Raw genomic sequence first — 72,089 nt, forward strand, 5'->3', positions numbered from 1 at the left:
AGATTAGGATGTTTAGGCTAGGGAAAAAAGGGTTTATAACTAGATATGTGCAGGCTCTGACCTATTAATTGAGGCTCATGCTTCCCTTCGTCTACCTTCCACGTTTAACACAACTGTGCTTTAAAGTAGTCAATGGAAAACAGATCTTCTGTCCCAACACGGTTTTCTGCTTCAAATCTGCCAGTCCCACCCTTTGCGGAGAACCTTTCACTGCTCAGGCTTTTCCCCAAAGCTGTCCCTCTTTATGATACCATGTGGATAGAACAGGGCAGCATGTCAATATGGTCTGTGTTGAATGTATTTACGAAATTAAGAGCTAGATCCCACCTGGAGAAAACAGCCATATGTGATCAGTGCCTATGTATGTGTCGTGCTGCTTCTTGGACAGAAAAGTGGTTGCAGATGGAGAATGTGGAGTGGATTTTGATGGCACCATCTGAGGAGGTCCAAGACCCTTCCTTCTATGCCCAGACATCTACGGAGACAGGAGATGCTGTCAAATGCAAGAAAATGTTGCAGACCCCCGTGGAGGGATGTATGGGGAAAAGAGTGGTGAAGTCGGAGGCTGGACAAGCACGGAGAGAATGGAGAGAGTAAACAGCTTTGATCTCTTCTCTTGCAGGTGTGTCAACTCCTGGAGAGTTCTTGTCAATCAATGTAGCTGATGAGGACTCCAAGTTCGCCGTGTGGTGTTGTCCCAAGGAACAGAAGACAAGGTAACTGCGCTCTTAGCGTAAGCTTATATGATGTGTTTTGCTGCTGTGGTCTATAGGTTTCCAGAAAATCACTGTTTTCACATCTACAGCACTCTGCCCAAAATTTCAGTTCCCACGGGCAACCTTTAGTACCTTCAGTGTGCATCACTGGTGATTGACGTTGGAGGTGGAATAAATATTCCCTGTTTCTCATAGTTTAACTGTGCATCACCACAGTCCTTACCAGACCTGAGTAGTTAGAAACCAATTGAGGAGTATGTGACCCATCAGTCTGACCCTGGGGAAAATATTAGATTATGCAAATGTTTATGCATATCTTTTGTGTGACAGTAGAGCTATTGTGTAACTTCTTTTTTCCTATGAGTGGACTCACAGGTTGGGAAACTGGTAGTGTTATCTCCTGAGCCCAGGGCTCCAGAAGGAAATAAATAGGGAACCAACAGTGGTATTAAAAGCTTCCTCTGAAGAGGATTTTTTTTTTTTTCCTGAGTTTCTAAACAGAACTAAAACTAAGCAAGCTAAACAGACTGGAATAAACACAGAACTGTGGCAGGTATTGTCATTGCCGCTCACAGCAAGTGAATGTTATTTTGGTTAATGGCAAACCAAAGCCAGGGGGGATCCTTAAAGCTGTCTAAACTTGAGCAGTGGAAATGCAAAACGTTTTTCTACGTGGTAGAGCACAGATGAACGATGTAGGTCCTGATGCTACGACACGGGGTGCTGATGGCACTAGTTGAGGCTTGATGGCCGTCCCTGTGGTGCGCGCACAGGCACAGTATCGGGCGTGGGAGGTGGGGACAGACCTCTCCTTCCTGCCAGGGCCACGCCAGCCGCTTCCAGATGAGAGGCTCTTGGCTTCTGTCATCCTGAGGATGCCAAAAAGTGGGTGGTAGGTGAGGAAAAGCTGATGAGGCAGGTATTGATAAGGCTACTGAATAGTCAGCCAAATACTTGGAATATTTTTCCAAAGTTTTGGCAGACAATACAGGATTGCAGTCCAGAAGAAAAAGGTACCTGTCTGTCTGTCTTGTTCAGTACATGTCTCCAGCTGCTGGAAATGGTATTGGCAATAGGAGCTAGTTAATAGATGGAAAGTTATTGCTTTTTAATGCATGCAAAGATTGTGCAACTTCCACAGACGTTCATACCCTGATTTGTATGCCTCATCTTTTCTCGCCTAAATAAACTGCAGTTTGTTCAAGAATCTCTCCCTTTCCCCATGCTGTATTATTATTTACTGAATAATTTTTTCTTCTTTTTTTTTTTCACCCCCCTAAGGGGAATGAAGTATTGCCCGTGGACTTTTTCCAAAATCAAAGCTCTTTAGTATGGTTAGCCTTTCTGATCTGTCTTATTACTGATATTTATACAGATGTACTGGCAAGCCGAAATTTATTGCTATATTTATTGGCTTGAATTTGAGGTTATTTATAATGTGTCTAGATGGCTATTTATTAGGCATGTCACAGTAGCTATTTAACAGTTCTATAGCTGTCTAGCTGGGATTATGACATTAAATAGTATTTATTGAGTATAATACAGAAAATGTTACAGGAGAAAGATGCAACCATCAGAGTAATGGAGAGACAAAGAACAAAAATGTAGTTTCAAACAGCAATTTTCAGCCCGGCTGAGGGAGGGGAATATTTAGAATGTGAGGAAGTCCAGGTGCAGATTTTAAGTTCTCTAAAGTGCACCGGCACTCTGCCTAACAGCTGACCTTTCCCTCATGAAATGGACATTTTTCATTTAGAAAAGGAAATGAGAATCTTCTTCTTTGATTTTTCGCACTGATTACGGAGAGTTAAAAAGTTCTGTGGGACCATTTTCTGTAGGAAACAATTTCATAAAAATCAAGCATTTCACTGGCAGGTGTTACTTTGACATTTTTAATGTTTTGTGCTAAGGTGGTATTGACTATTTTGTTTCTTTGAGATGAATTTAAATGACAATGTTTTTTCCGTATCAGGGTTTTTATAATTTTGTACTTAGCTCTGCGTTTTGCTGTTGTGTCATCGTGATGCTTTTCTGCACCGTCAGGACAAAAAGCTTTAGTCTCTCTTAACATCTGTGAGGTTTAGTTCTTTTTTTTTTTTAAAATTTAAATGAGAAAATAAATGCATATGTTGAATTTCCTATGAATAAATCTGGATAAGGCTTGCCAGCAGAGAGGAAGAAATTGTAAGGGCAAAAATTTCCCAAATGAATTATGAATTTCTTTTAAAAAATAGTTTTCTGTAAGCTTCAGAAAACGTAGATTCTTTAGGAAAACAAATCCCCTGTTTTCATATACAGACACAAGCCATCTTAAAATATTTCACCAAAAAAAAGCCAGTCTCGTTACTTCTGTTTAACAGATAGACCCATTTCTGTGGGAGGATGCGGAGGAGAGAGGAAATGAGGCCACAGGAAGGTTTTGCAGGTGTGAGATGAAGCTGGGCGCCGTCGGTTTACATTTCTCATGAAGGTGCAGCGGGGGAAGAACGGAACGCGGGGTGAAAGGAATCGTCCTCCTTTTTCTCATGCCTCCTTTTTGCATTTTCTTGTGGCAAGAGTGTGTTTGCAGGCAGCGTCACTGCTGTGTGGAAGTGGCAAATCCCATCCCAGCTTTTCCCTTTCCAGCCTAATTTAAGCTGTCCAATGCAAGTCCTATGGGACTACTTTGCTGGCACACGTGTAGTTAGCTCATCACGGGACATGGGTTTTCAGTACAGACAGCAGCCTTTGTGGACAACTAAATAGATATTTATCCTTTGCTTTTTGCAGATGGAAGAGCTGAAATACTCCAGTCTTTACATACTAGAGGCTTGAATGGCATAGGATGAGATGTTGAGTAATATGGAGGCAGGAGCGCATGGGGGAAAACTCTTTGTCCAGATCACAGTGGTACCAGGAATAGCTTTAATGATGATTTTTAAAAGAGTGTAGCTGCCAACTAAGTTCAACCTAACGATGATGAGAAATTACAGTAGGTAATTCCAGGAGACTATACATTTTCTTAAATACGTTAGCTGCCCATAGAGGGTTAAAGGGTACATAACTAAAAATAATTACACAGGAATTATGGAGTTCAAAAAGAACGTGTTACTCTGCTTGCACAAAATTTCAATGGAGACAAACTAGAGAGGATTATTAGCATATTCCACTTTTTCAACAAATCGTACAAGGAAGGAAAAACATAATAATATAAAGGAGATGAAGATTCATGTTTCCATAATAGCTGTATCTGTACTATCCTACCTGCGAAATTTATTCTCTGTGGGTGGTGATGCTGTTGAATATTTTTGATTTCTTAGCTATTCCATTTCTCCCCTGTAAGCATAATGGTTATTAACCTGCAATCCTCTCTTAGCTAAAACTTTCTTTGGCCGCATTACACTTGGGCAAGGACTCTTACAGGGAGCAAAGAGCAGCCTGCAAAAAGTGATCAGAAAGACACTCACAAAAATGCATTTTTATCTGAGCTCGTTCATTCTAATTGTTCTCTTGAGGCTTGATCCGGAGCGCAGAGAAATCCAAAGGGGACTCACTGGGCTGTGGGTCAGGTTTTCAGGTCACCTGTACATAGCAAGTGGTGAATAATGAGCATCGCGCTGCATAGTGCCGGCTCCTCGGGCCTCACCCTGATGATGGAGGTAAGAATCCGGCCACTGATTTCACTAAGTGGAGTCTCAGGGCTGGAGGAGAGCATCGCCACTCACTCCTTGTGCAGCAAAAGGCAATCACAGACCTTAATGATCAGCAGGCTGGTGTGTCCCCGTAATGCAGTTGACCATGCCCTGATTAACTGGTGTAAACTGTGCCCCAGAACATTTTCCCTGTAGAGTTAGCTCTTTTATGGATGGCGGTGGTCCAAGAAGTCGTTAGAGTCACTGCTGGGATTTGAAATGATTACAAATATATTTCCGTATGTAATTATGAGTGCTGTGATGGCTGTCTCACTGATATAAACAGGCTGTGATTAATACACGTATTTTGCAAGCATAACTTACATATCTTGAAAACTGTTTAGGATGGACTTTATTTCCTTTCCTTTTTTTTTTTCCTTAACAGGATCCTTTAAACTGGTTCAATAAGTTTGCTCTTGCAGTCAGAAATGTCCTTCCCTTTAGTCTAGATTAGGCATTCAGGTGGGAAATGGGATTTGGAGATGCTGGCCCACCTTTTTGTACAACCATGTGCGAACCACTTCGTGCCATGGCCCTTTGTTGTCCTACCAAGCTTTGCCCGGCTTTGCTTGATTTATAGCTTGTGGGAGGTGGTTGTCTTCTTTTGTCTTTTTCACAGACACCGGCGTGGTAGAACCAGACTAGGGGTTCTGTACATCACCCCACTAATCACGATAAGGGTTTGGGAGCCTCTTGGTCAATCCCAAAACTCCCACCTGTTTCCACAGTGGCAGAAACAGGTCCTTGGTGAACTGCCAGCTTTTAGTACTTAGCATCTCCATCGATACCCCTTCCTGGTGTCCCATTGCTTTCCATACATTGAGTTCTACTGGTGTCACAAGGATCTGGAAACAGATGTGCAATTACTAAGCATAAGTCAGGCTACTCCGCGGCAGAAAAAGAAACGTTCAAGCCTGGAAACAGAAGAGTTAATATAAAACTAATTTCTCTTACCTACTTTCCAAAGACACCAACCTTCCTATATAAATTCTGCTGTCATTAATCTAATAAAGCTCTACTTTGTTCATAATTTACTACACCCTTCAATAAGCATTGTAATATTTGTGCAGGGCAAGTATATAAATCATTGTTGCCTTTCTCTACTTTTTTACTTATCTGGTTCTTTCAAGGTCACTAACCTACCTCATAGCTTTCATCTGGTTTAAATATTCTGCTATTAGCTTTTACACCTCGCTTCCTAGTTCATGCACATTTAGATATCTGCAGCTGCGTCTTCTCAAATAGCTATTGATCCATGTCTCCTTGCTAAAGGTTACTAACTTCATCAGCAGTAATGATACAAATAACATCTGTTAGGGTTCACTTGCACCTTTTTGCTGGTTAGAAAGGGGGGACCGTTTTCTGATTTTATTATGGACCATCTTTTCTGCCTAGGATATCTAAAACAGAGAGAGAAACGTTATCTTCAGTAAAATATTCTCATTTTGACACGCGTAGGCTTTCAGCACCCAGGTCATTCAGAGAGGCTAATCAATCCCTACTGACCTCCAAGAGCTTGAAATGTAGCTGGATAAGGCCCCAACCCAGCAAAGCACTTAAGGATATCCTTATGTAAACGTACGCTCAGTCCCATTTTCAGTGCGATTTGGCGACAAGTGCATTTCAGGGTAGAGCATCTCAGGGGATGCTGCTTCTTGCAAGGGCTCTGCAAGACCAGGCTGTTCTGGTTGCAAATGCAAGCTCAGTCCATGGTGTCGGGTATTCTTTACCGGGCAAAGCACGTCTCCTCAGTTGCACTGCTTTTGGGGACATCCCTGTGCTTTGCAGGAGGCTGTTGAGGTGCCCCATCTTTAGAGTCATTGCGTGCATTTGTTAGTGCGAGCCCTTGCCCTCTGAAGAAGTGGTGGGCTCTTAGGATGCTTGAATTTCTTTTGCTGACTGTTTGAGAGACAGGGAAATGATTTAAGAGTGGGCAGAGTAATCACCTGGGTCCTGCAGGACCTGACAGCTGTGTTCACTGTGTGGTGATTAGAGAGATCATCCTATCTTCTGGCTTCATTGGTTCCTTAAGCCAAGTGTGTTACTGCCGCGGGATTGCCATCCTATATGGAAAAAACCACAGGTGACGCAGAGCTCTGCCGTAGCTGGCTGCCACGGAGTGAGGCTGGGACGATTATCACCATGGTTATAGAAGAAAATAAGGCTAGAAGGGACCTGAGGAGGTCATCTCATCCACCCCCGTGTAAACTGCTCCTGACTCGTGTTTGTCTAATGTGTTTCTTTAACCTCGCCAGCAGCGGAGATCCCCCAGCCTCCCCAGGCCACCTCCTCCAGTGCCCAATGACCCCTGCAGTGGGGAAGTTTTTCTATTGCTGAACTTAGCCCTCCCTTGCCGCATTTCAAGCCATTGCTTTTTGTGCTCTCCCCCCATGGATGTGGATAACAATTTATTGCCTTCCTCTTTGCATACGCCTTTTACATAATTGAAGACTGTTATCATGTCTCCTCTCCGTCTTCCCTGCTCTAGACTAAATAGCCCAGATAGGATGAAAGCTGGAATGGGGTGTCAGGGAGAAGGAGTTAGAGGAGGAAATCACACAGGGATTAATCCTGCTTCCTGTCCCTACCAAAATGGACTTTTTCTTCTGAAGGATGAGGGCTGTGGGAGGGCAAGACATGCCTCTCGGTGCTGGCGACTCACTGATGCAGTTCCGTGGACTGTGTACCTGATTGATGAGTTGCTGCCTCACAGCCTAAGGAAGAGGGGTTTGGGCTGACCCTCTGCTGAGCTGCGACACTCCCGTTCAGCCTGTGTGCTTAGGAAATAAGGCTTTAGTTTCTTATATTGGTGGGGACCATATCCAACTCACGGGTCTGCTCCTGCGGGATGTATCTGGTTGAGCTTCTGTGCATCGTGAAAGCTGTTTCTAGGTGCCATGTGTGTCGTACAGTCGGACAAAATGACAGTATGAGACCGTCACCCTGCAGCAGCATCCAGGCAGCTCTCCAGGGAGAAGGAGCCCTCTCCTCTGATGGCAAAATGAGGTTTCTGCCGGGAGCGGTGCCTTCACCACAGCTCTGTGCTTCCCGCCCGTGCGCGGGGTGGAAAGCCACTCGCCACACACGCTGCCTACATGTGTTTCACAACTTGATTGCTGCTCATAAAACCAACACGTGGAACAGGCAAACGCTGTCTGATCCAAAATGCCCCGGGGCGTATTATGTCAATGTCACATACATTAAGAAAGTACAGCAAACACTCGGAGTGACTTCTTGTGTTTGTAGCCCTTTTCCATTATTCACGTCTGCTGTCAGAGCTGTAGCACGTACGCAGCCATTGCATTGTGGCTGCCATAACCTGGAGGAAACAAAAATAGCTCCCAGCCTGGAGACTTCCAAAAGCACAAGGTGGGGGATAACTTAGGGGAAAAAATGGTTCTTTACCACTTGAGGGTCTCAAACAGCTTTCAGTGACACTTTTTGCCTTGGTCTAAGCGCTCCAAGAACAGCACGTCAGGTGGAGCTGTTTTCCCTAGACTCCTGGTGACGTGGAATCCCAGGTTTATTTACATCAGACAAAGGGCTGGCCTTGAAGAAAACAAAATACTAGAGGCTATTTGGGACAAGCACGTTGCAGACTAGCTCAAGCACACCCAGCCCCTCTCCTGGTCCCCACCGCTCGGATGTTAAGACTTTCCAGTTGATTTTCACAGTAAAAAAAGCTTGATAAATTGCAATCCAATTGATTACTTTTTTTTTAACTCTCCTTTCCCCCCGTTCTTCCCCAGAGTGACTTTGAAGATGACATTTGTATTTCTGAATTAAAACCACATTTACCCGATGCTGGGGAAGGGAGGAGGCAGGGGCAGAAATGAGAGAAACCCTTTTGTTCTCCTCCTTGTGGTCCCCCCTCACCTGCCAGGGCCAAGTTCCAAAATAATTCCTAACAGCTGAGGTTAGCCGGGGACATCTAATCCCGGAAAGCTGGCTCTGAATTCCAGCACCAGCGCATGGCGTTTGAGTTTCATCAACAGCCATTTACATGTAATGCCCCCAAACCTCTGAAGAAGTGTGAGTATATGCACAGGTATGTGCTTATTTAATTAAAAAGAAAAAAAAAAATTTTGTTTTCATAAATCACAGCCCAAATGGCATCGACAGCTGTGGCAACATTCATGCTTTTTAAAGCTAAGCAAGCTCAGGAACTGTTTTGAGGGTGTACTGGCGTCTTTTGAGTCTACCCTAAACAGCCATGGCTATAGGATGCCCAAAAAGTGTGATTCTCAACTTCAGCCTCTTCAAGGCTGAGTCCTCTTTCCCTGGTTTCCTGTGATGGAAAAAGATTGCTCTGTGCAAATGGAGCTTAAAGTATCTTACTGAGTTTGCCGAGACCTGTCCTGTTTGTTTACAGAAGGGGTGTAAGGAGCATCCTGGCAACACAACGGAGAGAAACCTCTCAGGGTTCAGTTAGACGGACGTGGGAGGATGTGGCAGCAATGGGCTCGCCCCGAGGGAAACGCACCTTTCCAGGTATGGACAAGGAGCAAAGGGGGCGTGTTGGGTAAAATTGCAGGTTTTTTTTCTTCTTTGGAGTCAGTCAGCAGGGATAACATGCTATTTTTCTCAGGGGGCTTACACATTTTTCAAAGAGAGTTCCTCGGTTGTTCCTAAGTATTCGTGACCCAAAGATAAAACTCCCCATCGGTCCCGTTGCGCCCCTTCCCAGCAAGAAAATTCCAACGTCTTTAGTTTTGGTGGTGTTTTCTTTAAGACCATACACTTCTTATTAGGAAAAAGCTTTGGTTTTGCTGTTTAGCCAATTGAAATGAGTAATGAAAATGTTATTCGTAGGGGACAAAGGAAACATTTCCTTTTAAATTATCTCATCTTACTAATTGATTACAACGGGACTGCTTGGATGCGTGCAGTGTACAGCATCCGGTCCCTCTGCTCGGAGCAGGGCTTCAGCCAAGCTGGTATAAACCATCCCAGGGGAGAAGGCAAGGGTAAAAGCTGTATTTAGGGCTGTCTCTCCCATGGAGCCAGCTTAGCCTCCATGAGGAAGTAATTCGGGTGTCTGAAAAGAATATGACCTAAAAATATTAGAAGTTTCTGCGGAAGACAAAATACTAGAGAATATTGATAATTAAAGCGTAGTCTAGAAATAGAAAATTAAAAAAATTATCTAGAGAAAACTCCTTCAAGGAATAGGTTTCTGTTGTTCAGTGCAGACATCACTGATAGCCTGCTGGCGTGGAAAGTACTTATTATCCATGAAAAGTAATAATATAAATCCACTGTATGTCTGAATTTAAATCAGAAAGGGAAACAATTAATATAAAGGATTACAGTATTACAGTGCAATTTCCCTGAGATGCAAAAACATTTCATATTTGAAAGTGGCTTGAATATAACAGTCTTCAAATATTCATGGCTGAAAATGTTTCTTAAGTGCTGTTTCCAAAATAGGTGTCATGAGACAGCAACTATGTCCTGAGCTGATTTCAAAACCATGGCAAATAATGTTGTTTCACATAAACACAGGAGAAAATGTCACACCAACAGAACTGAAAGAAGGGAAAAAATCGTCCAGGTCTTTGCGTCAAGGATGGAGAAAAAGAGAGAAAAAGCTTAAACAGGAAAGCTGGAAAAGCCAACTTGGAGAAGCAATGTCATTCCCAGCTCATGAACCCATCCGTGCGGTTGGTGTGGTTGTGATCTGCTCTCACTGCTGCTTACTGCCAAGAAGTAGGTCAGAAACCTATTTTTGTCTCTATTCTTCTGTGGCCGCATCGCGGTCCCTACCCCCGTGCGGGGACGGAAAAGCCTCTGAACGGAGGCTGTGGGACCAGCCCCATCCTGCACAGCGCTGGGCTGAGCATGGTGACCTGTCCCCACCTCCCTCTGTGGCGGTGGCAAGAGAGAAAAAGGACGTCTCCAGCAGCAGGGATAGCCCCTGGGGTTGCCCATCTCCCTCTGCTTGCTGGAGAGGGATTTTAAGGAAATTAGGGACTTAGTCTGCGGTTAAATACCTAAACTTAACCGGATGAATCTGAGCCAAAGCATGTGCAATGTGCCAGCCCCATCCAGCAACCCTGCATCCAAGCAGCGCAGCTGGGTTTGGTGTGCTCAAGTCTCGGTGGCCCGGGTTGGAGAGTGGCCTTACAAACACTCGTGCTGCTGTGGCTGAGGCGGGGATGGATGGGGACACGAGGCAGAAGCAGGGATCTGGGGATGAAGCAGAAGGAATTGTGCTGTGACTTGCACGTTCAGTGCTCCGGGGCCAAGAGCTGCCTGTTTCTCCTGCTGTCCCCCAGGGCTAGTGATTTTGTCACCTCTGCTTGCCAACATCCTTCTTTCCTCTCCAGCTACCAGCTACCCCATTTTAATTTCCCCCTTACTCAAATTGTCCAATTGATTCACATCATTCAGTTAAATTCAGCAATTACGTTCAACTTGTTCTTTCCTTTGAAGTTAGCCGGAAGACATGCCGGGAAGCTGCTCTAATTTTCCTGCTGTATTATCTGGAAATTAAAAAAAAAAATAAAAAATACAATAAATTAACCTGAAGATACTGTCTCTCCTTATGGAGTTGCCTTATTTGTATCTCTTTCTCATGAGTCCCATTTTCGCTGCCTCACTCCTCTCCCGTGAATGCAAAGGAGAGGCTGGCGGGGACGGTGGTTTTGCCATCCCGGAGCCCTGTGACCTTTGGAGGACAAGTGATCCATCTCCCTGCGGGAGGCTGCTTTTTGCCACTGGTCATGAAAATACTGTCCCCAAGTGAATAGTTTTCCAAGTGGCGAACCCGGCCAATGCTCCTGCCTCAGGGCATGGCACTGTCCTGAAACTCAGCTTTGCCATTTGTCACCATCGAGGTGAGTTGCAGGAGATGCCAAGCAGGAACATTAACCGTAATGTGGACCTCTAATTACGTTTCCCTAAAATATCTGCAGGGTTCACTCAAACGCTGTGCTGCTTTGGCTGGGGGCATTGCCATCTCTGTGACACGACAAGAAACGGCAAAGCGGTTGCCTCATCGTTCTGCTTCTAGTAGGTCTCGAGTCCAGCTTTTCAGAGCAATTTTTCCCTTTTCACAGTGCATCTGTCAAGATTCCCCCTCTGGAAAAGAAGATCAGAGCAAACGGGGGTTGAGGAGAACAAAAGCTGACCCAAACCTTTGACCTAAACTTAACATAAAGCCGAATGAAACCTTAGAGGTTTGTAAATGTTCATGAAACATTTCCACCTCCTGCTCCCCTCTCCTTTATCTTCAGTTTCTTTATACTTCTACACTTACTGTTTCTAATTGAGAGTCTAATGTAAAGCCCCACTAAATTAATGGAAAGACTCCCTCTGATTTTAGCGGCTTTTGATTCAGGCTCCCAAAGAAAGGAAATAATTTCTTTAATGAAAGTGTCTTTAAACCTAAGAGAAAACAAACCCTGGAAAGAGATAAGGAAAATCAGAGGTCAAATGCAATTTTCCAGCTCGTTCTTGATCTGAACCACGCCCATAAAATCGGTATGGATATTGTTAACCCAGAAAGAAATAATCACTGCACAGAAACAGAGAATTGCTGAGGTAACAGTGAACTGATTTAATAAACTGTAATAATCTCTGTTTGCAACAACTAGAAACTTTGCCATTCTTCACTGTCAGCTCGTGCTGTGGAGGAATACCCCCGGTAATTAGCTGGCATTTATGACCTGAAGTTCCATTAGTATGTGTGAGATCGAGTCTTTCTCTTTGTACCAAAGTTGCAACAAAAATGTCCATCACATGAAAACTTTATTGGGAAAATAACTCTCTGCTACTGATACAGTTTTTAAATTTCTAGGTGACTTTTCTCAGAAGAGGTTAGAAATGTGATAGTTTATGGGGCTTGCTTAATAACTCCTGAGCTTCCCTGAATGATGCATTAGATGGTCAGAATAAGAGTGTTCTTGTCTGAGTTATATTCTGGGTTCATGGATGAGGGATTTGAGGAAGATTAGTGAAACCAGCTCAAGCAGAAATTAAGATGTGGCTTGTCTTGGATGGCTGTTGTTACGCTGTCGCTTGGCGCTGACGGTTCCGATGGATTGGTGTTGCCGCTTAAGAGCTTGGTCTCCTCTAAGATACTGACCTGCCTTGAGCTCCTCTTTTACACGTACAAATGGAGTGGTTTATGTGCGCAGACTGGTATGGCTGCATATTTTACTTGTGAATACATGCACAGTTTATCTAGAGAATTATTTCCCGATATTTGTGCAACAGACAGTTTTGATTTTCACAGTCACTGGGTAGACGCACACAGAACAGCGTGTGCTCCAGAGGCTGTTATTCAGTCTTAATGGAAAACACAGACGCGGGAAACGGTCCTAGGAAGATGCTGCTAATAAGCAGCTACTGCTTGTTCATAATGTTGCTGTAAATGAGCATTATTTTATTATTGTCAATTATATGCAAATTTAACACAGCATAGTTTTTTTTGTAATGCTCTTTTTTTTTCATTTTCTTTCTGTCTTCCCTCTGTCTTTTTTCCCCGCTCTCCTACTGTATTTTCTGCTTCTGAGCTCCTCCGAAGACCTCTCTGGTGTCAAGTCTGGACCGTCTGGTCTCTGCGTCTCTCTCCGAGTGCCTGACAGCAGCGATGGCACTGCCTCGCGGGGAGACCATGTGAGGAGCATCCTGAAAGGCTTGCTGCATCTGCTGGGTGACTTTGTCTCTGGAGGCTTGGCTATTTCTATCCAGACACGCTCAACATTGCTCACCTAAAAGGAAAGCCAGACCTTGAGCCAAAGGTGGTGGCTGAGGTCTGTGGAGCAGCCAGCGCAGGGCAGCAGTGGTGGAGGGAATCTTCTGGACAGAGAGATCAGGGACAGAAGAAAGGATCCTATTTGATTTTTTTCAGCCCAAGTTAGAAAAGGAAAATTCTATGTGTTGGCCCAGCAACAATTTATTTTGAGTGTCAAAACTTAAAAATCTTGTCTTTTTCTCACTATTCATCTTGGATCCATTTTTCATTGGCTGCAATGGCTCCCCTGGTGTGGTTTTTGTAAATGTTTGATCTATCTGTTTCTAGAAATCATACAGGGCAGGAATTACTGGAAATGAAGCAAAATGTACCAGACACAAACTCAGCGCATTCTCTGTAGCTCATATTCTCTGAAGACTCATTTGTCCCTTTCCTCCTTTTAAATATTTCCTCTCTTCTTTCTGGCCTGATCTTTTTATTTGTTTCATCAACCATTTGTTATCCAACTCTTGGCAAAATATCAGGGAAATCTTCCTGAGAGTCAACTGGGAAGAGCTTTCTTAAGGGAACAACGACAGCTTTTTTACTTGGGAGAGCTGAAGACGAGACAAGCATGAATATTGTGCTCCGTTGGACTCAGTTGTGTAGCTGATGAAGCTTGTGCGGTTGGGCTTTGCTTTGGCTTTTATCATTTTTCCCTGTAAAACTTTCTTCGCTGCTGTGACGGTGGTCAAGTAGGCAGTGAAAGAGGGATGGACTGAGCTGCTGTCTGGTGGGAGCTGAGCTCCACGTGTGTGGCTCCATGGAGGTGGTGGGTCTTCTCATCCAGGGGTGGAGATGCCTTTCTGGCCACGGGCAGCCCAGGTGGTCATTAAAACAAGCAAACTCTGTGCTTTCGTCTCTCCTGAGCCCACAGGTTCCTCAGCCCAGATGAGGTGGGCTTAAACGCACTCTGGGCCTCAATAAACTTTTCACTTTTGCAGTTTCACCGAAGGTTTGACTTTGCTCTGGGATTATCCTGACATTCAGCTGCTTCGGGGCTGTTGGGTTCCTCTCTGTCTCCTCTCCAGCTGAAAGTTTATAGCTGAGCTGCGCAAGCTGCGTGTCCTAAGTGCGGAGCAAGCTCCAGCTGCAGCTCGCAGCCTGCCAGAGAGACTCCCCTGGCAGGTCTCCGACAAGCCTGTTACTACAAGTTCGCCCCAACCGGCAATTCTGGCAAACCTGAAAATTTGCATGAAGTTCATATTAGTTCAACATTAGCTCATGTTGCCAGCAATTCAGTAGCTCCTTCTAACTGCTTGAATCTCAGTTGAAAGATTTAAGCACGCTTGCCATGCGACCTCTCTGAGAAAGCCTTGACGGTGGGCAAGCGTTTAGTTTTCACAAATACCATTCTGCAAGTGAGTTTTAGAACGTCTTCCGAAAGGATTGAAGATTTTAAGCCATAATACATAGTTGTCATCCCTGCAAGATGTAATAGCACCTAGATTGTCTTCCGAAACAGCGTAGGACATAGAAAAAGTAGGTTTATGTAATAATTTTCATTTCCACTCACTGATTCAGTGAGATCTTGCACCAATTGCATAAACCCAAGCATATATAAAGCCTTTCTTTTAAAATAATTTCTACTGCTTTGACTCTATATTAAAACACAGCCTCTTCAAAAGCACTTTCTCCCCCTAAAGCACTCTGTGCATTATAACCTCTGTAATACCTTCAGCTGCTACAGAGATCTTGCAGAGCTGAGGATGTTCACGCTAAATAGATTTTGTATTTTGTTCCTTCAGTTTGTCATAAGAGTCTTTTTTCTCAGACAAAAAAAAAAATAAAATCAATGTTGGTCAAATTTTGGAGAAGAGTTTGCTGAAAAATCTCTGATTTGATTTCTTTTTTGTGGTCTGGAAATTAAGTCAAATTTCAGTGGGTATTTAATGAATGGTATTATGCAAATATTAGCAACATAGCTGACATTTCCTCTCCTCTCCTGACTTATTATAGGAAGCAAGGATTAATTATTGTCTCGCTCCTTGTGTTGGATGAATCCTGCGTGCTCTGGGCTAAGGCTAATGAGCCAGCCTCAGTGCTGGACTAGATCTGGAGCAAGGCAATGGCTTCCACAGCTCCCCACAAATTTCTGCAGTGGAAAATGTAGCACCATATCCAATGACCTAGCCTGGTACCTCTTCACCCACTGCCTCGAGAGGTACCCCCGGCTGTTGGAGCCAGAACCACTTCTATCCTGCTGGAAAGGGCTTTGCAAAAAGGCAGCAAAACTCCTCCCTGGTGCCGCTCAGAGCAGACAGAGGCTTTGCAGGGACATCCATAGGAAGGGACATCCGTGGGAAGGGGTAGCTCCTGCCCAGCCCTGGGAATGGGAGGCATGTCCGTAGTGGGAGGCAGCACTCACGGGGTTCCCGGCTCTCACCATTGAGCATTGTTCAGAACAAACGTAGATGCTGTATATGAATGTAAAGCTTAATTTGTGGTTTTTACACCCACCACATTTCTTGGAGTTGACATTTTCTGGAACTTTAGGGCTTTTTATCTCCGGGCTGTTGTTTGGGCAGGTTTTTTTCTTGTTCATTTTATAGAAAGCTAACAGCCCGTGTTTTTTTCATCTACGTAACGAAATAGCATGCAATGGAATTGACCTACACTTTAGTCAAAGCGGCTGTGTAATGGTGTCCTCTGCTCAAAGGTGTACAAACCTGGAGGGCGGTGGGGACACAGGTTCGGTTGGTTTAACACGGTACAGCTGCACCATGATGTTGCTTGGGTGGATGCTGAGAAATCTGGAGGAATTCCCTGGGAAAATGTGGAGCTGGGGGCAGGGAGGATGGAAGCCTCCTTCACCTGCTGTTCCACTTTGTGCCCAACAGTGAGAACAAAGTGATTTATTTTTCAGAAATGCCTTGGACCAGCTGTGACTGAACAGCACACGGACTGTAGCTTGTTCCTGGTAGTGCCCAAAATGTTCAGGGCATTTTCCAGGTGGAAGAAAGTTACAGCTAAAGAGACACAGAAGAGAAAGGGAGGAGATTCAAGGCAGCAGGTATTTAGCGTAAGCGCAATCTTATTCATTCTAAAACTTCAGCCCTTTGTGATGACTTTATAGTTTAAAAGAAAAAAATATTTTTCTGCTCTCTCTTGCTCCTCCCGCTCTGCATTAGGATTTGTACAAGGCTTTGATATGACGCATGTAGTGGTAACCTCAGAAAACCAGATTAGTATTTTCTCTGAGGATGGAAAGAAGATGGGACAGACACCTTTTTTCTGTGAATTTCCATCCAAACAGAATAGCTATGTATTTTAATTCATTGTCAAGTGGGCTGCAATGCAGATCCTTGGGTCCCCTTGTCAGGCATGGGATGATGGATGTGGAGACGTGGCAGGATTGTTGTGACCTCCTGTTCTACGATCAGTAGGTGTGTGGCTTTGTCAGACATCATGAGACAAAACACTGAAGGGTCTCTTCAAGCCCCACTGCACCCACCTACCACGATCCTTTTCTCAAAGCTGTCTCTTCATCCTTTACCAGCCAGAACCGTGGATTTTGGCACACGAAGCAACAAAATCAGACAGAGCCAATTGGAAAAAAACTGGTAGTAGCCCCAGACAAGCGTTGAAGGATATTCCCCATTGGTTGAAAGTTTCTAGTCTAGTTTCAAGGACACTATAATTTTCAAATCCTTTTTCTGTTGGACACGTACATATGAAGTCAGGTAGCAGAGATAAAGGCTGGCACAAGAATATATACCTAGCTGCCTGATTTCTATTGTATACCATAATTATAGTAGCATACAATTTGGAGTGACAGCATTTTTTAGCAACAGACTACTTTAGAAATATTAATCTCTCAACAGCTATTTGTGTTGAATATTGCCTTATTCAGCAGGTGAGGCGAGCCAATATTATCCTACTTTTCTAGACAGCAGAACAGGGAGAGAAAGAGAGATTAAGTCACTCACCTAAGGTCAAGCAATATGTCCAAGAGAAAACCTGGTTAAGCTTGGAAATCACTGCCTCCCAGTGACCAAGAAGTGTGTGCAATATTTCTGAGAAACTAATGTATGTGCACCTATGATAAATTATAAATTATACTAGTTTAGGAGATTACCGATTCACTAGCGCGAGGGCCATTCTCATTGCATGGTGTTGCAAACCCCAGCAGGACACGGTGCTTACAGCCAGCAGTGGCCAGACCCTGCAAAATGTCACCACGTTCCTACTTGTGCAAGTCCCGTGGACTTCAATTTCTTAAAGGAGAGCTGGATCTTCATCAGGTGATTGATACAAGTCCTGAGTTGGGATGAGCTTGTGATTTGGCAAAAATGGCTGAAGTTTTAACTTTTCTGACCTCTTCTCCTCACTATTGGCCATTTTCCATTCCATTAGCTGAAAGGGATTAATATCGATGGGACTATTTCCCAAATATGGGGATAGGCTAAATGATGAGAGGAACAGACATTGTATGTCCGTGCGACTTGTTCAACGAGTCTTGAGATAACAGCGTCTCTGCAACTGAACATTGATGGTATAGTAAGTTTAGGAAACTAATTATCCCTTAGACAGTTGAGTAAATTGCAGAACAAAAAATGTTTACATTGAAAAATTGGCTAATAATAGGGCTAATGTATTTATACAAGGGGGAAAGGAGAAGCCAGGCCTTTTATTCCTGGACTTTCTTCTCTTACATTGCATTATGAATGCCATTGAAGAAAGCAACCTCTGTAGAATAGGTCTAATTGCTAATTAATTATGTTTTGACAAAAATGAGCAGGGTCCCAGATTTTACTTGGCTTGGATATTTAAAGGCAAATAATGTTACGTAATAAAACAACAGAATCATTAAACATTGATTTACATGTTTATTTTGCTATAAGAAATGAAATTTTTATTGGAACGGAATTAAACAGAGGTTTATGTTCTTGTATTCCCTATAGCCCTTTACTCTCTAGTAATATAACAATATTCATAAATCATACCAGAGTTTTCAAATTTCCTCAGGAGTGACCTAGGCAAGAAACCCTTAACAACTTGCTGAGAGACTTTGAAATTAAATTCAGCTGTAATATCATCATGACTAATTTATGGCTGGTTTGGTTGCTACAAAGATACATTTAAAGAAACTGGAGTACATGGTGTGGATAAGATAAAACAAGGGTTTAGTATCATGTAGCTATTCCACTAGAAAGATTTATTCTATGTTTGTCACTTTATAGAACATGGCAAACCAGTCTGTTCCTTGGGAGAGAGGAAACCTTAATTATAAAATGAAACATGTAAATACTAGGCCTTCAACCAAGCAAAACAGGGAAAACACTAGGTATGAAATTAAATCTTTATATAGCTGTTGAAGGACTCTGGTCCCTTTGCTATCAGATACCATGTGCGTGTGTATGAAGCGGCATGCACACACAGGTGCTCTCTCTATATACGTGTGTATGTATAAATACAGACATGCTCACGCACACGTATGGTCTCAACTTTAGAACAGGCTTAATAGTAAAATAGCGTAAGGCTGAGACAGATGTTATCTGGCACCATTTGAACTCTGTTTCTGCAATGCCCAGCATCCCTGAAGCCCGTTTTCGTCCCACTGCAGCTTTTGAACTTCCTGCGAGGCTCGTTATGCCAAATTGAGATTGATGACAACGTGCAACATTTTGAAATTATTAAAGGTGTTTGTTTTTCCTTTAGTTTCTTTTACCACAGAATGAAAAGGATGAAAAATGATTCTTTTTTTCACAGTAATTATATGTCTGACTTCTCAAATTTTATGCGGGCAGAAAACTCCCTCTGAACTCTGTGTGTGTTGGGACCCAGCTCATAAATGTTTTGCTTTATTCCACTCCAGCATCATCACCACCCCTTGTTTGAGATGCGGATTTTCATTCTGTCCTTGCTGGTTCAGACCAGTGAATCATTTCAGGCCGGAGTTAAGCTAAAACATTTATCGACGTATGCCTTTTTGTGCCACCTGTCTCCAGGGAAGTGGCTTCCTATTGCTCTTGAACCTTCTAGGATATCAAGTTTCTGTAGGTGACCTTCTCCAGGACTTCTCACCCTTACTGACCTCTTTTCCATCTACACCCAAGGGGCTGACCCGCAACCAAAGCACCGAGGGGCCAAGCCTCCCAAGACCATCTTCTTCCCAGCCACTCTGCGTGTTGACATCTTGGCATCGTACACTGAGAAGAAGTTTACAAGAGCCCCTGTGACTGACCAGAGATCTCCGCCATGTCCCAGTCATCCTGCTGTCACATCGCTGCCCAGGACCCAGCCAACTGATGATGGCTGGCCCAGCGCCACACTGCCAATTCAGTGAATGCCCTCCCAGTCCTGCCTGTAGAGCGACCACGGGGAACATGCGATGCCCGCGGAAAGTATTCAGCCAGCGGCAGCGCGAACCGATGCGCTCTCTATTTAATATGCAAAGGAAATGAGTCGCAGCTAAATTCATTGCGCACATCCATTACGTGAGAGAAGCGTCAATATTTCTGTAAATCCACCAGGGAATTTATTCATCTCGGCCTCCAGCAATGGTGAATTACCCTGGTGACTGGTGCAATTCGGAAGCTTATACAGCCATAATGAGAAAGTACCGTGGTTTCCCTTAAAGTAATATAGTGGTTATTGCTGATAGTTACTGCCTTTGTGAAGTATTAATGTGTGGTTATAGTGCAGTCATGTAGCAAAATTATAGGGGCCTATGGAATGTTACTTAGCAACACTTGCTAATGTTGAGGTGGTAATGAAGAAATGGAGTAAAAGAAATACAGGGTATATTGGAGTCATAAAATAAACTGTGGTGTGGCTTCAGAAAGCTGTTCTGAAGATAAAGATGTTGTCTGTTTCTCTTTTTGCCATGCGAATATGGTAGAAGAACGTAAGAGCTGATCTGAAGCAACACATTTGAAATATCCAAGTAACAGAAACAAGCGTTATGTTTTTGTTTGTTTGCTTGCTTGTTTTTTATTATTGTTGCCGCCTGGGAAAAGCATCAGAATTTCTGGGCTTTTGAAAATCCTCTCCTTGTCATTTCAAACCCATCCTGAGGCACTAGCCGGCCAATTAAAATAATCTCTCCTTTGTCAGAGTTAAGAACGAAGGCTTCTTTCTACTACATCTATTTTCTCCATTCATTCATTTACATAACTCCCTCCACCATTAATCAAGCGCTTGCAGGCATATCTCAAGAAAAGGGTGAGGCCATAAAAATAAAGGCAGATATTTCTAGTTATAGATGAACCTTCCACATGTTGCAGATCTGTCTCAGATACTTATCTCGGTTTATCTCCACCTGTTTAAATTGGAAAACTCACAAAAATCCATCTCCCATAAGATTTCCAAGGTTTCTTGATTTCGTTTGGGTCAGAACTGCCACAAGAGATGCATTTCTCAGCGCACTTCTGAGCTGCTGCCAGGAACAGGGAGTGCTGGACTGTGCCACTTAAAAAAAAAACAACAACAACAACAAAAAAAAAACAAAACCAAAAGTTTTCTTTGAAAAGTCACCAAATTTTATAAGCTTTAAAAAAAATAAATGGCCTAGTTCAGTCTCGGCTATGATGATGAAAAGAGCTGCCCTGATTTATTGGTGTCAAACAAAGTATGTTTGGGTAGAACATTATTTTGTAATGGAAAAAGTGTCAGTGGAAGGACTGCTTGGACTGGATGAGGACTGGGCCTTAAATTATATGAATCTTTAATAATGGAGAAAAGATAGACTGCTAAAAATGTTTTAACCAGAAGGCCATCTCTTAGTCTCCAGATAAAGTCAGATGTGAAGTCAACCTCAACAACATTTGGGGTTCTGTTGATTAAGTAACAGATTATAGTTGCCTGCTTTGTGCCTCACCCTGGCCCTGTGAAGCAAACAGGAAGGAGTTTCTCACTCCTACCCCACCAGGAATGCTCAGCCATGAATATGGAGTGATGGTTTGGGAGATGTTTCACAGGAGAAACTTTCTGTATACATGAATCTAATAGAAAAAAATAATATTCTCCAGTTGGTGACATAGTTGCTTCCTGCTGTCCTTTAATTTTGCTCTTTTTCTTTTTTCCTGGTAAATGGCGAAGTAATTGTATTTTGACTAACTTCATGTTCTTGCACGTTGCCTTACCCAAAGCAGTGCTCCACCAGAGCATTGCCACCAGGACGCCTCTACCAGGGACTACCCAGAGACAAATGGAAAATCCAATGCGAGTGAGTGGTGATGCGGGGGAGCCAAGCCTGCTGTTAATAAACCACCTGTCTCCGTACATACTCGTCAACCAAAACAAAAAAGTCATCATCCTTCTCTAGCATTTTTAATTGGAGGACCCCTGTGCAAAGGGAGACCTTACTAAGACAGCTGCTCATGCCCTTACTGAAACCACCATGTTCATTTTTCCCTAAAAAGTGCAACCAAGGTGACTTTTGGCTTTAAATCGTTTTATGACCCTTTGAGATGCCATTGAGACTACAGCTGAGGCCCTTAACAGGACAAAATTAGTAGCAAATATAAATTTAATTTGGTGAACTTAGCATAAAAATAATATGGAAAAATCAACACGGACAGGAAAGCTCTAACATGAAAAATACACTGGAATTAGCAGAGACCTCTGCATCTATACACATTTCTTCTAGCAGATGTCCTGCCTGTCCCACTTTCGGGCGACTACTCTTGGTCAAAATGCTGCATATGTTAAGGAAAGGTGGTCCTCGTTTTGTAACTTTTAGCAGTGTTTATTTTGGGTGAACAAAATTGTCTTCTGTCTTAAGATGTTTAATGATTATTTGAAAGCAACTTGATGAATAGAAGAGCGTGTACTCCCACTTGGGGCAAATGTATTTTTGGAGTGATTCATAATAATTAATCTTTGTCTAAGTGGAATGCATTAATTTCTCCTACTGGTGGTGACTGTACTCCTGTTTCTTTTCCTAAGTTAGATGGTTCTGCTCCAGAGGCATATTTGCTGATTAAATTGGACGCAACCGGGTACTCAGGTTATGTCACTATTATCCAAATGATCTTTTAAAGAACACAGAGTACTTGTTTTTGCAGATATCGTGTGCTCCACATTTAATCACAGACCTTTGTAGCTTGTTATTTCTAGAATTCACATTACTGCATTTTAAAAGCCTCTCTGTCCTTGCCAGTGCTCAGTGACATAAAATAAACCCGCGTATTAAGAAAAAGAAAGAAAAAAAAACCACAAAAACTTGTCAAGTTGCACTGAGGGAACGAAAAGAAAAAGCAAGCATACTTTACGGCGATCGGGAAACACCGTCTGCAGCACGGCTATAAAGGGAAATGTTATAATTTGCTAATATTTTCCATGCAGCCAGAAGTTTATTTTTGAGAGTGCCGTTACCCACGGCGGTACCCCGGTGGCGGGGGGTCCCGGGGCGCGGGTGGGTTGCAGACACACAACGAGGGACGGTTCATCCCCCGGAGAACGCGCGGTGTCAATAAGGCAGCGAGAGGAGGAAGGGGAACAAAGCTGAGGAAGCGATTTCCCGCAGTCGCCTGCTGCTCCTCGGTGGGACCAGCCACCAAACCCCGAGTTTAGCCTCAAGATCGCTTCTCCCGACCCCGCTGTGGGCTGCCCGACATCCCCAGGGTCGCTTGCGGCCGAGCCGCTGTTGCGGAGTGGGGAGCCTGTTGCCATTTTCCTCCTCCTCCTCCTCCTCCTCCTCCTCCCGGGCGCCGGGGACTGCGGCGGGGATGCAGACGGAGCCGGCACAGTCTCTGCGGCCCTCGACGGACTGAAGTGCTCCAAGTTCCTTTTTTAGTAAAATCGCTTTGTCTCGAAAGTGCTGCGGAGCAAAGCCTGCTCGCCCCCGCTGCCCCCCTCCTTGCGCTCGGCGCGGTGGAGATGCCAGGCTGACGTGCCAGAAATATTCCTTATCCCCAGAGACAGAGCATCCCGGGGCCCCACAGTCCATACCCCGGCCCTAACCCCATCCCAGCGCCAGGTCCACCCAGAAAGGGCAGCCTGTCCTCCCTCATTAGGTCTCTCTCTGGTGAGGGCTGGTGGCAGCATTGCTCCTTTCTTCATTTTAAACGTGGCATCTAAGGAACGGACAGAAACCATCAACTCGCTTTTTTTTTTTGGCCTGGGGTAACAAATAACTTGGATGCAGTTGTAAAACACTACACTCAGGGCAGGATTTCACTGGCTGCAGGATGAAAAACTCTGCACAGTGTCATTAATTTCTTCCATACCCAGTTTTGCCTTTTCCATGCTGGTCCTGGGCAGCCTACGCTGCTGCTGCTGAGGCATGGCCGGGGGAAGGAAAATGACACCAAGTGTCGGGCGGGGGACAAGTAGCACTGTCTGTTGCTGAAGTTGGTTGTGCACCATTCCCAGTTCTGATCTCTTCCAATTTCCAAAAAGGCTTTGTCTCTAAGTCTTTACCAGTATTCTACCACAAAAACAAATCCTTTACTTGCCCAGATACCTGCTCCAGGACAGATGACAGCTTGAGGTTGGGGGGACTGGCATCAAGTCGCCCTCAATGGAGGTGCAAAACAAGACAGTGGGCAGAGGGAGAATGAGGAGTAGGTGGGCAGGAGCAGTACAGGAGTCAAGGAGATGCTGGGAGCTAACGAGCTGCTAATGAGGCTGATAAGGAAGGTGTGGAGATGAATGAAGAGAGGAGTAACTAGGAGAGATGACTGGAGGCAAGGTGGCTCACAAGGAACAGTGAGTATGAGGCAGGGAATGGAATTAGGGTGTAGAAGACAAGGTTGGATAAGAGGTGAGTGCAGGTCACTTTGGGCCTGTGGGTAAGAAGGGGCAGATTTCCATTTCCACAGGTTTAATGAACTGATTTGTCGCCTACTGGAGTGTTGTTTTCTCTAGTGCCTGGTGGGACCTCCATGCTCCTGGTTCAGCTCTGAGCTCTGGCAAAGGGTCCCTGTCTCTCCCTCACCTTTCCAGAGACCATTTGCATCTCTGCCAGCATACGGCGCAGGTGCCTGTGCACGCACTGTCTGTGTGGCTGCAGGTATGCTTCTAAGTGTGAGAGAGTGCCTCTGGTTTGGGAGAGTTGTGTGCTGCACAATGATACGCTCCTTGATGACATGACAGAGTACTGCTGGGTATTGAGGCAGACTTTGTCTTTTTTTGTTTTGTTTATTTATTTGGATAGGTCTCCTGCCACTCTGGGTGGCTCTGCTCTAGTGCCAAATCCTGGAAAAGGATTTATCTGTCAAATTCCTCTTCCTACATGATGGGAGGTGAGTCTGGGACGTCAGGGCAAGGCAGGATGATCCCATGATTAAGGTCTCATATATTTGAATGCTGTCCTGATGAACTGGATTCAGTTTCCTCGGTTACCCGAACTAAACTCTTTCAAGATGACTACTTCTGTAGTTTTGGCCAAGGATTGGTTCTTGCAGATGTTGCATAGTCCTGGTTGCAATAGCTATTAATGAGAGTTGAGTTTTGCATGCAGAGTGTAAAGGCCTCTGAGAACCAAGTTTTCCGGATAGTTTGGACACCCCAAAATTAGGAAAAACTTTTTTACTGTATTCTGATTATTTCTCACCCCTCCCCATTCTCACAACACATGATTTAGCTGCAGGAATACTTACGTTGCTTTTGGATGACCCAATAATGAGAACTACAGAAAACCCATGAGGCTATGAACAATTTTGTCTTATGTGCTCAAGTAGCAGACAGCAAGTAAGGCATGGTGCAAAGCAGTAAACAGCAAGTAGAAAACCAAACGTAAAATCATTAAAAAGTACCTTCCGCTCTGTGCAAATGAAGGGCAGAAAATTCTTACGAAAATCTTTGGGAATTTAACTGCTGTTGCTGAACTCCGGTTAGCGTAAAGGTGGTGTTCATATAAGTCCTTGTACTTTCACACAGATGAGATCCCGTTTCAGCCGCTCTACTGACGCTGGATCATATTTATTCTGACACTAGGTGTTGTGTTACACTGAATAAAGCAGTCACTAACTGACAGAGTAACTTCTATTTGCCTTGAGGGATGGTGACATTACCGGGCCCTGTATTAGGGGCTGAAGATGGCTGATCTGTTACTGCATCTCCGGACCCTGCTGGGAACCTGAACTGTTAACCTGAATGCTCATTTTTTATGTGTTTTCCATTGAAATGGTTTAAAAGCATCTCTGTTACTGTGAATTCTTGCTTATTTGTCATAAAGGGGGAAAAACACCAAACGAGAATTAACGAGAGGATTTTCTTTGTGACTTCAGTCCCTCATTAGTAGGTTTATGATCAGGCTTTGGGAAAGCTTTCCTTGAATTATTTTAAGGTTCTAATGATAAAAAACCTCGGGGAGGTCATGCACATGGGGGATTTAATACCCATTCAGAACCATCTGGCTTTAGATTACACACAGGGAAAGAGCAAAATCTGGCAGTAATATTTGTCTCCGTTAACCCAGAATACAGGCTGATATGATTATAGCAGAGAAAATACTCTCACTCTTTCACCAGGAACAGCTCTTAGTAGACCTGAGCTAAATTGGTTTATAAAACCAAAGACTTCTTGAAGTGTCAATCTGCCCTCTCGTTGAGTGCATTTGCTTTGGCTTTTAATATATATTTCATATCTTTTTAATCTTGACAACCAATATGTTAAGGTATAACATATTGCTAGGGTGAAAGACTGTGTTTGCAGCTCCTAACCTACCCTGTGCTTGCAGTCTTAGTAGCGTAAGCATAATGCCAGAGTAGAGCCCGTTCGTGCTTTGCTTCTACCTCTTCTCAAGAGCATCACTGAGATCAAGGAGCCGGTGACATCCTCAGCAAAACTCCCACTGATGTCAGTGGTGACTACGTAACCTCCCCTTAAACCGTTCCTCCAAGACCCCAAATCAGATATGTGCTGCCTGAAGCACACCGACTAGGGAGGGGGTTTGGTGCAAACCCAGTTAAGAGAGTGAAGAACGCTGGGGAGATGGTCACTTCTCAGCCAGATTGGCCGTCTTTCACCTTGACTGCTGGGCAGGCTGTCTTCAGCCTTCTGTGCTGCTCATTACTGCGCGCCTCATTTTCATCTTGTCATTCCCCGTCAACACAATGACTTCTCCAGAGATGGTCTCTCTGCCCTCCAAATTTTCCTCTCCTGCCCCAGCTCAGCGCAGTCAGACAGCTCCTCTCCTTCAGCCGATGTTATGATTCACTTACTATAGGGAAAGCAAAACCATATGGAAGACAAGAAAAGGCCATTTATCTCAAAGTCTATTAAGATGTGAACATCTCAGATTAAGGCTTCAGTTCAGTCAGGCTTTCTTGCACGTGTTGCTGTCATCTCTTTCCACCAGAACAGGGACGGACTCCTGCATCAGCCAAAAGGATCCTCTTAGCTTGTCATCTGGTTTGTACTGAACATGGCTCTGCATACAGAACATTCAAAGGAAAACAGCGTAAAATAATCTTCTTATGGCTTTTCCTTTGTTATGAGAAGCCACCTGTGCCAGTTTTCCCTTTGGAGATTATCTGGTGAAGGAAATTGTTATCATCCCAAGATAGGGCTGTAGCTCAGTAAGTGCATAAAGCCTGGCAAAGGGAAGTTTGTTCTGTGTTCACTAATTAGATGCTTCTCCCTCAGTGGCGATGAGGGGATGATATTACTCAATTAATAATTACTTGAAAGATGGGAGACCAGAGGACGGAGTCCTGGTAATGGCAGCCGTGTGGCCGGTTGAGGGGCAGCAAACACAGCATGTGGCCTGGGACACTGCTCCAAGGTGCCCCGGTGCTTTCTCGGCTGAGGAAGACCTCAAGCGTGTAACCAGGCACTTAACACTCTTTGTCTGATATCATCTCCCTGTATCCTTTCTGCAGTCCCCAGCAACAAAACAAAATGACAGCTCATTTAATTCTTGGTGAAGGCCTCCATCTTTCACACTTCTGGAGAACTAAGAGATAGGGGGTCCTCTGAGACGGATCTCTGCTGGGTGTCCTGCAGTGTCTGCTGGTACGTTTCTGCTTTCTTCTCTGGGGTTGTAACATATTCGCTGACGGATTTATGCTGCAGTTGGAAACCAGAACCCAGGACAGCCTGTTCTCTGGCTTCATGCTATAAACATAAATACACTCTCATAGTCGTTTGTATCTGGTTCTTTCTATCTGCACAAGGATTTTATTATCTCTCTCAAACGGTCCTGAAGGGGAGCAAGAGACCGGCAACAAAAGGAAGTGCTCAAACAGGAACGATAACAAAAAGGAGCAAAGAGCAGGAGGCTGCTTACGAGACCACGCAAGCCAGAGCAGGCAATTACAATTAACGGCAGGTATCAAAGCGGCTGTTGGAAACTGCATGTTTTCCTACGAGGGCTCATCTTCTGTAGGAGCTGCCATCGGATCGCATCAGAGTCACTCTGGTCTGAAGTGCATTTTTAACACGGAGAAAACTTTTTCCTATCTCCGGTTTTCAACTTTGCAGAATGAGTTGCAAAGTTAATGACAGGCCTTTAAATTGACTCGTGTTGTGGAGCAGCGAAGCAAGTAATTTTGGAAAAAAAATGCAAGCAATTATGGTTTAAATAAACCTCTCCCACCGTGTTATAAGAAACTACCTGAGATGAGATTTCAGCAGTGTTAAATTCATCCTCCAAACAAGTTATCCCAGCTCTCCCCTGTGAGAAACCAGGAACCAGAGGGTTTGCGACGGGTGGGAAATGCTGAGTAATTCCAGGCAGGCAGTTCTGAGCTCTCAGCTGCTTTCTCCAAGTCCTCACAAAGTCCTCATATTCAGGTCCTGGTTTAGTTGTTATTTTACCCCTAACACGCTGAGGGTCTTTTGACTACGCAAGACCCGACATGCTCAACTAGATAGAGCTAATACGCGGATGGGCAAGAAGGGCAACAAAAAACCGATTGGAAGGTGCTTACCTGATCATGTGAAGTTTGTGACGACTAGGAAAAGCCCACACTAACCCTCTGCTATCTACCGATGAGAGTAAATGTCTTTCATATCTCGTTGGCCACAGCCATCCTGAAGGATCCAGGGTGCTTTGCCGGCTTTGCTTGCGCAGGCAAAACTATTGCCATCCTTCAATCACTGCGCTTGGAGAACTGCTCCCACTACCACATTTCGAATGATTCCAGCTGTTCGCCACTCCCTCAGAGATACCATCAGAAAGCAGTCGCTTACACTGAGATTACTTTAGTGATATCAAAGGGTGTGGAAGAAGACTGCTAATTAGTAAACCCTCAGGGTACAAATATATAAATAGCCCTGGAGCAGTGAGAGCAGATCCAAATCTGCAATCTAACATTTTCTTGGGATGAAAGTATTACGTGTAGACTGATTCCACTTAGAGAGGAGTGATTGAACTTTCCTGTTGAGCTGAACAGCAGGGCTTGTTTTGATTGATAAAGCTCCTTGTCAGATTGTGCAGCGTATTATCAATTTATCAAGCCACCTGCCAAGCCTGAGCCAGGAGCAGCAGTAGCAAGAACTTAGTCTGGGATGAGCAATCATTATGGAGGGAAATCACTGTATTTTTAATTATTAAAATAAATAAATAAATAAAAGCACCTATCCCAGTTTCCTTTGCCAAATGCTGAAATGCTTTTGGGGTCCAGCCAAAAGGCAAAAATTGTGATAAGCAGCTGAAATTCATCAACTGAGCACTTGCTAGAAAAATAAGCCTGTCTTCCCCAATACGGTCGTGGCAGAGGGGAAACGTCAGGGCTGGGAGAGACGGAAATTGCAGCATTGCCCATTCTCAGGCTCTTTGCGTACTCGGGAGCCACATCCCTCATCTCGCAGCTCCGGTGACCATTCATTCTCCATCTTCCAGCATGACAGCAACTGGCAAACCAGTCAGCTGCTCTTAAATGGCCGTCCTGTGTTTGGATGTAATTTACTGTACTCCTCCACACTTTGCTTTCTGTAGGGATTACTTAAGGGTTGTGGGTTTTTTTTAGTCCTATGCTGTGTCTCTTGAACGCGACACAAACCAGCCGCTTGCAGTGGCTTGACAGCACTATCACCCTGTGATAAACTTAAAGAAGTTGGTTCTAAAGTGAAGGCTGTCTTAAGGGAAGAGGGAGCGGGGGGGCTGGGGGAGAAACACAGGAACTAAACCAAGCTTCCCTTCAAAATACCAGCCCAGCCATAAGCGTGGACTTGCACAGCTGTTCCCAAAGGCGGGATGGGAGCACCGCACGTAAGGAGCGCTTCTGCAGGACCACACAAGTTTACTGCTATTCTTAAATCCTCGCCTCGCAGCTGGGAAACTCCTGCCAAGTTGTTTGAGACAGTGGCACCTGGGAAGTATTATATGAATCTGTATTGCATCATGAGAACCCTATTTGCACTTAATTACACATCTCCCGCCCTCCCCCCAATATAACAAGCGAGACAGATGCTGCATCTACAAAGTGAGAAAGAAACACAGTTTTAAAGTGGAATCTGACAGCCAGAAGACTAAGAACAGGCCTCACACAAGATCCCAGCAATGAAGATCCTGAAAATATCGAACAGTTCAGACCGGTGAATTTTGGTGCTGTCTATAGCAGTCATTCCATGTATCCCAACACAGCTGGGATTCAAACAGGTTGTCTCGCACTCCTGCTTCCTTCTGCTGAAATGTTGGTGGAGGGTCTTGACCTCCCTCCTCTCCCTTGGTCTCCCTCTGTGAGCCAAAAGTCTGGTCGTTATCGTCACAGACCTCCTGCCAGGTGTGTTGTATGGCGCTGATCATAACAGCCTTACCCAGAGCGCGTTAAGTTTCCCTGCAAGGGTTACCCTGCCTCTGTATTTGGAGCAGTGGGTTAACAGGCACCAATTGGGTTAACAGACCTCCTAAGGCAGTCTGCTCTTCCAGGGACGGGCAATGGGGAGGCAGGAAAACCTCACACTGGTTTTGCTGGCCCACAGCACATAATGGCAGCGTCACCGCGTTGTCTTTAACCGGAGCCGATCCCCTGTAAACGGACGCAGCTGGTAGGTGGGCGCAGATCCACCACCGGCTAACACCCAGCTGAGGCCCAGCGTGTTTATTCCCTGGAATGGCTGGAAGACAAGATACTTCTGTTTCACGGGGCAATCCCAGGGTGTACTTACAACAAACGTGCAAACTGGTCTTTCTAAAGTAATTCGTTGGAAGTGTGGGTCTCCAGGAGCATTCCTAACTCGGGCTCATTACTCACGGACTTGCTGTTGTGTGTACTTAGGGGCTTTACCCTTTTATCCCCCCCTCATTTGCAAGTCAAATCCTCTGTCCCCTGCCATGTAATCCAAGACAGGAAATATCTTTTCTGTTTACATCGGGCCATGGTAATGCGGCCACTAATCTGGCACAAGCCTGGGCTGCTGTGAGGGGGTGATCCGCTTCCCACTGCCCTTTTCCCACCCAGCCTCATGGACCTGGGCTTTAATTCTGTAGGTTCTTTAAAGAAGTCCCAGGAGGTAAGATGGAAAAGCATGTTTATCAGCTGTGATATAGTTGAGTGAATAAAGTGAATGGTCCTCTACGTGTAGAAAGTGCAAATTTAGCAAGGGAAATTTCAGTTTACCCGGTTCAACAATTGTGTAGATTGTGATAATTGTCTTGGCTGAGAAGTGGAGTTCCTCCATATTTTATATCCACAGTTCATCTGCAAGGCGGCCACTTCACACAAAGTTTGAGCTACTGCAGATCACACACTGCCTCTACGCAGCTCCTCTGAATGATGGCTTTCAGTACAAAATGGAGGATCTCTTGTGGTTTCACTTTAAAACGTGTCTAATTAAGTCTGTCATTCATTTAGGCACATTCTGGATTTAAAAACAGGAGAAGGAAAATACATGTGAGCAAAGTCACACTTTGACACTCTTCGAAATTTCCAGCACCTTTTCAGATGGTGGGTAAATTCATTCTACAGATGAATCATTAACACTTTTTCATATACTTTCATTTTAATATATATTAAGGCTGCAAGCAAACATTGGGATGCTTAAAAAAAAAAAAAAAAAAACAAAAACCAACCAACAAAAAAACAAGCAAACAAGAAGCCCCAACCAATAGTTTAGCTTTCCTGTTTACTTTGACATGCAGTTTAAGCAAGTTCTTCTAAATACACCAAGGCTCGTTGGTGTCTTGCCTATTTGGCACATTCAGAAAACATACATATCTAGCTTTGCAGCTGAAATGTGAGTCATTATTGCAATTAAAAGGTTTCTATGCTAAGAAACAGTGCCTTTATATAACACAAAGCACTGTTTACAATGCAATGCATATTGGATACTATTAGGTGTAAAAATATTTCTTTTACTACAATTGTAATTGATTTCTTCTCTGTAAAGTTCTAGTAAGTTATCCCACCCTCGCAGTTTTAAATGTGTTTCCATTTTAATGAAGTGGCTGGTTTAATGATGTGTCTGTTTTAATGACGTGTGACTCCCAGTCAGAAAAAGCTACTTTACACAGAGATGAGAAGAGGGCGTTTTTCCTCCCAAATCTTCAGGGCTGTGTCCTGTGACCAAGTTCCCCTGCGAGGCAATAGCTCAGGTTTCCTTCTGTACTGGAAAAAGCACCGTGAAGATGATCTCATGGATATCACTGCTTTTCAGCTCTCTCCACAATACAGTAAACTGGACGGTAGGTGGAAGTTTCCATGATTAAATTCCTTTCAGAATTGGGAAACTGGTATTCATTCACGTTCAAGGCTTTTTAATCTGATCGTGTGTCATCTAGCTATTTAATTATTCAATAAGTTGTGCTGGCCAAGGAACGTAAAGTGGAATTGCGGTGAAATAGCTGTGGTATGAGACGGTCCCTATAATTGATGATGCTTTTCTCAAACTTTCTCACAACTTTTTGGCATTGAATTAATTCTGTTTTTCACATTAACAACCGGGTAGTATTCGGCAGTGCAAGCTCCCTCACCTTTTATTATGGATACTGCTCCTCGTGCCGGGTAGGACCTGCTATACTTCAAAGTGAGTTTAATTCAGCGGCTCCATGGGCAGGGGCTTGTTAGAATGAAGGCTATTTTAGCGGCTTGAACAACAACAACAAAAAAATAATTGAAACTTCATGGAAAACCGTTTGGATCCTGCTGAAGCTGGAAGGCTGGAAGTGTCTGTCTCTGCAGGACTCTGTTGGACGTCACTTCTGGTTACACATGTGCCTAAGTATTTTGTGCAGCCTGGCCCTCAAAGCATGCAGAAACACCCACGCACTTCCAGAGACTATCCAGGGACACGGCCACTTTCCATTCCTCCCCCCAGAGAAACTCGCTTTGCCCTCGCCTCGCTGAGAAGCGTAACCTCAGCAGCAAAGTCAGCTTTGCCTGGTTGACAGGGTAGACATGGTAGAGCTTGCCCAGAGCTTCTGGCGTGGGAGGAACCGCACGCCCAGCAGGGAATATCTGAAGGTGGTGGGTTTTCCTTTGGCTGCAAGGGCACATTTCCCGAGGCAGCTGAAGGATTCCTGGACTCCTGTTTTATTAGTGTTATTCCAGCCAGAGTCTGCAGGCATCTCATCCCAAATCGGCCGCATCTAACCGGAGCAATGCGAGGAGCTTTTTTTAGAGGGTGTACTCATTTCTTAAAGCAAGAATAAAATGTTAACCTCCTCTGATCTAGCAGAAATATCTAGTCGATGTGCATGTGCATGTGTGTAGCTCTAAGAACAGGCAAGAAAATTAACTGTGACTCTTACTCATGCTGCAGGTATGAGGGAGGATGGACAGCAGCTGGCTCCTGCCCCGGATACTCTGATTGAACAACAAAAAGGGTTAGATCAGGGTTTTCCTCGGTTGTGCTCTTTCCAGGTGCCTCAGCAAGAGCTGGCCTGCAGCCCTGCACTGCAGCACGGGCGATGGAGGTGCAGGTTTTGCTGCCCTGTGCAGCTCAGCAAGCTGGGGATGGTCTGCCCGGCCAGCAGGAAAGGAAAAGTCCTACGGCATGGGGTTGTTTGCTGAAAAACCTCATCTCAAAGCAAACCCTGAGTCCTGCTTAAAAAGATATGATTCATCTGCTTGCTTGAATTTGTTCTTTCTATTGTTTCAGACAGATTGCCTGTGCCCTCGGGCATGCAGCCGATGCCTGGAAGGAAGGATGCACCAAAGGATTGCCCAAAGCCCTGGTTTGCTTCGTGTGCGGCATGCTTGCTTCTGCATGGCATTCAACTGATGCAGCGCTTCCAGCCTGGCCCGAAAACTCCAGTCTCCATTGCTGGGTGGTTTTGCTGAAGCAGATGACAGGGAGAAGCCGCCCTGTGTGCCAAGCCAGCGGTGTCGCTCCGCAGTGGCAGTGCCAGTGGTGGCACCGGCAGTAGGAGGCATCGCGCTGTGCCCAGCCCCAGCATCTGCCACGCTTTACCAGGAGCCAGTGGAGCCTGGTCTGGCCACAAAAACACTTGGCCTTGAGCATTTCCAGGGAGGACTCTGTGTACCAACGCAGTTTCTGCCTGCCAGTGTAATCTGTAGGTTGATGGCTCCAGCCTACATTGAGTTGAAGAGGGTTTTGTCTAAAGTTTATGTCAATTTTTTGACAATATCTGATTGAAGCTTCCTTTATTCATTTGAAAGAAAAGAAAAATGTATGCATTGAAAGATGCAAAAGACATTCAAGAAACGCACAGATCATTGTTTCAGGCAGGCTGAGTGGTGGGACAGAGTTAAATAGTTGATAGCATCTGATTTGATTTTTGAGTGGTTTTAAATTGTATAGTTACACCAAGCAATTTTGAGTAAAGAAAGCTTTCATAGGTAGCTTCCAATTTAATCCTTTGTTTACTCAATCAGTGTTGCTATGCTCTGCCAAACATCAGTGCAGTTGTGTGGCTACAGCTAGATGCTTAGCTAGATGAATTAATGCGTTCTCATAATGCTGCAAAAAATATATGTAAATAAATAGATTCAGGGACAATTTGGCCAACAAGAATCGACAGCACAGAGGGGATTCTGTAGTCATCTCAAAGTCTACGCTGATGTTTTTAAAATGACCTATGAATGTCTCTTTAGTTTGATAAGAGTCTAGAGGGATTTTCAATATGATAGATTTGGGTTATCAAATTACTGTTGGAAATGTGGAACTGACCTCCAGTGGCAAATATTTCTGTGAAAACATTGGCAAACATTTCCTGTGGTGAACTTTCCTCTATTGTTTCTTTTCTAAAATCAAAATAAACAATAGAATTATATTGGATGAGGCAAGAAAGCAAAATAAGCATATTCCGTTGCATTTTCTGATAAGCAATACATTCTAACCGCTAATAAATGTTGGACACATCTACTTTTAGCAGATACTCTAAGTCCAAGATGCCTTTGAACTTGCACGTAAACCGGGATGAAATTACCACCCCTTTTCTGCTGATTTTGACTAGAGCCGGTGAGAAACATCGCCCTGTACCAACGTTTCATTGTGCAATGCTGCCTGACGGGAACGCGTCGGATTCAATAACACTGTGGTGGGAAGAGGTTCCTGGGGAGGGACTTTCGGCTCAGGAAGGTGGGGTGAGTGGCAGGGGGGTGATGCGGGATATGGGCACCCAGAGCTTCCCCGAAACACCCCTAGTTCGGAAACCTACACGGGGGTTTCCATCTCCCGGCTGTCGTCCTGGCAACCAGATTATACTGGCAGGAGCTCTAATCTGGTGAATGCTTCACTGTTTATACAAATTAAGCAGTTCCAGCAGAAGGGAGCCAAAAAAAAGAAAAAAAGCAGCTTGTATGAGCAGAAAAAGGACTGGAACCTGGGCCGGCCTCTTGCACTGAGATGAGTACTTGCATGTGTATTTTTAAATGAAAAAGGCAGTTTTGATTTTGACCATTAATAAGCCCAGCCTATACAGTTCAGATGATGGGTTTCTCAGTACTTTCAGGCTCTTTGTGGAGTATTCTGATTCAGACCTTTAGTAATGGCCTCAAAATTGAAGGTATTTTCCTTATGACCTTATGACATGTCCAGATTCAGGGCATTAGAATAAAATCTTTACAGAGCCTGTTGCCCTAGTGCATGCGACATTTATTTGACATTAATACCCTGCAACCAGATCCCCATCTGAAAAGCTGTCTGTCTCCAGCAGTGGTTAGCCTCTCCAGCACCTCCACCTTGTGCTGGAGAAACCCAGTCCGATTATTGATCCTGCAACCATCTCTGGATCCCCTGGGTATCCTTCAAGGCAAAATCCTGTATCTGGCATTTTTTCCTGGGCAGAAGAGCTCCAAGGTCCAGTTCCTTAAATCCAAAACTTTGTGCTAGTGTAGTTACATGCCCCCACGTCATTTTGTGAGAGCTCGTTAACGCAAAAAGAAAAGAAAAAAATGTGATAAAAAACCAAGGGACACCAGAATAGCAGAGATATGTTTTAAGCACAGGAAATGTTATTTTTAAACAGCTTGCGGGGGTTAAATCAACAAAATCCTAAACTCCTCCCTGTGGACCCCATTCCCATCTCCTTGGAAGCGCAAGGTCCGGACAGTGTCCCCAGGCCGGATGGCACATCCCGCATTCTGAGCCGGGACTCCTCGGATGGACGTGCCTCTGGAATGGCCCCTTTTCACACGTGGTTTCTGGTGTTGCGGCTCGGTCCAAGTCATCCAGCAGCAGTCTTTCCACTGGGTATCAGGCTCTGCAAAAACCCCTCGTTGATATTTCACGCTAGCACATTGAAAGAAAAGTGGGACGCCAGATAATGAAATGCAGATTATAATGCAAAACAACAATTATAATGCAAAATAACAACTACAATGTAAAATAAAGCTTGGGGAAACATCAAGGTCTACAAACCAAAACTAAGATCACTGTTATTTGTACTATATTTCCTCATAGTGGGAATTGTTGAGATAATTCTAAAAACATAAGAATAAAATGTGACCCAGGTCAGATCCCTGAATCCTGATGTTCCCGGTGCCTGGGAAGCAGAATTGCCTCTCTGTCATGCACCCAAAGTCCATTTCTTTGCAGCAAGGTAATCAGCAGTTTTGGGATCATGAATTAAAGCCGAAACAAAGTACTACCGTTCCGCAGATGCAAGCAGAATATACTGATACGTACGGGGCACTATGTTTTACAGTCCCTTAACGCCTTTCTGCTCACCGCAGGAAAACACGCAATTTGCTCATTGTTTTTGCCATGGGCTCCATAGCATTAAGAGGAGTGATCGCTGATAAAACGGTAATAACTAGGGAAGAGTGCAACTCCGCTCTCTCGCTTCAGCTTGCCAAGATTTGGGGAGCTGACTAAGCACTGTCCGGGCTAGGAGTGGACCGAGAGCAGATCTGGTTATCTTATATATTGAGTGGAAATACCCCATGGGGAACTGCAATCTGAAACTAGCTCGAGCGGTTTGGCACATAATGTGATATAACCTTCACATCAATAGCATCACCCATGAGATGCAAAACAAAGGCCATGCTATTGTATAAAATCTTTCTTCCCTCTGGGCAGAAATGGATCTTGCTTCCTCGCCGCTTGCCAGCTACCCAAGTTGTTTAGTAATTGTTTAACTTCATGCTGATGAATGAATGGTAAAACTGAACCAGAGCTGCAGAACACAGTTCAAACAGCAAGATAAAAAGGATGGATAATGCATGGATAGCAGTGTCCAGAAGTGAAATGTGAAAAAGGCTGATAAATGAGAACTAAGTTTCTAAATGACAAGAAAGCAACACATGGTACGGATAAAAACTGAAGTGAAACATAGTGGGTAGCACCATGTGGTCTTGCTTGCCACATGTTGCTGATTTTCTGGAGATTTGAGGGCAAATTTTTCAGGTTTGCCATTCTGCGTCACTGGTGCAAGTATTACCCTTTCTGCTCCGGAGCCAGCCTAGAGCTCCGACTTTTTGGCCACACCACCAGCCTCACCAGAGATCGGTCAGCCCTTTGTGGCATGCACGGGTTGGGCTTTATAAAGTTAGTGGGATTTTCAGGATTTTTCCTAACCTCTTCTATTATTCTTCTACTGAAGTTTAAATTTTGCTTGAATTTACTGGAAGTCCTTACCAGTTTTGATCTGGATTAATTTTCTTCTTAATAGGGAGGACTAAAGGGAGTTAGCACCTATGTAGGAAGGAGGGCTGACTGCAGGGGGACACAGGAGTCTGCTGGGTTCGAGACATGCTCTATAAGGGATGGTGGAAAGAAACTTTTCTCTTTTAAGAATAGTGTCTTTAAAACACTGAAAAGCGCAATAATGTTCTGCTCTGTGTATTTCTGGGCCTGGTAGCAGCGGAAGGTGAGGACCTGTTGGCTCGTAGTTGTGACGAGCGATGTAATGCATTAGGTCTTTTTGTCCTGCAGAGAAGCAAATTGGGTCATTTTATGCCCGGATGAAGCCATGGTTGTCCACGTGGCACAGCAGCTTCTTCTGTAGGCAGTGCCGTGGTTGTCAGTGGGACTGCCTGTTGGGCATGGGATGATTCAAAATGATCTGTAATAAGCAGTAATTCAGAGACCTGGGGACATTTCTATGTTGTATCATGTTTCACTGAGTCCCACATTCAGAGTTTAAAGACTAGAGGGGACTGTTAGATCATCCACACGAGCCCCGTTGTACCTCAGGCTGTTTAACCTCACCCATCCATCCTTGTGTGAAGCAGGAAACCTGTATTTGGCTTGCACATGTCTTCCAGGAAGGCATCCAGTCTGGATTTAAAGATACCAGGAGACAGATGATCCATCACTTCATTGGGTAGTTCATTTCAAAGGTTAATCCTCCTCACTCTGAAAACGCAATGACTTATTTCTCATCTGAATTTGTCTGGCTTCAGTCCCTACACAGTCATTCTTGCCGTCTTCCCTCATTATTAAACAGCCTTTACGTGCTTCATACTTTCTCCCCAAAGTTTCTGCTGCCCTATAGTCCCAGCATTTCTAAATCTTCTTCAAAAGAAGAAGCTCTGTAAGTGCATGCTGAGCAAGCGCCTCCTTAGCACCCAGGTCACTGCGCCCTCCTCTCCAGTAAAACACCTCCTGCCTTTCTACGTCCTTCAGAAGTCAAACACCAGCATTGTCCATGGCACTGCAGCACTGTCCTCGCTCCTCTCACATACCCAGGAAAGCCTGTCCCCTCCTGGCAGGGCTTCTTGGGGCCACGCAAGACCCTTTTTGCTGCAGCATCCCTCTGGAGGTGCAGGACACCCAGTCCCCACTCCTAGCTGTCTGCGTTGGGTTTGGCCATAGCAAAACTCATTTTATCTCATCAAAGCAAGTAATCTCAGTGCCAGACTGCTCTCTCCATGTCTACCATGCTGTGAATTCTGAATTCTTGGTTTGGACCCAGATGTTATCAGTGATATTTTTTTCCTCTAATCAGAAGTTTCTAATCAGCTTCCTCATAATTTTTTTTTTTTTTGTAATCAGGAGCTGCAGTAAAACAATATGCTGTGGGTGTTTAGAAAATATTCTTTTAGTAACAGGAAAGAACTTGGAAACCTGGAGCCAAGAGAGTTCTTGGTATTTTTTTTCTTTTAGTTTTGTCCTTATTTTGACAGTTACGTCTCTATCTGCTCCATAGGCTGTTGCACGGAGAGCAGCTCCACCCCGATCTGGGGTTGCTTCTGAGGTTACAAAAATTTACTCACCGATTCACTCTATGCACTGTAGCTTTTGTGAAATGGATTCATTTAGAAGTTTAATTACTGGAGATTAAATATATGACAGTAGAGGTAGACTGGAACATAATACTGATGCTCAGCCAACCTTGAACCTGCATATTTGACTTGCTCAGCAAAACCCCATCAGATTTGTAGAACCACCAGATTTACCTATGTACATTTTCAGGTTGGCGTTTGTGGGAGCTGGCTTTTTCTTCTGTGATTTACGTGATGTTGGAGGATTATGTTAAAAGTACTTAAGTCTGCATTTCTTTCTCTCGACCTTGAAAAAGTGCCCAGCTATGGATTAAAGAAAGCTAATACTACATACACAGTGGCCCTTTATACAATTTTTTGCAAGATGCTTTTACAGTTTTATTTTGCCAACAAAGGCATAACACACATGGGCCAAAGACCACTTTCAGCTTTATTATGTCATAAAAAATTATGATAGTTGATGGAGAAGGACAGAAATATGTAATTTAAATAAATAAAGTAAAATAAGAAAAGCAAACAGAAAAAGATGGAGCCAAGAAAATCCCAGAAGGCAGAAATGAAAGCTGTAAAATGATAAAAGAGGTTTCAAACTATTTTAATTACATTTTGTAATAAGCTCAAGAAATGACCCATATTGATTATGAGGAAGCAATCTGTGACAACCCAGGCACTCTTTGTTTTCCCCGGGCTGAGAGCGACTGTGGATGGATCTCACCCATCCTCTTGCGTGACTGCTGGTTTGCTCTGAGAGCTCATGTCCCGGCCACTGGCCACTTCCCACCTGGGAACATTTTACACATGTCCATACTTTCTCCCTGAGATAAGGATTCAGTGCGTGAGTGGATTTGCAAACCAATATCCACCTGCGTCTGCTACGGAGGCTGGGAAGAGTGTGTGTGGCTGACCCTGCTCTCCCAGGGCGCAGAAGGGACGGGGCAGCTCCTTGCCCCATGCATCTCTTGAGTCTGATGGAGCCGGAAGGGCTCCAAAGCCACATTTGGAAACCCCTCCCCTTGGGATCATAGAGTGACACCATGAGGTTACCTTGTTCATTCACTAGAAAAGACCAGCTGTGTCTAGATTACTCCCTACAGGTACCAATCTAAGCCGAACCCCATTACTGAGATGTTTCACCTGACCAAATGATGTACTCCAGGGCTTAATGAGCGTTACTGCAGGGGAGAAGCCACAGCTTACCCACCTGTGGTGGACTATCAGGAGTATGAGCTGGCCACATGAAGCTCCTTAAAAGCACTGATGCTTGAGCTTCTACTGTTTGCTGGCTGAGGAGGCTCCTTGCAGGTGGTGTGGGCTGCAGAAATCCTGTTTTCTAGTCCTCTCTTTGTGCTGCAGGGAGTCCAGCAGGTAGGTGGGGACCCTGCGTGCGCTAGCGTGGTCACTTCTAAGGGGGAAGGAGGCAAATTTTGAGTGAGTTGTACTCGCTGTTTCCCCACCATCAGTGTGGGCATGCGCTGGCCCTCCTTGGTGCAGATGGTTTGCTCTCACCCTCTCAGACCAAGGGTGGCTGTGCTCACTGCTCCTGGACGTGCACTACGGTGCCTTTCTACTGACACTGCTCAGGGGCAAAGAGTAAGCAGGTAGGAGGTTTGCAGAGTGTACTTAACTGCTCCTCCATGCATTTAGCATGCTTTGCAAGGTGACATGCTCTGACACAGACCGGTGCTGGCATTGGGTTGGATCAGAAGTGGAAAGGACTGACAGGTCCCTCTTCTTCAAGGAGGTTCTTGTGCCACTGTTATGGTGACGCAGATGTTCCTTGTGCTCTGCACGTGTTCTTGTGTGGTATGTGCCCCCTGAATGCTAATGCGTGATTTTTCTGGGGCTGTACTTAGAAAATCCTGAGTTCTTCCACCGTTTTCCAGCAGTTTTGAGAAATGTGGAATCAACTGCTGTATCTCCGGATCCTGGAGCATATGTCTCCAAGAGGCACATTTCCCAAGACAGCAATATACCACAGCCATAACTTTGCAAGGAAAAACAATAGCAACATCCTCATACATCAGGGAGAGCTCTTTCATGTGGTGAGGTGGGCACCAACCTCATCGCTCTGTAGGAGATTACGCATCAGTTTAAAAATTGCCAAATGCATGAAAATAAATTGGTGTTTTGCCCTGCCCAACTCCCTGCAGCCAGTGGTCAGAGCTGGGCAGCCAGGAGATGCTCCAGCCCCCGGGCTGGGGGGCCGGGGGGTCCCAGAACCTCCCCAGCGTGACTGCAGACGTGACTTTTATGATTATTTTTAATGCATTTCAGCTTCTTGCTGTAGGTTTTTTGGCACGCCCACCCTGCCCCCTCCTGAGGCTCTTGCATGCTGCTTGGTTCAGCACAGGTTGCTGGGCTGGGCCGTGACCTTTATTTGCTGGGGTGGCCCCTGCTCACACACGGAGCCTCCACAAAGGATGCGGGATCACACCTGCAATCTTCTTGGCTAAGAAGAGCATGAACTTGAGGCACACCAAGGACAGCTGAAAATAATTACTTTCTGACTGATCTGGTGGAGACTGGCCCTTGGAAAGCATTTGATTTGTATGAATAAGTTTCCTAGGAATTATAGTCAAATGTTGATGTGATGAACCATAATACTTCTTTCTACAGTTCTGCGGTCTTTGTGTCGCCATGTTTTGAGCCAATTTTTACAATTCACATTGACATGCCAAGGAAAACTTCCTCAACAAACATAGTTCCTGCATCTGTGCAGTAGTTGGTTTTCAAAGTTAAACATCCCTGCTGTTTTACTTTTTTTTTTTAGATGCCAGCAGTGATTAGACATTACTATGGGCTAATTGCTTGTACAATTTTGGGTTTTACCTTGCAGCCGTCTTGAAATTTACAGCTGCAACAACAGGAACAAGCCCCATGCTCCCAGCAAATACAAATTAGTCAAAAACAAAACAAAACTGGTTTTTCTTGTGCGTTGTTTGCAGCTGTTTATCCCAAAATTGGAGAGCTACTTACACTGCCTCCATCTGAAGCTTATAAACAGACGTTACCCCAGTCTGAGGCAACATACATTCAATGTCAGCCCAGAGCTCAGCAAAGGCACCTTCTCTGCTCAGAGAGAAATACTCACGTTTATGGTTAGTGCTCTGGATCTCAAGGATTTTCTTTTAATGCAAGGGATGCTGAACCCTTTAGTTAAAGGATTTGTGTGATTTGTGGGGTTTTTTTTTTCCTGTCTTTGAAACTGTTGTTCAAACCAGATTTATGCAAACAGGACTCTACTCCTGCTGTAACTACTGCACGTATGCCTAGGAATCCGACAGGATTGCAAATGCATCAGGAGGAGCCACTGAATTTTAAAGCCTTAAAGCCATCATGCTGCAGGAACTACTGCTCAGCTCCTGGCTGGGGCATGTAAACCACCTTTGGGAAATTTTACGTACAGGTTTTTTTCATGAATAGCATGTGCGGTGTTTAAAAAGAAAAAGATGCGCAGGCATACATCCAGAGTGATGCCTCTCTGAGGCAGCATTGCTCAAGGGTTAATGCTGTTCTACCCAGAATGAATTTCTGTATTAACCAAGCTGGCTGTCCTTAGGACAGAGGGGCAGGGACAGCAGGGTGTGTGACCTCCCTTTAGGAGGAACTCCACATGTGTTTCCAGCCTGCCCTGGCTTCAAACCGCTCTCCTGGCCCAGGCATTGCCACCCAAACGAGTGAGGAATCACCCGGCTGCCTTTTGCAGATTTTGGCACGCCATTATTAGATTCAGATGCTGGAACATGTGCTGATGTTGGAGAGCCTGCATCATGCCTGCGGATGTTTGCTAATCCCAAATTTCAGAGCCTCCCTGGCCTCGCCAGAACATCAAAGCTTAGCGGAGCATTGTGGCGCAGATGAGGAAGTTATAAAGGGGCAGTACCTGGCAGGTAATGGATTAGGGTCTTTCAGAGGAGTGAATGTTTGGATCAGGCAAATGATAGGTAATTATGAACAGTGTGGGACTTGGGGTGGTTCCAGGATTATATCTAGCTGCTTATTCTCTTGTCAGCATTTCCTCTGCCCCTTCCCCTGTAGCCCCAAGGGGCAGAAATGCGAGAGGCTGAGCTGCTGCCCCAGGGGGAAGGACCTGTTGCCCATCTTCTCCTTTTCCTCCCGTTAGAGGACTGCCTCCAGGTGCTGCTGGGCTCAGACCCAGTGCTGACGCTGGAGGCTGTCTGCTCTGTCGTTAGCAACTCTTCGTCTTGCCTGTTACAAAATCAGTCCTTCTGCCCTGTTTTATGGGGACGGATCCCCAAGCGAAGATCAGCACGTGAGCTCAGACACACGTGTACTCCCACGAATGCTAGTGAATGCCAAAACAAAAGTGGGAATAAGTAACCAGATCTGAAGCCACCTTAGGAAACTCTGGTTTTAAAAGCATTTATTTGAGTAATTGCAAAAAGGTGTTTAAATAGCCTGGGCCAGTTTCATTCCTAATTCTAGGAATGGCCTTGAAACAAAACACTAAGCTGCTTTTTACTGAACAGGGACAAAGTAAGCGCAGCCTGGCTAAGGAGAGGAGTGGATGGTTAGACAGCATGGGTTGGGGGGACTATAATTTGGCCTTTCTCTCTCCATGCATAACCAGAGCCAATAATGTGCCACTGACAAAGCTGGTTGAAGTGTTCATGGGTAGGTTAAAGAGCCTTGGGTCTGTAGCAAGGGCTCTCCTTGCCTCCTGGCTCAGCAGGTGTGGGCACCCACTGGTTGGGCCACTTGGGGGGGCAAAAATACTCTCAAGCAGAAGGTCACACTTGTAGTGTACAAACCTGCAATGGCTAATGAGGCCACAGCAGTCTCCATGCTGTTGGAGTTAATGCATAATGTGATATTTCTTAGTGCATTTTCCTGTATTTTCCATTAGTGTGACTTCTAACAAAATCCAAAGTAGCCCAAATCCTTTCTGACCTCTTATCTCCACTTGTCTAGAGCCACCTCTGCTCCCACCTCTCCAAAACCCCACATCCCTTGTTGGCTCTTAAAAATCAACAGGGCCTCCAAAGCCAGGTCATTCCCCTACAGAAGCCTTCAGCAGAGTTTCTCACCCCTGGTTCTCAGACATTCCCCAAGTACTGTAAGCGCTGAGGGAAAGGCTCCATCCTATTTCCCCATGGGAATTACTTGGCTGTATAAAGATTTAAGATTTGCTGTGTAGCCCAGGTGCCTTTTGATTTGAGTTGTGGCTGTGTTAGTCACACAGGAGAGGAGGTAACATATTTCATTGGAGCTGCTGGGAATAGACCGTGGCCAGGAAATGAGAAAATGTGGCCGTCCCTCACCTGCATTTTCATTGCTTTCCTCCCTCCACGCTCCGGTCCCTCCTAACACATCAGGAGGCACTCAGTGGCCCCAGGAAAGCATTTGTGTATGTGCCGTGCTCTCTCTGGAGACTGGGTAATACCTCGCTACCGTTATTAGCAAGTAAATTTATTTCCTTAGCAAAAAATGGGAGGGCTCGTACTGCAGTACTGATGGCTCTCAAGCTTTGACCAGTAGGTCATTACATTATCTGCACCCCACAGCCAGCTAGTCTGCTTATTGCTTTTCTTCCTCTCTCTCTCTCTCTCTTTTTGTCATGAGCAAGAAATAAGAAACTGTCCTTTCCCCTACTTACCTCATTAGGACTTTAATAACTGAAAGCACATTTTTGGCAATTAAAGTTGGCAGTCATCAGGGTTTCTTTCTTTTTTTTTTTTTTATAAACAAGTCTGAACCTTTGCAGCAGCCTCAATGAAAAAGAGGTTTCTTTCCCCTCTTTTATTTTTTTGGAAGCTTAAAAAAAGAAAGTCTCTGCCACTGTTGTGTAATGTTCTCGAGTGGAACAAATAACTTTCTATACAGTTAGCAAAATTAAGGAGTTTACAGGGTTTTTTTCCAGCTGTTTTCTGTGATGCAACATAAACAGTAAGAGCTTTGGAAACGCTCTGTGCAAGACACACAATTGGATTCCAGTGTGATAAGGTTAGGTTATGCTGTCTGCTGCCGCTTGTTGTTCTTAAATTTCTGAGTCAGCAAAAGCAGTGAGGAGAAAACACGCAGATATCTTACCATCACCCATTTTCATTCTTTCCTCATGCCAGGAGGAATGCAATAAAATTGATGTAGGGATATGGGGAGTTACTGAGGAGGTTTTTGTGGCTTTGCATTGTGGGTGAAAAAAAAAAAAAAGCTTTTGTGGCATTTCCAGAAATAAAAAATTGCAGAATAAGGGAGCTTTCATTCCTGTGTGTAAGGCGAGGTTTGCAAAGCAGGATCCTATCTATCATCACAGTGGCCACCAGTTGTTTGGGTTGGCCCTTGCTGCGAAGTGCTCCGTGGGTGCATGTAGCCATAGGTTCTCTGCCCACGCTCTGGTTAGACATCAGGCAGCTCTGGTCTCAACCGAGGCTGGGTTTTACCCATCTGCATAAATAATTCCTCGCAGAAGGCACAAAGCATGTGATTCCCTCCCCATCGTGTGGAAGCGGGATGGACAGTGAGTTGGAAGCTGGCATGGGGTGAGAGGAGTGGAAGGAGGCAGTGTGCCACCGGGGCTGGTTTGACGCTGCTGTCCCTCTGGCCTGAGAGCCACTATGGAGTAAATCTCAGCAGATGTAAGAGTTGGGGGTAGGAGTTGAGCTGGACCAAGTACAGTGTTATGGAGCCATAATATCATCCTGAAATAGCACCCACATGGCAACACAGCACCAGATTTAGGTGGTAATCATGTGGTTTGAGTTTCTGAGGTAATACCTGCTCTGATACTGAGACAGTGCTCTCCGTGTGGGAGTGAGTTAGCGGAAAGTTCGATCATGTCTGTAAGTGCCGTAATTGCACATGTCGATGAAGCATGAATGTAGCCAAGGACTTGCGTTGAAACATCCTTGGAAAATGGATAAACCCTTCTAGAGCCCAGAATCCACCTGAGAACATCTTGCTGAGGGAAAATCAACAAAGTGCGTCTATTTTTTGTCCTAGGGCTGAGCTTTCTAAAACAACCACAGCCTTTTATTAAAGCCAAGGCAAAGCCATGGAGGCTCGGTACTGCTTCAGCTCCTATGGAAATCCACAAGCCTGAGATGCCCTTACAGTTCTAGTCATCACATACCTGCAGACACTGCAGTTGGAAAGGTGTATTTCCTGTGAACACTATTATTTTATTGTCGAATTTCAAGTGGAATATCAAGTGGAAGGCAGCAATGCAGCTAGCATCTGATTCCACTTCTCGGTTACGTTTTATCCTTCCACGATCTCTTCAACAGGATCTGATACTGATTTTGTGCCAAGGGAAGTCATCTAAATCTGAACATGGCCTTCCAAAGAGATTTTTAGCGAATTATAAAGTTTTTTCCTCCGGTGATGTGCAACAAGCCCTCTCCTGCCTCTCCCGCGCCTGTCTCTTTGTATGTCTGCATGGTCTGGTCATGCCCTGCTCCACAGAGAAAGCAGCCAGGCATGTCTGAAATGTTTACAGTTGTTGCCAAGATACAGAAGGAGGCTCATCGGGTCCGTGCGCCAAGCTATTAGCTACTGAAAGTGTACCAGGTCAGGGGCTGAAAATGTGCAGACTGACAGGTCGCTTGCTAATGAGAGGACCAAAGGCAGCAAGCAGCACTTTCTGAGCAATTTTGAGCCATTCCTCTAAGTAGACCAAACTAGAAGACAAAATTCATCTGATATTCATGGTGGGTAACCATGCAGCTGAGAACAGAGCAATAGCTCTGGTGCTTTGATCTAGTTGGGATACTGGGACTGATCAAAGTTCTCAAGTCAATGGTGAAGAGGAGGAATCAGCAATGATGTTCTTTGCAGTCTTTCCCTCTGAAATCTCCAATTCTTGTTAATTCAATAGCTCCAGGAAAAATAAACTAATATGAAGATCTTGGAGAGAAACAGGTTTCCCATGCCCAAAGACTTTCTAGATTTCGCAAATTTTTCTGTTCTGTATCAACACAAACTCAAGGCCTCCCAAAAGGTTCTGCAAAAAAAAAAAAAAAAAGGCTGAAAGAGGCGTATTCAGGAATAATGGAGAGCCTGAGGGCAAGGCCAGTTGCGTGGGCTTTGGGAGGTGCAGCTTGCTCTGAGTCACAGTACAGGCTCTTGAATTTGGTTCTCCCATATTCCTGATGAGCTGCCCAAGAAGTAGGCAATTCCTTACTTTGCAGTGAGTGTCTCTTGGCCTTTGATGAGGAATACTGGCCAGAACCTGAGAAACCTTTCCTGAAGAGAGTCTCATCAGCGTCAATGTGTTCTCACAAAGTCTTTTGATGAGCTGACATCCTGCAGTGTAGATATTTCACTGGCAGAGCCCCAGCTTCTTCTAAATACAATACTCTAAAAGGCTTAGCAGTGGTATAAACACCAATTTTGATGAAAGACATTGAAACAAGCATTCTAATATTGTCTCTCGGACTTTAATGCTGCTTGCACGGTATCATCCTGTAAAGCAATACAGCAGTTTCTTGCTAGACTGCTCAAGCTTTCCATCACACACAGCTGCCGACTGCAGTGCATTGAGGTTTGTAGCTAATTGAGAGATGCATCAGGACAGAAACCCTCTGATTGCTTTAATATCCTTATTCACCTCAGCCTGTACCATGCACAGTACATCAGATAAATTTGTTTAGCCTGACAACAGCTATACAGGGGAAACTTTCCTCTAGATAAGTATTTTGGAGAAACTCCTGCAGCTCTTTCAGAAATGCAAAGCTATATAGGTATTCTGTCTTTGAACCTTTTCAAATAAGGTTGAAATAAACTCTATTACAAACTAATGATTCCTTCAGTGTTATCAGAACAATGTTGTTAACATGCCACTTTATTGCTGTTCTGCCCATAACTTAAAGCTTCATAAAGTGTTCATGCTTGCCTAAAACCCTCGGCTTCTCTTTTTCAATATACAATTTTTAATCTTCATGGTTGGATTCATTTTGGGATTAAACATGACCTTGGGTTTAAATATAAACCAAGGGCCTATATCCAATAAGCTAAATAGAAAAATCCCTGTTATATCTTGTTCATTCTCTTGATTTTTATTTTTTTTAAAGGAAGTCTGTTGATCCTAAATGCCTGACTGTTGTGAAAGTCTAACAGTGGCCAAGGTTGCATGAGTTGTGTAACCTTTGTATCAAAAAGAAACACCTATTACATTAAAAGACACGTTGTTTAAAACTAATGTTATTACCATGGAAAATAGAAAGGGAAGCATTATTGCAAATACAGTTCACCAAGAGAAATCCCAGATGCTGGTAATGTCCCATCTAATTGCTGCACAGGTTGATAATGGAATGATTAACCCAGAGACAAAAGAAAGTGCAGAGCATTAGACTGGGGACGCAGAGAAAATTTTCAGGCTAAAAGGCAGCTAATAATATTTAGCATATTCTTCAGGAACAATGTAAGAGAACGTAAGGATGGAAAACCTCCCTCAGTGAGGCTTTGAATAGCCGTGGGCAGAGGAAATGGGAATTGCGAACGCTGGAGTATTCTTAGAAGCAGTTATGGTTACCATCGTTGGTGTGTCTCACCCTGGGACCGTGAGCAAGGGACCTGCCCCACCGGGGACAATGGCAGACCTCTCCATGGGTCGTGCCCTGGCAGAGCAAGTTTTGCCCATTTAACTGTTCCTTTTTCCTTTCTAAATTATTGTGTGTTAGTATCTCCTTCCTGCAGAGGCCCCTGGACTTTGGCTCAGCTGGCGAAGGGTGGGTTTGTAAGTCAATTCCTTTATTAAGCAGAACTTGGGATCTCTTTGCTGTCACAAAGTCCTGCACAAACTGGTACCAACTCTCCCGCTAACCAGAAGTGTGATCTCTCCTTCCAGTGAGGAGTAGCTCCGCTTTGAGTCCATTTGTTAACTTTGGCAAGCTCAGTGATTTCTTTAATCTTCCAGTAAGTCTTTTTTCTCCCTCCAAATGCCTCTGGATCCTTTACTAGAAGGATGTTGTAAATCGCTCCAGAAGCTGGGGGGAAGGAAGTTAAGACGCTCGTCCAACTTCTCAGCATGTATCTGAAACACCTCTTTTGCTCTGACCAGTGTCAAGGATGTTTTCACAAATTGCACTCCATGATTTTAGGAAACGGGCATGAATTTAATAGCTTCCTTAATACTGCTTTTTTAATCCCTCTAGCTGGTGCGCGTGTTCCTCGACTCTCTATATGGCGTGGCAACTTGGAGCCGACTGTAACTGCGTGGACACCTGTAGAAACTTGGCCTTGAATGTACTCATGGCCTCTTGGCAGGCCTTCTCCAGTTTATCTGGGATTGAACCAGCAGTAATTGACTTTCAGGAAAGGACTTGTAATTTCCCTTTCCAAGCCGAGTGCCAGATTCTGGCAGGACACAAATGCCTGTGCTGGAAGAAGAGCAAGGCTCAAACTTGTCTGTCAACTAGAGCTGCGCTGCGAGGCAGACACACAGGGTGAGATATTTCTGTTTCCCTAGGTCCCGGTAGGGGTTATACCTAGAATTTTGCAAGAATTTTTGCTTAGAGCATGACAGTCCCAGGCCCTATTTGCTCCCTTTTCTCTGAAAGTGAAACGCAAGGGGCCATAGCTTGGGCAGCAGCACTCGCACCCCGGGACCAAAGGTAGGATCCACCCTTCATGCTGGCCAACACCTGAATCCACGGGAAAGGTGGACTTGGCACCACCTCATGCCAGCAAGAGCAGATCAGGCCCCTTGGCTGTAAAATGCTCTCCAGTGTCTGCTCTAGCTGCAGGTGGTGGTGACAAGCAGCTCGCTGGCTGTGCATAAAACCCAGCACCCCTCTTCGTGCTATTAAGTGTATTCTTCTGGGCTGAGTAAATTACCACTGGACATCTGTAAAACACATTTATGTGGCTAGAAGGTTTCTGTAGACAAAGATGGGTTAGCTCTAGCTACCCTCCCAGTTTAGCCCCAGGGTACGTTTCTGCTGTGGATCGTCTCCAGTGACGAACAGCATTCCGGAGTTAACAAAAGGCAAGAGAAGCATTTTTCGCCTGTGTTATCCATTAGTTGCTGGAAGCTTGTGCCAAACAAATTCTTATTGTTACGGTTGATTTGTGTGTAGATATCAATGGATGTACCTCTGAGAGCGAGGGAATTCTGTATATAGGAACCCGTCTCCAACGGTTCACGTTTTTATGGCTTTCCATGCACCGCGCTGGGTATTGCACGTTATTAATATGTATGCTATCTGATTGCTAAAACCCAGGGGGATACATTTGCTTTTCCTCATTCCTCAGACTTGCAAAAGTGCATTCATATGTTCCACTTTTTGCATGGTTACTGTCTTTATTGACTTTGTTGGACCACTCACAACATTGTGTTAGGCGTAGATGTTTTTTTGGAAGGATCAGAAACTTATTCTGACCTTTTCAAAAAGAAAAAGAAAAATCTGTTGTAACTTTGGGACAGATGCAGCTCTTTTGTTCTGTGTCACTACAGTGCCTAGTTGTGGATTCCTCAGCCATGAATCCTGTACCTGTGTACTGCAATTATTTAAGCAACAACTACAAAACAGCTGTATAGAAAGGCAAAAGAGCACCCAGGGACACGCTCTACCCTCCCGCACAAGGATACAGATTAAGAGCTCCTTTAGACGAGTGACACTGCACAGGAGTCACGCACCTTTGCTACACTGAAACGCATACACTGAAAAATTTGATAAACGCTAACAAATTTCACGAGTTCCTCATGGTGCAAGTAATTTTTCTAGTTTTTAAAGGCAATTCGAAGAAAATAAAGCACCAAAATCTTTTCTGTTGCCAAGGGCCTCCTAAAACTGGAAATCAAAATCACCTTCTAGCAATAGCTAATACTTGGCAAACAAATGTCTACTGAGCCCGTTTGCTGGAATTATTTATGCCTTGCTCTCGGTCTGTATGTGAAGTATATTGCTAACATAGCACTCATCTAATTTAAAGCTGGGAGTGCAGCCATTGTGTATAGTAGAAGGTATGAGTGGGGGAAATCCAAAGATATTATTTTCCAGGCCATATTTGTTTTTAAATCCGAGACATGCTGCAATCTGGTTATTCCAAAGGGGGACAGGAAAAGGGAAATTTCTCAAGAAGTATTTTTATGAAGCATGAAGATAAATCACCTCCTTCAGAGCTGAGTTAGCAGTAGTCAAAGAAGCCATAATTCCTGAGCAGGGAAGGAACTCGGTGTAACCCCTGTTCTGCATGCCGGCCGTACCCTGCACCCGCAGAGCGTTTGTTTAGAAGCTTAGTTCCTCCGATACCTAGGGGAATCCTGGTGAAAGGGAGCACTAACGACATCTGAAGTTACCAATGTGCTATTAAAAGCAAGCCTGCTGTTTAAAGTTGGCAGTGCATGAATCTTTTGTGATTAGAGGAAGAAGAGCAACAGATAACGAGATAAAGATATCTACCAGAGCTCACTCACAATATTTGCAGAGCACAGAGAAGAAAGAAGGGTTGCTGCTACAAGCAACCCTTACTTCATCTGTCCTCTAACATTTCAATTGCTCTGAGTCATGCCTTGCTTCACACGTGCAGTTTAACCACTAAAGGGCCAAGTGGAAGCTCTGCTTGCTTCTGGCCATCTAATTGGGTTTGAATTTGGTGCCCATTGGATCCAAATGCAAACAGCCCTCTGAGAGCAACTTCCAGAGACGTCCTGGACCACCAGCGTTGCTCGTTCCTAATGCTGTGTTGCTCCAAAGCTCCAGGGAGAGGCTGAGCAGGGCCTTTGGGAGAGGAGAGCATCACTGCAGGAGAGTCTGCACCTCTCCCAGTCTTCGCACCCACCCCAGTCTGTATTACTGCTGTGGGACCGCCTTTTGATGGGTCACAGTGTCTTTTACAACTGGGCAAAGGGGCCCCTCTCCTGCAGGAGATCTCCTGGGGAGGTATTTCATCTGCCATCCAATCCTTTCCTGCTGGCTAAGCTCAGTCAAAAGCACTGTGGGATTAACCCTTGGAGGCCCGATTCTGTTCAGACCTTTGGGTGAACGGGTCAGGAACGGCTTTGCAGATTTTAGGCATAAGCAAGCACGAGACCATGTCTTTGATTTTGCTCTTTGGTGTGCACAGCTGAAAACGGGATCTAAAGTGCCAAAAAAATCAGGGCAAAAATAGGGAACAGAAATGTGTAACTCATCTAAGGTACTAGACAGTGACAGACTATATAAAATGTTATTGTTCAACAAACACTGTCTCTAATAAACTCCATTTACTAGTGTTAGCAACTTGGCAACTTGGAAACCCCAAACTCCAGTTAAGTAAGGAAACAAAAAGCAGAGCCATATGATGATACCCATAAACTACACAGCTGGTTTCTGTTTTAAAAGATATTCTACTTTCCATATTAAATAAAGCTGCTTAGAGTGCAAAAAACCCCATATGGCTTTCTGGAAACTGAGAACCAAGTTCCAAAATAAAAAATCCCTGGCCATGTACAGCCATTAAAAATAAAAGTGTGCTTTTTCTCTAACTAGCTACTGTAACATCAGAGATGAACCAACCTTGGTGGAGAGAGGAGTGGAGGAGCTTCCTGCTTCTGCTTCTGTTCGAGAGACACGGACCTTGGGAGATGCTGTGGTGGGAGCTGTGATGCTCAGCATCCCTATGATACGCATGTAAGGCCGGGCCCAGCATGCCTACCTGCCATGGGTTTTGGTAGGAACAGAAAGACCTCAGAGTTTTGCATGAAAAATCTTAATTCCTTTATAACAAGTTGACTTTCTCTACCACTATTATTAGTGCAGCTTGACCTAATATACTCATTTCTGGTTATACCCTAAGATTTCTGGCTAAAGATCATTTACAGAGCCATAAAAATATTATAGTACTTTATGAATCTTGTACATGTATTTGTTGAACAGGTTGCCCCGAGAAGCTGTGGCTGCCCCATCCCTGGAGGTGTTCAAGGCCAGGCCGGACGGGCCTTTGAGCAACCTGGTCTGGTGGGAGGTGTCCCTGCCCAGGGCAGGGGGGTGGGACTGGATGATCTTTAAGGTCCCTTCCAACCCAAACCATTCTAGGATTCTATATTTGTGCAATGAAGATATATGAAGTATCGTTATATTTGTTTGAAAATATTTAAAACATCCCCTAATCAAATCTTCAGTTCAGCTACCGATGGCAGTGGAAGAGAGGGCTGCTAATTTTGCCTTTGGTTTGGCCAGTCTCCTTGAGTATTTCACTTCCAGTCCTTGTCTGTTTTCTGATAATTCTGTTACATACAAAGTCCTGGAAAGCTCCCAGTTCTCTGTTTGCAGTCAGCAGACTAGACAGCCTCCGACAGAGTAAAATTGTGGCATTGGCCTATCGCCTTTGCCAGTAGTTGATTCTGCTTGTGCACCCTGGTTACGTGTACCTATGGCCAGGTGAAAGTAGCTTAAGTCCTCTTAGCATGTTTTTTGTATTTATAAGTGTATTTATATCTCTGCCACACGCTGGCAGAGTTCCCCTTCTGCTGTGCCGGTTTCTGTACAGACACAAGTCACGGACGCAGGGACACGCTTACAGGGGTGGTATTCCATTCTCGTGGACTTTTGAGGTAGGCCAGAGCGGTCAAATGGAAATATTTGTCTAAATACAGAGATGTCTCATTCATCTCTGGAGGCTGGAAGAGGCATCTGCAGCATTCTCATTGAAGTTTAGTTTGGATTTTGAACATTTCTAATGCTTGGGTGCTGTTTTGATCTGAAATTTAATGTTTGAAGTCACCTTTCCTGATAGTATCAGGATTCGCAAAGGGCACATGATGTGGTAGCCTCCAGTCATTGCTCTTCTGGTGGGGAATTTGTCTATAAACAGCTGCTCTTGTGGAACCTGTCAGCAGTTTTAAAAACATCCAAATGATGTTTTACTGAGGGTTTTATAAAATGATTTTGAATGCAGAGCATATTTTTCTTCTATCATATGCTGTCATAAGTAGCCTTTGAAGAATAACAAAACAATTTAAGCAGCAGCACTTAAATTTGGGAAGGATTTTTGGCAAACTGAATAGCTTTAGGAAGCAAATCTTTCCAGAGGCCAGGATGTAAGTAGTAACACATTTATACACATGTGGATTAATATGACAGAGATAAAAAAAAAATAGAGAAAGTTGTTGACATTGCCCATCAGAGTTGGAGACTGTCAGGGAAATGACGTTCCTTCCATGCAGTCCTGCACACTGCTTCGCACAGCACAGCTCTCCAAAGCCTTTGCACGACTATGGTATCATTCACCTTGTGATTACAAACTGTGAGGGGGCAATAAACCTGCAGGGAAGGTGGTGGGAAGACTCTGGTTACAGGATTCGGCCTGCAGATGGCCCGGCTGGGTGCTGAACGGTGGTTGAAGCCAGTCTGTAGATGGTTTCCCTCACAAAGGGCTGGTTTAAGTTAACAGTCCTGGAGGGCTCCGGGGGCTGCGGTGGCAGCAGTCAGCACGTCCCCCGCTAAAGAGAGAAGAGCAATTGTTGAAACACAAAGCAGCATCTGGAGGGCTGGAAAGTGGAAAATGCAGGATGGGAAGGAAAAAGGAGCAGCCTGGAGGGAATCATCCTCCCAGGACAACTGGATAAAAAGCCTTACATAAACTTTGTATTAAGACTCAAGTCTGCACTCGGAACTGGCAACAGGGTTGGGGGAGATAAAGATGAAACAACATCTTCCTTCTATCTCATAGCGAGGAGATAAGGACAAGGTGAGCAAGCTGCGATTTTCAGGAGGAGAGGCCCATTTTCTGGATCTGCTGCCCAGGGGTCACATGAGCACATCAATCTCAAAGAGGAGGTGAGTGATGTTTTCAGCTTCAGTGAAGAAGAAACAAGGAGGGATTCAGTGAAGTGTGCAGGACTAGAACTGCAAGTCTGGAGACAGAAAATGGTGCTAATTACAGATCAGGTTATTTATGAAGTGTGGGGCTCCATCTCGCAGGAGCCAGTGGTGAGACAAGGAGCTCTAACCCTAGAAAAATGCCTCCTGAGAGCCAGCAGCCTGAGAGATAAGCAGAGAGAGGGCCCAAGAAAGGAAGAACATGAGTCAAACAGAGGAAGCAAAAGGCAAACAGAAGCTGTCTGGAGGCGTGAGCATCCTGGGTCACAGTATGTCCTGTAGAGAGGCCATGGAAAAATGGTCCCTCTCTGAGCTATGGTGCAAAGGGTCGGGAGAGGAGCTTTGCCTTGTCCCAGAGCTTCAATGAAGAAGCAGCAGAAAAAAAAAACAGTGCAAAGGAAGAGGCTTGCCGTGTGAGTTTGTCAGATCCAGACTCAATAAGTCCATGAGGCGGGAGAGGACCGCTAACCATTTGGACGCATTTGTACTTAGGTTATTGAATTAAAAACCTCTTCCCTGCCAGCTGGACTGTCCTCTGATAAGCAGAAAAAAAATCAGGCTGCAGAAATACAATATAACCATTCTAAAGGCAGGGGGGAAATGCAGGCTGGTGGTAAGAAACCTCCAGAATAGGCGATGTTACCACTTGGGCTTTATGAGAGCTGCTGGTGCAGAGGAGTGCCACCTCCAGCAGTGCAGGAGGAGGCATGGACGTGGCTGCAACACAACACCGCAATACACTCAGCTTAAGTGCAGGATGACGCTCCCTCTGCACCTTGTCTGGGGCACAAGGCTTTGCCAGGCCTTATTCTGCAGAGGTGGATAGATTCGGGGGGCATTTTGTTTAGTCTTGATGGAGCCATTAAATAATGAACTGGCAAACCTTCAAAAAGGCGGCATTAATGCACCCATTAAAAACCAATGTAGGCTGGATCGCCAGCCCCATAAAGGAAAGAAAAAACCTCCAGGAAAAGTAAAGAACGTCTTATCTAAGTGGAGGAACCACTTAGCTGAACACTGAAAAGAAGTTTCTCACCACTATCAGTGCTTTGGGACAGGCCAGATCATCTACCCAGCGCGAAGCGTCCTGTGGCTGGGAGATCAAGAGCAGCTGCTGGCACCTGGAGCCAGACAGGACCAGCATCGCCAGCCGGTTTGGGGGAGCTGGCTTTCTGAAAGATCAGCAGGGAAGAGCTGTGCCCAAAAGCCTGAAGATAAATTTTCCACCGATTCAGAACCCTCCTTCAGCTTCCTGCTTTAATTCTTGGGATGGATGGTATAAATCAGCCTCAAATGAAGAGAGGCTGAAAGATATATAAGATACCTTAGGGTATTAAGACAATAACAAATCAAACTGGATCAAAGCAGGGAGCTGCTGTGTGTAACACAGACTACTGCACTGACAATTCGAAGATTAATTCTGCTCTGATTCAGTCATGTACTTGCCCTTGGCCTGGCCGCCTCTGTGTCTCCTGGCCTCCCTCCGGGATCAAGGTCTCTCCCGCAGGTCCATTGAAGGTGCTGACACATCCCACATATTCTCCTTGTCCAGGTTGCTTCAAAAGCCACTCAAGAAGAGCCTGCTACATCTAAGGAATATGAAATGCAGCTTTTCAGGCCCCCCTGGTCCTCTGTGCTTAAGATTGAGCCAAGACATTCACACTTTTTAACAGCCCCTTTTCCTCTCACGCTGCCTCCAAATGCAACAGGAGAAAAAAAATACAAACAGTCTGCCCTCCAACAGGTAAGCAACAGTTTTTATCCCCTGTGTGATGGTACAATCCGTTTCAGATGTTAGCCAGTCCAAAACCTGATGTCTTTTTGGTGGAGACCTACAAAAGCATGGCATGGGCTACAGCTTCATTTCCAGGTGAGAAAATTTATAGATAGGACTTATATATGTATTTTTTTAGGAAAACTGCATATGTGTTCCCTGAGGAAGGAAGAACCTGATCACAAGGAAAATGGGAACTGGCTCCATCCCAGGGTTCAGACAGGAGTGAACCCAACCCCTTCGCATATCTGAAGGTGCCTCTACAAATCCACCAGAGACTTCACCTCTCTCCTGAACTCCATTTGAGTAAGAAAGTGGGTGCCGTCTTTGGACCTCCTAAGTTCGTGGGCTTCCCTCAGCCCAGGGAAAGTGGTGATATATTTTGAGACACAGCTTATTCAGAGAAGCCCTAGAGATCATGAAGCTTGGAAACAGTACTTGATCAAACCCCGGCAGAGAAAGTACCAGACCTGCTGAGACTGCCAAGCGCAGCATCACCCCGTGAAACAGCACTGCCAGGCACCAAGGAGTGTGTCAGGGAACAAAGAGTCTGTGGAGAGGGAAGAGGAGGTGAGTGATGAAGGTACAGGGCTGGGAGGAAGGAAGGAGCAGCCTGAACTGAGAGGCTTCGGTGTATAACAGGTAACAGGAGAGCTTTGGGAAGAGCTCAACGTATATTGGAAGTGTTTTTACATGTGTCTGATCCAGACTGAGTGACCCTACAGGCAGTTGGCATCTTTAGTAGGATCCAATGGTAATGTCGTTTAAAAGAGAAAAGAGCTGTGGCCAAGTTTCAGAAGCGTGGGTCCACAGAGCGCTTCCACCTGCGGTCTGCTATATTACACATGCAGTCACTGTAAGCCCGTAAGCAGATTAAATGCAGACCTCAGGTGTACTCTTGGCTCGTGCACTTCCAGGCAAATGGCCGGCACTTCTTTAAAGACATTGCAATGTGTTGTAAGTATATAGCCTTGCTTTCATCATGCCTTCAGCCACATCTTTTTCATAAAGGGTTTATTTCACGGCTTGACTGACATCTAACCCAATCCTTGTGGCAGAGGGAGTAGTAGCTGGCCGCACCGATCGTAACGACCTCGCTCCCTTACCCCTTATTCACACAGCCCTTCCTGACACAGCTGTGATATTACCAGGCTGGGACTTCACATCTCAATTTTCACTGAGAGCGTGCCAAGATGGTTTTTCAATACTGTGCTTTAATCACGTTGCGTCCTTTAGCATTAGTGGAAACATGGCTCTATAACCCTGGCCCAGTACACATCATGATTAAAGTACCACCATACAGCTATTCTGCTAAAATAGGCGCATTCTGAACTGGGACAAATGTTGGCTATCTTACTTCTGGGAAGCAGATCTGAGCATCTGAGTTGTACCAGGGACTGTTCATGCTTTGTATCCTCGCTTACTTATTCTGTTTGCTCTTCCCAGTGTGCACTCCCTGTTGCATTAACGCTAAGATGCTAGCTAAAATTGCCTCATCATTTATCCATTGAGTTAAAAGATCATCAGGGCATTAAAATGTTATTTAGTAGCTGCTGTTTACACAGATTGGTCATTAAAGATTCCAAGCTCCATTTAGCTCAGAGCTTACGAAGCAACTCATTAAGCTAAGACTGCAAGGCCCCCAGTTCAGCAAAGCATCTAGCACGTGCTTACATCCCATTAAATTCAGAGAGTTTTAGGCTCATCACTTTGAGTTTTGCCATGTTGTTCATTGGACATTGCAGCTGTTTCTAGTGGTTATTTTAAATTCTATCTTTTCTGATGCCACAAAAAAGTAATGAAAATATCATCAAAGTCAGAGCCCTGAAGGCCATTTTAGAAGCCAATGTCCATCCAGCTGTACCATGAAAAAGCCAGTGTTTATATGCACAAGCTTTATACTTGCGAGTGAAACTCACAGTGTGAGCTGCGCTTTGCTATTTGGGAGGAGGCAGCGAAGAGGCAAAGGCTGAGATAAGCCTTGACCACTGATGACTCAAGTGTTACCTTTCTGCAAGGTTGAAAAAATTAAACCAAGTCACAGAACACCTGCATCACTCATTTATTACACTATTCAATAGAGCTTTTTGTGTTGGCTTCTTTGTTTCTCTGTCTCCATCGATGCTATCGTAGATTAATTGGCACCACCGCAAATGTTCACAGCTGTCTACAAGATGTTGGTGAGTGCATCATGTCAGTCAAGCATGCTATCACCAAGGAGATGAATTTATTTCATTCTTCAGGAAGACAGTTCTGTAATGTGACCTAATAAAATAAAACCTTTCAGCAAGCATTGGGAGAATATCCATCAGTCTTCGGGTTAAACCAAAGAAGCTAAGCTTGTGCTGATACTTTATTATTTTAACAGTTATGCACTGAAATTTTAATAAAGGGGTCATGAGACAAATCCTATTACATAATATAAGCAAGGTGCCTATTACACTTGGGGTGTATAGAGCTTCTTACTCACATGTCTCCAATCTGGCCAAAAAGGGGATGAGTTTATATATTTCATATGTGTACGTGTACATACGCAGGTATGTTTTGTAGAGAATTATAAAATAGCATTATGTCTGGCAGGTCAAGCAATTATTACTTTCTGAGTCACTTAAACATTTCATCCAACATGACTCCAACGCATGCTTGAGTTCACTGCTGTGCTTTCGTACCCTGCCGAATACGCGCAAGCTGAAGTAGTTTCTTACAGTCACTCTAGATTCAGACCTTTTATATACATATATATTTATATATACACATATATATATTCTGACTCAATAAGCCTACAGCTCAGACTCCCCCTGCTCATGCAGAAGTGCTGTATTTTAGGTGGTGCGTGCAGGTGTGCTGATGCAGGCCGTGATGGGGAGGGTGCAGCGCAGGCAGCAGGCAATGCTGCCCACCTGTAGCCCCTCAGTGGCCGTTTGCAAACCAGCTCTAACAGAGCAAGTGGGATCTTTTCAGGTTGAAAGGAAGATCAAGGTGTTTTCACTCTGTGATTAACATGAGTCCAGCTGTTTCCTCCGAGAGGAGAGGTTAAGGAAATTAGCTGATGCTTGCGAGGGCTCTTTTTGGTTGGAAGGTGGCCTGTGGTACATGAGGTTGGGGTGAAAGAAGGACTCCTGTGTTCCTAGGAGGAAGATCAGCACCTAGGTTACCCTTTCTTGTGCAAGGACAGAAGACCTGCGTACGTGTATTCATCCCAGGTAATGAATTTATGTATGTATTTTAACCTAAAATGTTGATGGAATTGGAAAACTCTGCCCTATTTGGTTCTGTTAAGGAGTCTTTGCAGAAAATCTTGGGTTATACTTCCTGAAAAAGTGTGTTTCTGGTTTTTTGCTATAGGCTTTTCATAACAAAAGCAGTAGAATATATCCTGTTTAATGTTATATTGACTTACCATAACAGGCTGCCTGTTAAGTGTAGCTAGAATGGAGTCATTACACCCTCTATCAAGTTTCAGAAAGTAGTAACCTTCAATTATGTCTACCGAGACTTGTTTTTCAAATGACAGAATAATTTATCTAAGAACACAAACCAGATTCGTGTTGATTTAGTTCTACAATCAAAAAAGAACTAAGCTACTCAGAGCAAAAACATTTGACCATCTATGAAATTTTCACTTTTTAAAGTCCAGCCTAAATGCTTTTACAGTGCTTGTTGTACGAGACCCCTGCTTAAAAGCATATTACAAGCTTAGCGTTGTAGTGTTTCTCTTGAATGATGAGTATTACTTGAAATGACAGTGCTGCATCAATGTCAAGTGCCGGTATGCTTTCAGCATTTCTAAGTTTTTTTTGGAAATAAAAGTAATAGAAAACCTAGCCAGTGTGTGTATGTTGGGGAAGTAAGAAAGGGGGGAAAGGAAATTGGCTCATCAAAACCATTTTACTTTATTTTTTAATGCAAGCCTGAAGAATTTCTCCTTCAAAATAGTGGTTTCCTGGATGCCATAAATCTTTCTGCTTTGGCAGCCTGTCTTAATTGTTCCTACCTTTGAATTATTCATTCAAAATATGTGCTCGTAATACCATTCAGTTCCCATTTTTAGCCCGCACAAGAGAGAGGTGTGCAGTTGTGTCAGTAGCCTGTGCTCAGCGGAGATGTATGTGTGTTAACTCTTGTCGTAGCCATGATTCACAAACCCAGGGCTGTTTCACAGACCTCCTCAGCAAGCTGTGATGATGTACTGTGTTACTGGAAGCGTGTGTGCATTGGCGATGGAGAAGGATGTTTGTGGGGCAGTTTGAAGAGGTGGACTTCAAAATGAATGAGACGATCTGGAAACATGCCCTTCTCGTTAAAGTTGTGATCATTGCAAAAGCTGCTGAATCCCCACAGCTTGTGTGGATTTCTTTGTGCTTTGCACGGGAAAAGCACTGCAGGGACAGGTTTTGATGCTCTCACTAAAGTAGCAGCACTTGTGCTGCAAAAGATGAGACACAAAAGGCCCTTGGAAACAGGATTCATCTTTGAGGAAAGCAGGGCTGTGTTTGTATCACGGTGGAGTTTTCCTGCAAGTAGGTGAAGCTGGTTCAAGGCTTTTCAGAAATTCAGGCATTGCACAATTCCTTGGTCCTAAGGAAGAAGTTATTAGCCTGCCTCCTTGGGCTCTGCTCCCCTGCAATTACTGGGGTGGCAACAGGCTGTGTGGGGATGGCCCTTTCCTTCTCCTTTGAAGTGATTGCTGCTTCTTATAGGTAGGCCAGCAGCCAAAAGCCTGCCTCACCAAGGCTGTGGCATCGGCAAGGTGGACGGATGTGTCCCATCCCTTGGGTGATGCTCTTCTGCCTCTGCAGTTGCCTGCTCTGCCCAGGCAGAAGACTGGCCCTGGAGGTGCCACCTTGTTCATGTAGACCGCCCCTTGTTGGTGCCCATCCATCCTTTTAAGCTCTCTTGAGAGCGCACAAGCAAGGAGCAGCCTACTGGCTTATTTTCCAATGTGCGGGAAGTGCTGAGATTAAATATGTGTTCCATAATCAAGCCAGGACCATGCTTTGAAGTAACAGTTACAGCAAAGAGCTCAGTAGGGGTCAAAGACAAGTTAAAAATGAACAAAAGCAAATAAAGATATTTGACTATTCCAACTTTAGGCTATAAACTAATAATCAAACATACAAGGTCAGAGTAAAATGTTTGACGGCACAGCTGGTGAATAATTATCAGAGTGTTATAATTTACACAGTAATGTCAGGGATGATATTGGACTGGAGTGGACATTAATCTCCTGGCAGAGCAATGCTCTAGTTCCTTGAATTCTGCAGTAGCAAGAAAATTGATCAAACGGCTTAATGCACACTAGAACATCTATATTCCGAGTTCAGTCATTTGTATTGCTATCACTTGTAATTATTGCTTATGGTATTGATTTCTTTAAAGGTCTTTCAGTCAGAGTTAACAGCCCTCTTGTATTGACCTACTTATAAACTTTGCTTTAGACTCTCAGCTGGTGTCTCATCTGAAAATCTAGCTGCTTTCTTCACAGACCCGATAGATTAAAGGCAGAAAGGTCCCTAATTCTCAATTAAGATAGCACTTCTGCTCGTGGTTTAAAGAGAAAGGGGTGGGGAAGGCAGGGCACTCGGTGTTCTCAGCCTGGCTTCTTTTATCGTTGAAAGCAGGGAAGTTTGAGTCCCCACCCCTGTGGGACTTCATTAATACTTCTCCCAGGTGAACTTAGCCCCTCACAAAAGGGTTCTTTGTATTTTGTCTTTAACCAGCTCTTTGTTTGGGCAGATATCCAGGCCAGTAAGAAAAAAATGTCAATATTCTCTGTTGAATCAGTGGCTTTTTCCTGCTCTAAGTTTCAAAAGAGAGTTTCAGAGACAATATGCTTATAATTGGCCATAGAAATAAAAGTATGGGTATATATACATACACATGAGGAAGTAGTACAGAATTTACATTGAAAAATGTAAATTTCCCTCAAAGAGGAAAAATGGGGGCATTGTTTCATTTTTAATTAAAAAAAAAAAGAAAAAGAAAAGCCAGAAGTGCTTTGCCCAAATGGATATGGGTCTTATGCAGCTGAGCAATTGCAATTCTTATTTACAGTACGTGGTAAGAGAAAAATAGCCAGAAGTTGCCCTTAACCCCCGTGACGTGATACGAACATTTTTGCTATGTGTATGTGGCCATGGAAGAAGGGAGAAATGCAGAACTCTCTTAATACAGGCATGCTTTCCAGAGGGTGGAAGTTAATGGTGCGTTTGGGAGCGTCTGTACCTGTGAATCGCTGCGGGCAGGATTCACACCGTTTGGTCTGCGGGATGGACTGGGACCACCAGCAGCAGCTCGGCATTTGCTCTGCAAATTTTCCTGCTACTCTGAACCACTGTGTGTAGGTTGTGTGTTAAAGCCTTAAGTGGCTCAATTCTGTTCACTTTTCTTCTGGCTCCTCTACTGATAATTGATATCCCAAAGAGCCTTGTACTGGTAATAACTTCTGGAGAGAGATTGAAAACGGGTAGCTTTAATATGAGCTTCTTGTTGGGCTTGCAAGAACAGAGGACAGATACTGTGCTGCATAGAGCTCGCTGGTGCCATCGTGTCTCCCATCGCCATGATATCTGAGCATCCGTGGCTTCGATGTAGTTATTCTCCTAATGCGGAAGGTAGAGACATGCTACTGTGGTGTATATTGCCATATATACAATGTGGCATTAAAGCAGTGGGAATCACATCCAGATCAAATATTTCAGTGCCTAACTAAGGACAGGACAATGAATACAGCAGTTTAGAGCTGAGACTAGCGTCCTACCTGCCAGACCAGATTTCTTTCTCTAAAACAGTTCATAAGTGGTTGTCTCACCCTCTAGGTGTTGCAGGGAGGTTTCTTGTCCTTAGTGCAGACATTTATCAAAATAAATTTGTTTCCCCCCAGGTGAAATTGTGTCATCTGTGGTTAAGAAAATGGAAGGAGGAATAAGACAAGGCTTATTTTTCATTTCTGAGTTTGAACAGACTAGCTCCTCCTGGAAAGGCCCACTATACCTGAGCATGTGATTTTATTATATTTTTTTTTAATATTTTTTCCCTCCTCCCATGGGGAGAACATGCAACAACCTTGGTAGACAGCCATCGCACTTTGTTATGCTAATCTGGCACTGAACTGAGACCCGTCAGTGGCATGTCTTTCTCTAAGGAGCAAACAGAAGAGGAGGAAAAAATAAATTTAAAGAAGACCAAAACAACTTGCATTTACTTCATCTCACCAGAATGTAAACTAAAGTGAATCTTTGATGTTACATGCACAGATGTTGTAGTCGACATATCTCATGGCAAGCACCAAGCGAGAAGTGACTGAAGGGCAGAAAGTTGAGTAGACCACAAACATCCGATGCTACGGGGATGGCCTGGAGTGGCAACCTACACAAACACAACGATCTAACTCCGTTCTTAATTAAAGCAGCGCCTTTCAAGGTATGATAGGAAATAGGCGCCGTACTTGGTCTCTGGTTTTTAGCTGTGGTCATTGACGCTAAAGGAAGAGTTGGGGCCAGCAGTCAATGCCCAGGATCCCGCCCGGAGAGAGATGCATTTATTGCAGTCCACCTGCATGCAATAAGCTGTGATATCCGGGCGCTTTTTAAAGAGTTACAGATTTTTGGATAACCAAAGAGCTAACATATGTCATTTGTTTGCCCATGAATTTAACCATTATTTTATTAGCTAGACAGATACTCTTTTTTCACAATTTATTATGCTTTCTGTTCTCAGAGCATCTGTGAACAGGGAGGATGTCTTCCTCTTGTCATACAAACAAACTTTTGCAAAAATTATTTTAAAGGATATTTGGACTTAATCACAGACTCCTGACTCCACATATTTTATGCTCGGACCTAATGTGGAGTTTAAATCAAGCAGTTCTCATCAGTTACTTTCATATTTCAGGTCTGGGATTTGAATATGCAGCGTTATAGAAGAGACAACTGTATTGGAAAGGGTCAACATAGGAAATGGGAGATTTGGAGGGCAGTGTTGCATGAGAAATAAGAGAAACTGTGAATGTCTGTATTCAGTAAAATGCACCAAAAAACCCCCAACCCCAAAACCATTCCCTTATGAGCCAGCAAAGCTTGGCTCTTCTCTTGCTGCAAACCGTCCGCGCGTGTTTGCACGGTCATCCCATGAAAATGCGTGTTCCACCTTCGTGGTGTTCATTTACCTCCCCTTTTGAACCCCGAGCGGGTTCGGGAGCAGTATCTCGCACTGTGTTAGCAGCGGTGCTGCGTCCTCTGAGTGATTTCTGGGGGCAATGCTGGAGTTTACAAGCTTAAAATTCTTACTGCAAGCACTGATGCAGCAAACCCCAGTGGAAAAGTCTGGCTGGAAAAAACTCATTTGAAATGCAATCGTAATGCTCACAGGTGATTTTTATTTTTCTTGTGCTCTTCTTTCCACTGCCTGTGTGCTTCCCTGGGTACTGCTGTGATGAGATACTAGCAGGCTGCATAATGGAAATCCAGCGTTAGACTCGTGCAAATATATAACGGCTCTAGTTGGATTCTATTTAGTGCGTCTGTAACGCTATGGCCATTGTCCTCAATGCATTCCTTCAGCTTTTGATGGTTTTGATGCTGACAGTGGATTGTTCTATTTTCTCCAGACTTGAGAGCTTAAATAAGAAGTTCAAGATGGTAGGAGAATGCCCAATGTGTTTTGATCTAAATATTACAAAAATGTGTATAGAAAGATATGTGCACTCTATCAAGAAATCTACAATAGCTGCTAAACGTTAGCGATTTATCACCAATATTAGTATCTCTGTGGGGGGGAATATGTTTCCTATCTGTACCGCTGGGAGTTGCAGTGTTCCCAGTGGGGAGTCGGAGGGGACATGCTTGGGACAACGCGCTGTTTCTAATCAGCTATACAACTGTTGGTGAATGGCAGCAGATTTATCATCTGAAATTATTCCCTCCAAGTAGTTTTTTTTATTGTAATACCAGGAAACTAGTCTCTCTCTTTTTTTTTTTTTTTTAAGTGCTTTATTGAAATCATCTGGATATACTCTACCTAATAAAATGGTAGTCTATGGCTGCTGGACTTCCTGCGAGAAAGAAGAATTAATCAGATATGCACAGACACTATAAAGGGGAATGGAAGTTGTATCAGCTGCTGTAACATAATGGAAAATATGTTGGATCCAGGCGTCGTGGGTGTAAGATGGTTTAAGCACAGGGCTGGTCGCTGGAGCCATTTCCACTTTCCCCTGCTTTAGATGGCATATTTGTGTTAACGGTTGCTCACAGACTCGAGACGAATCAAGCAGGAACGCTGGTACAAATGTTTCAGGAGTTATTTTATTTCCCTTGCAGTCAGCAAAAGCAACGTTTGGAAGCTGTTCTGGGTGGAAATCATTCCAAGTGAGAGGTTTGAAGGCGAGCAGCCTATTGTCCGCTGCTTACCCAGAGCCTCTTGCAAAGAAAGATGTGGTGCGTCGCGGGGCGCTTTGGAGATGAGCGGGTTGAGCCATTTTGGATGACTCGGTGTCTGATCTCTGTGCAGAGCAACTTTGGCTTTGCTGCACACAAGAAGCCACTGCGGATTTGGTTCCGAAGTCTGAAAATGAAAAAAACAAAGAGCTGCCGTTCAGGATGTCTGATTTTTTGCACTGTGCAAGCAAATAATGGCTTGCCCACGTGTCACTGGCCATTTAAAACTCCAGGATGCTCCGCAGAGGTGTGGAGAGCTCTCTTTCTAGAGCCACTTTTATAATTTAGGTCTGTGTTAATAAAAACCTTCCTTCTTGGTTGTTCTGCATATGCTATTGCAGTTGTCCCGTTGCTGTAATATCTAACAGCTCCCTAATCGTGCACTAAGTGACGTGGCTAATACATATCCTGTGTGTTTCTCATCCAGGGACAAGTATCTGTTTGCTGTTTTGATTTTAGGGAGAGTTTGAGTTCTTTTTCCCCCAAAACTTGTTTGCTGCTCTGTCTCTCGCAGAAAAGAGACCAGGTTAAAAATGCCTTACTTCTCTCTGAAAACTTTTTTTTTTTTAAGTGGATGAGGAGGACAGTCAGTAAAATTAAATTGGTCAATGCTTTTACGCAGATTATTTCTTTCCTTAGCCCCTGAAGATAGCTGGGGAAAAATTATTTTGCTTTTCCAAGAGCCAGCAAGTTAATTTTTAAAAATGTGGACACGGTCTGTCTGAGCATTCTCTTCTTCTGGTTACCTGGCGGATAAAGTGAAAATGCTTGCAGGGAGGAAAGAAAAGTCATAGAAGACCAAAATGATGGAGACTGTGAGACCGTGAGGAGACCAGGCTGTGAGGCAGACTGATATGGGAAAATGTAGTGTCTGGCAGCGAGATAACAGGACTTGTGGTGTCTGTGGCCAGATTGGTTTTGATGAATGACCAGCTTAGTGGTGTTGCCTCTATGACTCACTTCTTAGCTATCTAAAGAGGTCCCAGCTCAATAGTCCTTGCAGTTTTACATTCAACAGTTTTCTCTCTCCCACTGTGAATTCATGGCCGGAAAGCACTTGAATTAGCTCTGTCCAGGGTAACATTTTGGTTTGGAAGACTTGTTTTTATATCAAAAACATATTTTTCCTGTTTGAAAGAAAAGAATTTCCAAAAGTCGTTTGTAACATCGATTTTAAATAAGCAATAGATAATGTATGCGCACTGTCTCCGGCTAGTACTTGTCTTCAAAGGCAGGAGCACTTAAAATGTAGCAACGAATGGGCCATTCGCTCGTTTGCACCTTTCTGGAGACGCATACATTAGCAGTCAGGCTGGAAATGTCATGTGGTCATGGATCCATGCTTTGAGCTTATTTTGTCTTATTTATCCCTTGCCCAGGCCAGGCTGGCAGCTGCCCTGGGACCTGATTGCTTAATTCAGCGGTTCCCAGACAGGGAGAGCAGCCTTCCTGGCCAGCGGGTCGCTGAGGAGGGACAAGTTCGGGGGTTTTCTGTGGCTTCCCAGCAAGGCAGAGAACCGTGAATAAATGGCTCGTCTCCTTTTGGATGCTGCCAGGGAGAAACCCTTCTTCTTTGCTTGTGACTACTTCTAAATAGAGGCGGGGGGGGGGGGGGGGGGAAAGGTCTTTCCTGTGCCACAAAGCTCTGGGAGAGTGTATACTGTGAAAAACCTTGTCTGGTGGATCTGTCTAGAAGTTTAATGGTTTGCCTGCATGAGGGCATTCAGGAGACATAATCCAGGGTAATTAAAGTGTGAATTTAAAAAGGTATTAGGCTGCACTAACTTGTAGTTACAGTAAAACAGCTTTGGTTCTGGATAAAGGCATCTGCTCAGAGGCCTGATGCAGTTTCAACTCGTCCACTGTAAAGTCAGAGTGATTTTGCTGAGTGTCCCTGCATAGCTGAGGAGAGGCAAGATGGATAAGCAGACAAAGGCAAGTGCTGAAGATTCCTCTCTCATCAGCTGTATTAATTTTAGATGCTTCCTCAAGCCAACCCCCATGCACCCTTCCCCTCTATCCTGGTGGCCTCTCTCATTTCCCTGCCCCAAAAGGTCCCCTTCATCCTGCTCGCTCTGTATACATTGCAGTTGTGGAATTGCATGGACATTTTTTATGGTTAAGTTGAAGTCCCTTATGCCCTCATGTGAATTTTGCACATAATTTTTCATATTCTTGAACTATGTCCACAAGCCTCCGGGTGCCAGTATAAATCTCTGATTACTTTTTTTTTCTTTTTTTTTTTTTTGCTTTCTAATTGCACGGAGGGTTTGTTTCTGATTTGCAAGGGTTAGGAGAAACAAGCTGCAGTCCAGCTGTAAGCTGTAAGCCCTGTGCATTTTTATATGACTATATTCAATAGCACCCCTGAGTAATATTTACAGTGCCTTGCAGTGGGCTTCCAAAGCTCGACTCCTGCGCGCACACGAGCAGGACAAAATATCTGTGGAGAACTATTAACTCTTATTTCTAACTTCAGGCTAGTTAGGGACAGAAAGGCAGGCAGGACGCCAGGGCTAGAGCAGTCGCCTGGCTTTTATTGGTCAGTTTTGTCCCGTTGACGACAAAGTATTTTTTGGCATATGGGCGACATCTGACCTTCCAGAACCAGAGATGGCACAGCTAACACAGGGATCTCCTTCTGCTCAGTGACCAGAGAGGAGGGCCCTGATTTGGAGCCTGGGATGAATCTTCCTCCTGCACCCTACAACGCACCATCAAAGAAAGATGTCAGAGTTGGGTTGGGGTTTTTTTGAGGTTTTTTTTGAGACTACTCCCAAGCAGCCATCCATGAATCTGCTCATAAGCAGAACGTATTTGATGGTGTCTGTAGAAAATGACGTAACCTCAGGCAAGATACAAATAGAAGTTTCTATTAATGTACATCACAGCCCTTCGCTAGCTGAAGTCACTGGCAGTGGGCACAAGCTCTGACATAAGTGAAGCAGTTCTTATTTTGAAAAAAATGAAACCACCCTTATTGTGTGGTCTTTGGGAAAACAACTACTAATCCAGTTGCATTTGTTAATAGCTTTGCTGTTTTGAGCCTTTCCCGACGTCTTCCTGGGTCTTGCCTGAACTTTTATTTTAATTAAAACCAACAGATGCTATATTTCCCCTTGATTCACGACTAGCAAAAGAAGCGAGAGTACGGAGTGCGCACACACCACCATTTGTGCAAGAGGGTGTCGTGTTCAGGTGAAAAGTACTAAAAATGCAGCCTCTGCTTGCAGCGTCCCACTGCCTACCAAGAGGAACCACGCTGCAGCAGCTGGAACAGCTGGGATGGGGAAACTGCTGCTGCACAGCATGGGGGGAGATGTTCTGCGCTTGGAAAAGAAAAATGGGTTCTGGGCAGAAATATTTAACTGTGGCTTTTGGTGTGGGCTCAGGACTAAGAGTCTCTTTGCGGCATTTGTGAGGGGTTTTCTTCTTGTCAGTGTGCTGTGGGGATTCGTTGTCTTTTTCCATGTTGTTCCCTGCATTTTGGTTCTTTGTCCATCTAGAGATGGGGCTGTGCCAAGCTTTGAGTGTTGAAAGTGGCGCCCTTCTCTGTGCTGTAAAAATTCCAAGCCTCTGTTTAAGGAAGACTCTTTTTATCAAACATACCCAGCCAGAATCCAAGTTTGATTCTCTGCTATGGATCTGGTACACAGGGGCTCACACAGGCAGCAAAACATGCTGCTGCTCCATCCTCTCTATCTATCATGGGCAGTAGCTCTGCTTTCGGTACTGTACTTATCAGTGTCTTTATTTGTGCCTTGGTGTTAGCTCTGTCCCCTGCTCTTCAGATGAGAACGCAACTATTCCCTGGCAAAGACATGGTAGATATCCATCCCACCAGTTTGTTCCACTTAAATGCCTCTGAAATACTTTCAGAACAGAGAAGTATCTCCTATTTTGTATCCTTTTAGACTAGAATTAGGTTTTGCCCACCTGATTTCTTATCCATGACTCATTACATTCATTCATTACCATCTCTTTCCTTCTTATCTCTGTTTCTTGGAAAGAAGAATTTTACACCATACGTTGCTTGGAATAGGATTGCTACATACGCCCCAACCCTACACTAGGATTCTTATGTCAGTACCCTTTTCTTAGACCCAGACTACGTGAATTCTGTGGATGTTTATGTAAATCTTATGATGCAGGCGACTCATGTAGCATGTTGGAGGATACCAGCTTTTGGCTGTTAAGTGGCTGATCTGGGAGGTGATATGGCGGAAGAGGGAAGCTGGTCCCTCAGGCAGGGGAGATGTCCTTTCTTATCTCTATTTAATGAAGGTGGGTCTGACTTTAAACATGCAGAAGTCTAGTGAGTGCTCAGGATGAGGATGTGAAGTGACTTGTATGTGAGCCTTTTCTTTCCCCTTCTTTCTGCTCGACTAGTTCCAGGTCCCAAACTGTTTCATTGCCTGAAAGAAAAATACAGGCAGGATGGGTGGCCTGGGGAAGCAGTGCTTGTTTGCTCCTAAGTCAGACAGGGATGTGGGGAAGTAGTGGTAGTAAATGTTTGTTTTAAAGCAGAGATCTTAGCTATGATTTCCTTCCTTCCTTCCTATTATCTTAAGTGAGGGTGAATAACACAAACCCCATGAAAATGCATCATGCAAGGACCGTCCTGCAACATGCTCTCAACCATTGAGTCCAATGTTGGAAAACTGTTGGTATTTCACTGTTTCTCTTGGGAATACGGCAACAAAACATTCCCCATTGGAATATCTTGAATAAGTGGGTGAATAAGATTGCTTGGTGAAGGCAGTTGCTGACCCCAGGGCAAGCAGCCCTCCGGCACTGCGGAGCGCTGTAACGCAACGGCCAGAAGATGCTGGGCTGGCCTCCGTGTGGCTGGCTCTGCTCCAGTCCGCTCCTCCCCTTCAAGGGAAAGGGGAATTTTAGGGATGCACCATGTATGTGGCAGGATCAGCTCACAGTGTACAGACCCTCTGCACCTGCTGCTCTGGGGAGCTGTATGTACAAAGGTGGTGTACAGTCATCTTTGCTTCCTCTGCCCAGGATTTGCACCGTCCAGGTCATCCTGACCTTCACCTCTGCCCCGTCTTTACTTCACTAGCTTGTTTGGTTCTTTTTGGCAATTTCTGAGTACATTGTAATTGATTCTGCCTCCTCCTCTGCTTCAGCTCCTGGCTACTGTTCATCTATTCTTCATGTACGAACATAAATAAACAGTTGAAAAGTGGTACAACTCTGGGTCAGAGCTCAGCTCAGCTGCCTTCATCTTCAAAGGCTTCAGGTATCTGAAGCTCTATGACTTCTGCTAGTCATGCCCACCTTGAGATGCCTTTGGCACCGGGGCAGATATTGTTGTCTACTGGACAGAATCCTATGTTTTTCCACTTGGGTTCGAAGGCAGGGCTGTTACCTCTAGATCCAGTCACCACTTGGAAATTATTTAATGTGAATCATTTTCCCTCTGTGCAATATCTTTGTTGTTAGAATGAAATAATCAACTTCATTTGTTTTTTCTGTCTTCCGAGAAGAGGGTAGAAGTGATGTCTGGGCGTTGTATGCACATTTGGTGAGAGGCCGTTGTCTGTGCTGTTTCAAAGAGGTAATTATAATTGTAGCTTGTAAATCATTGGGAAGGTATAGGACTGTCCCCTCCTAATGCGGCTTTTTGCAGATGAGTGCCGATTATTTGCTTCCTGATGGAGTAATTGTATCTGGTCTGAACCTACCCTACGGATTGCATACCGCTGTGATTACGTATTTGCCTCTCTGAGGCTGTCAGATACGTACAGGGAAGCATGTGTGAGCTGACCTCTAGCAGAGGCTTTACGGTTGTGGTTTCTTTCCTCTTGATCCCATTTCCAAGCAGTGGTACCGCTAAGACAAAGTTCACCACCTGAACTATCTCAGCAGGACAGAGGACAGTCGTGCTAGGGTACAGTTTATCCTGGGGGAGGTTATTTTGGCCAGTTTGTTTATCTAGTGTAAGTGGCATCGACATTGTGAGGGGATCCCCTGGGTTGTAGCCAAAATGCAATGGCTGAAGTGTTGTATTAATAGACTCATAACTACTAGTGACACTTTAAGGATTAGACATGATATGGCTCAAGTTTGAACTTAAAAATCCGGGAGCAAGCTGGCAGAGATCAGTTCTAGTTGTGAAATATCTGCAATTGCTAGAGTATCATAAAAGGGGTTGACTCTACAATGCTAAATGATGGTTACACAAACGCGCAACGCCAAGGAAAAAGCTGAACTGTTTTGCTCATGACATTTCCTCTCCTTACAAACAAAGGAAGCAGTGGGTTTGGGATTAGCAACACTTAACACTGTGCAAGAGCGATACTATCTGTATTTTCGGCTGGTCCAAATATTGTAGGGAAAATAATCTGTTGCTGGATTTCTCTCTGAAATTGGCATGTCCCCGTAGCATAGCAGAGAAGGCAACCTTGAGCCAGGTCCTGTTAAACCCACCATCTGGTTGGTGGTGGGGCTGGGGAGGTCATCCCTCTGCCTGATGGGTTCCTTCCTCTGCTCACAGCAGGCTCGTG

The 72,089-nt window shown here is 44.5% G+C and overlaps 1 long non-coding RNA gene across 2 annotated transcripts; it reads left to right on the forward strand.

The window, feature by feature from the left end:
* Positions 1 to 620: 620 nt before the first annotated feature.
* Positions 621 to 20,357, forward strand: LOC134521475 (uncharacterized). Of its 2 annotated transcripts, none has more exons than XR_010072771.1 (6): positions 621 to 716; positions 8,760 to 8,878; positions 9,893 to 10,100; positions 11,449 to 11,568; positions 15,994 to 16,140; positions 19,187 to 20,357. It is a non-coding gene; the product is annotated as an uncharacterized LOC134521475 (long non-coding RNA). The 2 variants fall into 2 exon arrangements; XR_010072772.1 differs by having other exon boundaries at positions 9,893 to 10,096.
* Positions 20,358 to 72,089: the final 51,732 nt, after the last annotated feature.

The sequence above is a fragment of the Chroicocephalus ridibundus genome, chromosome 10, assembly GCF_963924245.1.
Source record: "Chroicocephalus ridibundus chromosome 10, bChrRid1.1, whole genome shotgun sequence".
Classification (NCBI taxonomy): domain Eukaryota; kingdom Metazoa; phylum Chordata; class Aves; order Charadriiformes; family Laridae; genus Chroicocephalus; species Chroicocephalus ridibundus.